We start from the raw sequence: 70,642 nt of genomic DNA on the forward strand, positions 1-70,642 counted from the left end.
GGAAGATGATGATGTCGGTGGGGACGAAAGAGAAATGAAACGTGTGAAATCGTTTACTTGGTAACGACATTACTCAACCTTATTGCAACATAGGCTGTCCCCGCGAAATCCTACTCAGCAGTACATGAAGTGATAAACATGTGAATAATTTCCAAAATGCCACCGTGAGAAACGAAATTGTTTCTCACCGTGAGGAATGGGGGCTCCCTCTTCTATTAAGCATATGAGTCAACCTTTTGGAATCATGGGATACAATGTTTGAACTTTTTTTTTTTTTTTTTGTAATAAATGATATTAATAATCCTACCCACTTAAAATTGGGTGGCGGTATATGGGAGTAGTAACAGTAAAAGTGGAATTGTACATAACAAAACTTTGCTAATAGAAAAAGAAACGCGTTGATTGAAAGAATTTAGAATTTTGTCTAAAAAAGAATACGGGTAAACTTAATAACGTACGAAGTAGGCCATGTTCTCTTCACATTATTTTGCTTAACTGACATTATTTTATCATGAAAATGTCATTTGATAAACAAATTTTGTATATCATTTGATAAACTAGGACAATCTCCAAAATTACAAGACTAGATCAAAAGAGATACTTTGTATAAGATAATGTCCTTGTAGATATACGCTGTAGAAGGTAATTCTAGATTTTGTAAAGTTGACTTATGAAAGGGTTGATATCAGGGAAAAGGGGGATGCACGCTTTAATCATTCTAGATATTGAAATATTCTTCATGCTGTATTCTACAAATTCAGTCACAATTTCAAGATAATCATCATTCTTCTTATACTCTGTATCTTTAAGGATAGGCACATTCACCTCCTAAGCAAAACATTCTCCAATTTTAGCCATGGTTAGTTTACCATTAAATATTTTTTTACCAGCTCTCCTTTTCTTTATTATCTTTGAAAATAGTTATGCTCATAAAAAACATAATGGTTTTAGCCTTAAAATGATTCATCGAGACTCTCCTGAATCACCTACATTTCGTGCCAACCTTACAGAAGACGATAAAATTAAGGAATACGTTCAAAGTTCAATTAGCAGATTTAACTCACTAGGAACTCTCTATGGAACAAAAAATACTAGCTCATCAACCAAATCGAGTTATAGTACTGATGAGTTCATTCGACCTACAATACTTGGTTTTGGTCTATATTACTATGTGCAACTTGGGATCGGTAGTTTTGATCATTATCCAAGTTACAAGACTTATAACTTCGAATTAGATACCGGAAATGATCTTACATGGACACAATGCGAAGGTTGTGGCCAAAATTGCTTTCATCAAACGGATGCCCTATATCCTGCTAGTCAATCTAGAACCTATAAACCATTTCCTTGCAATCAATGCCCTTATGGTGCACATTGCCAAAGTGATGGTGCTTGTACGTGGAATCGTACTTACTGGGATGGCTCATCTTTAATAGCCATTGTTGCCTCTGAAACATTTTCCACTCTTTTTCAAGGTAGCAGCCGAAACAGCCTAGTAGTACAACTGCAGAATGTCACGTTTGGCTGTGGAATTAACATGCAAAATTTCAAACAAGGTAAGATGAACTACTCGATAATCACTATGGCTTCATGTTGTATCATCTTTCTTTTAAACTTGGTTAGCTTCATTCCAGTAATTTTAATAACCATTATTAAAATACCATTTTATATTTTAATTTTTAATTTTTAATTTTTTTAATTTTTTTTTTTATTTTTTTTTTTTTATTTTTTTTTTTTTTTTTTTGAGGAAAATGGATGGCGTGCCTTATATTATTAAACTATCCATCAAAACATACAACCTCACTAGGAGCGTGGTTGTCCCAAATTTGTTCACAACCAAAAGGCACTAAACGGGCTGAATGATGTACTACACTATTGCCCTCCCGTTTAACATGGCACCAAGACAAAGGATTGAAAGAATTACGAGATTTGAGAATATCGTCTAGCAAGCTATCGAGGTCGGTGAGGAAGATCGCTCCCTTGCATAGTCTTCTAATAAGCATTTGGCTGTCCGATTCCACCACAACATCAGTATACCCATATCGTCTCGCAAGCCGAATAGCCATAGCAATGGCCTTGCATTTAGCAATGATAGGGGGGCAGAAGGCTCTTGAGCGTCTGACAACAGCCATAATAACCTCACCCTTCCAATTTTTAATTTTTAATTTTTAATAAATTTAATATTTTTAATTTTTAATTTTTAATAACCATTGTTAAAATATCATTATAGTTTAAAATGTCATTATAATTTAATTTTAATATCATTTAAGTTTAATACCATTATAGTTTAAATTTTATTTAGTTTTAATATCATTAATTTTAATTTAATTTTAATAGCGTTCTTCAAAAAAAAAATATTATTATAGTTTTAATATCAGTATTTTTAATTTAATATCTTTATAGTTTAATTTTTAATTTTTTAATATCATTATAATTTTTAATTTTTAGTAACCATTATTAAACTATGGCTTCATGTTGTGTCATATTTCTTTTAAAATATCATTATATTTTTTAAATTTTAATATAATCACCACGGCTTTATGTTGTGTCATTGTTGATGTGTCTTTTAGTATGTAGTTATTAATATCGTAACAATTACCTTCTATAAGATTATATAAAAATTGCATCATAGCAAAAAAAAATCCAATTTCTCATTTTTCACATTGCAAATATTCAATATACACATATTTTTAAAATTCTTGGTTTTAATTTGTGGGTAATTTATATGGTTATTGTAGTCCCCCTCAGTCTGTCACTACCTAGAGGGTTGTGCAAAATATCTAATCTCATCCGAAAATCCACTGATCTTGAAATTTAGGGTTGATAATCCGGTTTTTTTTCTAATTTTTTTTAATTTTTTTATTTCTGATATTTCTAATTGTACTTTAAAATTAAAAATTGTTTTAAAGTTGATTTGCATTGCAATTTTTTTTGAGAATAATACCACTAGGGTGCAGTGTATACTCTTTCACTTAATTATTTCATTCTATCATAATTGAAGAATAATTGTTATCAATCTCACGCAGGTAGTATAAAAAATAACAGGATAAACGGAAAATTGGGAATGGGTAACGGCGAATATAGTTTCCTGAATCAAGTCAGAGCATACTTTAAAGGAGTGTTCTCTTACTGCTTACCATTTGGTGATTCTACAATGTACCTCCGATTTGGCGACGATGCGATGCAACTAGTAGGCGGACTACAAAAAACAACAATGAAATTGTACCCAGGTCTCCCTAGATACTACTTGGACCTCCAAGGCATCACCGTTGATTCTACGTTACTAGAAATCGATCCCAAGGTTTTCGCTTTCAATGAGAAAGATATTACAGGCGGGTGTATAATAGACATAGTGCCGATGTTCTCTACCATTGCCTCGGAACCCTACAGTATAATGGCATCTGCGGTAATACACTACATCGAAAGTGCAAATTCCAATGTGCGCAGATTAAATGAGTCCGAGACTTTTTTGGGTCTTAAAATTTGTTACGAACAAATCTCGACGGAACCAGATATTGTTTATCTTCCTTTAATCATATTCCATTTTGGTAATAGCACCGACTTTGTTCTTAAACAAAGTTCATCCTTTGTTTCTAGAATATCAAAAGTTAGTGGTAATTACATATATTGCTTCACAATGCTTGATAGTTCGGAAAATGTAGATACCCGTTTGACGGTTTTGGGAGCACAACAGCAGAAGAGTCATCGGATTGTATATGATGTTGATAATGCTCAACTATACTTTAATCCAGCGCCTTGTTATGGTGATAATTGATGTGTAATAGTTATTTAGCTTGCATAATTAAATAAAAATTATTTATTCCTACAAATTCTTTATTGCCAAAATCTGATACTATTATATTTTAACCTTATATATTTTGATAGAGTATAAACATCACACCCGGAAATAGGGGAGATGCATATGATAATAGTATAATAGTAGCCATCCTTAATTTGACTAACACTATACTTCATTTTCATTGATCGATTTTTTATTATTTTTGTTTCTCAAACTTATAAAAAATGATATATATTTTTTATAAATTAATTTATTTTGAAAATTACTTATGAAATTAGAAAAAAAAATCTCAAAAATTCAAAAAATAAATTTCTGAAATAAAAATGAGTTTTTAAAAAGGAAAAATTATTTTTAATAAATTTGTCAAATAAAAAATAAATTAAAAAATGGTCAATGAAAATTAAGTATAATGGTAGTCAGATGACTACTATAGAATTTTCAGGAGATGCATCCATAGAAAGTAAATTTCACATGGTAAGGTAAAATATATAATTGGTATTTTGTATGTAATTTGACATTGAGCAAATGAGTAATAAATTCATTTAATACAAATCACAAATATATAAGACCATTGCATCTTGTGGGTTGGCCAAAGGGGGAGAAACTAGGATAGGATCACATGCGCTTATATATGACTCACAAAAATAATCAAATCAAAATAAGGGGGTTTAAAACAAATATATCTCCAAATTTATTAACACTCATCCGTCCTAAATCAGTAAGAAATAAAAATCAAAGATGATTGTAATATTAAATAATCATAAATGTACATGTGCTATAAAATACAAGTATATCATATTCAAACTGTAGTATGCAAATTTCACTCAATATACTAGTATATAAAATACCACTTGTTTGCACTAATTCATTTTCTTTCAACAACTAGCTTCAATGGCTAATCCAAATAAATTAGTCTATTTTTCACCAATTGTTGTAATTATCCTTCTTTCTCTAGCACCCAAAATCATCCATGCTATTGATAATAATGCTACTACCCAAAGTCACAAAGGTTTTAGCCTTAGATTAGTTCATGGAAATGGACCAAACCTTGCACAAATGGATGCAACGAGAAGAAGGGAATTCATCAAATTGTCCAAGCTCAGAATCAAATCACTTGCAAACTTAGGTAAAAACAACAAAACCAAGAATGATGATCCAACAATACGACCACCAATAAGATTAGGTACTTTTATCTACGCGGTAGAATTGGGAATGGGCACATTCGATCCAATTCCATCTCATAAAACAGTTCATCTAGGGTTTGATACTGCGAGTGATCTCATATGGACACAATGTGAAGGTTGCGGTAACAATTGTTTTCGTCAAGTAGACCCGTTATATCCCGCAAGTAAATCTATTACTTATAAGGAAGTTCCTTGCCGCACCGAGTGTCCTTCAGGCGCAAAGTGTGAGAACAATATTTGCAAGTTGGAAACCGACTATGGAGATGGCGCCAAAGTCGATTCGATCTTGGCTCATGAATCTTTTACCTTCGAGACTCCAACGACTCCTCGACTAGTGGATTTTATTCTTTTTGGTTGCGGTCTCAACATGCAAGGTTTTCATCAAGGTATGATATTACTCTCAATTTGTTCTTCATTTATCTTTCCATTCACATTTTATATGGCTTGTAATGTACACCATTAAAATCTTTAATTTCGTATTAGCATAAGTTATAAAATCTTTATAGAATGAAAATATAAATTACAATAATCTAACAATATTGTAGTAATTCGCATATACTAATGCTTGAATTGTCTAGTGTACTATACTTCATGTGTAGTATATTTTGATTTTTGTTTTTTTTTTTTTTTGACATTGGTGTATATCATAATTATATCATGTTATTTTAATCATTAAAATCATCTTAAATTATGTGGATTTCCTTTTATATTTATTTGGTGAAATCTTCTATGATCTTATCTTTCCTTTTTACAAAGGATTTTTTTAGATAGCTCAGTCTTCAATGATATGTAACAAATATAAGAGCAACTCCAATGACAAACTAATTTGACAATTAGCTTGTCATGTCACATAAGTTTTTAAACTAATTATCATTTTAGCTACTTTTTACTCCAATAGCTAGCTATTAGCTCACTAGTAGTTGTTGGATAGAAAATAACATGGAAAGAGCTTAATTGGTGCAATGAGCATTTTTTTGGAAAGTTTAATTCCCAAGATAATTAGCTTGGCAAAGCTAATTTGCTTAGTCAAGCTAATTGAGTTTTCTAGCTCCAATGCATGGTCAAGTTAGTAGCTAGGGAATTAGTGAAATTGCAAGCAAATCCCTATCTACAACCGTTGGAGTTACTCTCATAATCACAAAATGGCGCGGTCAAAGTTTTCTTAAGTTTGACCACTTGAGTTTAAAAAAAAAAAAAAGTAACCAATCAATCTTTTACATCACTTTTCAATCACTAAAGAATTTTATTTTTTTTTTCATCAATTTTTGTTATTGAAAAGTACTTGGTGTCTTTCGTCATTAACAATTGTCAATTTTGAATATCAAATACAATTTGGGTTTTTCTTTTTGGGTAATGTTATATGCAGCCCTTAGGGCTACATATAAGTAAGGGCTGCATATAAGCATTTAATATAATTCTTTTTTTAATATTAAGTTGGGAATTTATCCACAATTCACGAGTAAATCGGTGTAATAAATGCTTATTTATTATTAATTCTTTTTATTTTTAACTTTTTATTTGCGACCCTAAGGGTTGCATATATCTTTTTTTTTTTTTAAACACAATTTTGAAAGTTACAACCTTGTTGAAAATATAGCTTTTGTTGAGAGTTGACTCTTGTTACTACTGGTATAAATATCTTTTCAAGGGCGGTTATTGGGCTATACAAAACACAGGGGCTCATTTATATTGGGCCCAAATTCTAAAATTTCATTATTCATGCATATATCTTTATTTCATTTGATATACAATAAATAACATGAGGTACCCTTTGATTGTGTTGTAATGCAGATGATGATCCAAACAACAAAATAAGTGGAATATTTGGAATGAGTTATGGCGCACGTAGCTTCCATGAACAAAAAAAAAATGTGGTTAATGGAAAATTCCAATATTGCTTACAAAAGAAAGAATATCAAGATTTACCACCAATGCTCCTTCGATTTGGAGATGATTGTATACAACCCGGAAAGCCTAGTGCCACCCCAATGTTTCAACATCAGAACAAACCTTATTACTACTTAGATCTTCGCGGTATTCAGGTAAACAAAAAGGACCTTGAAATTCCTCCTAACGCGTTTCAAATCACACCAGACGGAAAAGGAGGAACCATCATCGACACAGGCACATCCATAAGCCTTGTAACTACTTCGGCCTACCAAGCCTTAGAAAAAGAGGTGGCAGCATCTATTGAATCTAGAAACTCAAACTTAGAGAGATTAGATGATGCTTCAGCAAGGTATGAAGGGTTCGGCCTTTGTTACAGGCGTGTACGTGAGCCTACAACCCTTAATCTTCCTTGGATTACTTGGAAGTTTGCAAATAACGTGATTTTCGTGATGAATTCTGATGTAACATTTGAAATTTACACCAAACATGATGGTCAAGTCCTAGTTTGCTTGAAGATTTTTGAAAATAGTTTGGAAGACGGTGATGGTATGACCGTATTAGGATCTACGCAACAAGTTGGTCATCGGATAACATATGATATTCCAAATGGACAACTACTCGTTGCAAATGAGGATTGCAACAAGGGTCGTTGATACTAGCTAGCTATATTCTTACATGTATATAATAACATTAAGCGGATTGCAACAAGGGTCGTTCGTTGATACTAGCTATCTTCTTATATATAAATAATAACATTAACTGTTTGAGTTTGCAGTTTGCTTTAATATAATGTCCTCTCTTTTTGCTTAATGTATTTTGTCTTGCATTCCATTGGCTACGCAATAACATTGTAGTGATTATTCAGAGATCGATTCTTAAATTGGTCATTATGGTTATGAATTGTCTATAATCTACTCCCTCCAAACAACTTTTAGGTTCCTTTTTTTTTTTTTTTTTTTTTTTTTTGGAGCCAAACTCTAATCTATAAGAAAATAATATAGTCAAGTAAAATCTTATTATGCGGGATAGGTTCATTATTATAACTTCTACTTCAAGAATGTTATATGTTTATAGTTTTTACATGTATAGAATTAGAAATTATGTGTCAAGGCATATGTTGAGAACCATACAAAGTTAAATGGGACAACGAGTATTAAGATGTTCCCTCCATTTTTTTTAAGTGTCCAATTAAAACTTTGTTTAGGTAGTATATCAAAGATATTTACATATATACGTAACTTATCATTTTGATATCGTTAATCATATTACATTCCATAAATAAAACAATTATCTTTGACCAGCATTATTGGTGAGAAAAATATTAAAGTACAAATGAATAATTAAGTGGTTATAAATAGAGTAACCTGTCAAAAAAAAAAAAAAAAAAAAAAAATTGATAGAGTCAAGAAGCTAAGTAAACTCTCTGAAAAAAAAAACTGAGGGATTCCCAATTTTCAAAGACCTTTTATTGTCTATGGCTAATCCCTTGTTACAGTTTTTTTTAGTGTCACTCCTTTTCTTTATAGTCGATAACTTCCTTCAAAGTAGTCATGCTACTAAAAACCATATTGGTTTTAGCCTTAAAATGATTCATCGATACTCTCTTGAATCACCTATACATCGCACCAACAACCTTACTGAAAACAAGAAATGGGAAGAGTATATTCGTTTGTCGAATTCTAGAGTAAAGTCCCTAACAAGGTTACATGGTACCAAAAATACTACCTCTTTGAAGTCGCGTCACATAAATGATTGGATCATTCGACCTTCTTTAGGTCTCGTGGATCTATTATATTATGTGCAAGTTGGTATTGGTACATTTAATCAAGATCCAAGATACAAAACTTATTACCTAGGCTTAGATACGGGCAGTGATCTTACATGGACACAATGCGAAGGTTGTGGCCAAAATTGCTTTCATCAAGCAGATCCCTTATTTCCTGCTAGTCAATCACAATCTTACAAACCACTTCCTTGCGAACATTGCCCTTCTAGTGCACAATGCCAAAGTGATGGTTGTAGATTGGAACGAGTTTATAGCGACGATTCATCCGTATTAGCTATTGCTGCCTTGGAAACTTTAACCTTCCAATCTGACTACGACCAATATGTAGCTGTGTCCAATGCCTTTTTTGGTTGTGGCATTAACATGCAAAATTTTAAAGAAGGTACGATTAATATGTACTCGATTTTTTATTTGTTCTGTCATGTTGTGTCATGTTTTTTAAAAAGATCTACACAATTCACTCAATTATTAACCTATCAATCGATAACTTTGTGTCCTTTTTTCATTTTATTTTAATTTTTTGTATGTCAGACAAAATAAGTTTAGAATGAATAGTTCCTACAAAAATATAATTAAAAATTTCAAATAAAATAATTAGTATACGATATATTTTAATAAAATAAAATAAATTTAGATAAAATAATTTCAGACAAAATTGAATGAACCGAGTTGATTATGTATTTTTTGTGCAGGAGGTAAAGATGATAACAAAATCAGCGGACTTATGGGCATGGGTTACGGCGATTTTAGTTTCTGGAACCGAGCTGGTGCAGTGTCGAAGGGACGATTCTCATACTGCTTACAATTGCCGTCTGCCAAAGCAGCTGGTAGTTCACCAATGTTCCTTCGATTTGGAACCGATGTGGTTGAACCATCAGGAATGAAATCGACACCGTTACAACGCTTCCAAGACCGTTCGACGTACTACTTAACCCTCGAAGGGATCACTGTAGGCACTCAACGACTAGATGTTGATCCCTCAATGTTCCAACTAACCGCAGATGGTAGAGGAGGGTGTATCATAGACTCGGGGGCCGCAACCTCGTACATTGTCTCGGAAGCCTACGGAAAGTTTTTAGACGCTGTATCGAACGTCATTGAAACAAGCAACACGAATGTGAGGAAGATGGATCGGCCGGAATTGGGACTTAGGCTTTGTTACGAACGTATAGCGGATCCGATTGACATTAAGGTTCCAATTATTACATATCATTTTGCTAATAATGCGGACTTGGTTATACCACCACCTGCGAGCTTTGTCATCAGCCAAGCTAGTAGCGGAAATGCCATGGTTTGTTTGATGTATCTTGAAAGTACACAAGAAGAACATAATAGTGTTACATACTTGGGAGCGTACCAGCAGATGAACCAACGGATTATATATGATAATCATGTTGGCCAGTTACTCTTTGCACAAGCAGATTGTTCAATGGCTAATTAATGGATTTATAACTAACATGAATAAATGTTTATAAGTGTTATAAACATGAATAAATGTTATAAAATTGAATAAATGGGATTACAATAGATTTCAACAGTTTTCTTTTCATGTACTCATTTGTTTCTTTGCATTTTTTATTTTAATACACTTTTTTAAAAATTTATAATTTCATATTATCAAAATTTATAAAAATCTGCTTTCAAAAACTATATATCAAAACGACTTTATTTAAACTTTCATTGACTATGTTTTTCCTTATATTTTATTGAAAATAAGTATTATATTTTTGAAATATATTAGTCATTATTGACTCATGGTTCCTTAATCCCCTTCTTTCTGTATTATTGCCTAACTATATTAATTTTTTGAGTACGATAACTGGAAAATTAATAATTTATGAGATTAAACCATCTATGTCAAATACATTTTTTATAAAAATTTAAACTTATCAAGGTGAAATTGGACGGTATACGATTTTATAATTTTATAAAAAAAATTGTATCTATGAGCATTTGATAGTTTCAATCACAACTTGGATGTTTTTTATTAACAAGTACACTTAAAAAGTGGACGTTCATCACTCATAGTCTCATTACTCTCATATTCTACTCCCTCTTGTTCTCGAATTTTTCAGACTTTCCTTTTGTCTATTGCTATTTTGCTAATTAATTGTCACGTGCCTAAAACAAGTGGACATGTGCTCACGCTTTTCTTAATGTGCCTACTGTTAATTCGTCACCGTTTCGCGTTGATTTACTTGGCCAATTGGGCATCCAAATTTATTAATAATAAGGATTTATTTGGTATAGCTATATTTTTCTGTTTTTTTTTTTTTTTTCAAAATCATATACTACCTCCGTTACATATTATTTGCAACGATTTGACATAAAATAGAGAGAAAAAATATCTAAGCATTGCAAATAATATTTTTTTTTGACACAACGTTGTAAATAATATGTAACAGAGGTAGTAATATATATCATAAAATGAATCAAAAACTAATCAAACTTATTAAAATTATGATTTTTTAAAAACTGACAACAAAAAAGTATAAACACCTTTTATTTATTTTCTGTTTTTTGTTTTAAGATACCAAACAAGAAAATAAACTCACTCAAATCTCAACTTTTATACCATAGTTATTTGGTTATTATACGGAGTACTAGCTATTTTGTATTTGCTCATCAAGTCATCAGACACTTTAATATTAAACGTTGACCCACGAAACTGTAAAATATGTGCACCACTTGTATTTTCACAGTGCAATTGGACACTCTTTATTCTATAAACCAAATTCGACCCTCTTGCCCAAGGCCATTGCCCATCTTCAGTTCTTACAAAAAAAAAAAAAAACCAAAAATGAACTCAGAGAAAGATCAACCTCACATATTTTTCCTCCCTTTCTTAGCTCCAGGCCATATGATTCCATCCATGGATATGGTAAGATTATTCACAACTCGAGGACTCAAAACCACCATTGTTACCACGCCTGCCAACGTGCATTTTTTTGCTAAAGCCATTAAAATCGATACCCAAAGTTCGAGCATTGAAATCAACCTACTAACCATCGAATTCCCTTTTGAAGAAGTAGGACTTCCTAAAGGATGTGAAAATTTTGATTGTGTCACAACCCCTGAAATGTTCTTTAAGTTTTTTAAGGCCGTTGATCTTCTTCAACAGCCTTTTTCAAACTTAGTGGAAAAATACCACCCTACTTGTTTAGTAGCAGATGTTTTCTTTCATTGGGCTAATTCCGTTGCTAGTAAGTTCGAGGTTCCACGTTTAGGATTCCATGGAAGTAATTACTTTTCGCGGTGCATTGTTTACAATCTACTTCAGCATGAACCGCACAAGAAACTTTCATCTGACTCGGAAACTTTTGTTGTACCTGGCGATCTTCCTCATGAGGTAACGTTATCAAATTCGGAGTTGGCCCCTTACGACAAGAAACAAGGTTCAATTTTCTTACTCGAATTGATGGATAAAATAAGAGAGGGTGTGAAAGAATGTTATGGGGTTATAATGAACAGTTTTTATGAGTTAGAATCTGCTTACATTGATTATTATGAAAATGTTATGGACATGAAACAATGGCATATTGGACCGTTTTCGCTTTACTTTAATAATGAAGGAGAAAATGATGTTAGTGAATGTAGGAGATGGCTTGATGAGAAAGAGACTAATTCAGTAATTTACATTTGTTTTGGGAGTGTGTCAAATGTATCAAATGCTCAGTTACATGAAATAGCAATAGCCCTTGAAGATTTGGGTCAAAAGTTCATCATAGTTGTTAGGGAGGACACAAAGGAGTGGATCGCGGATGGGTTTGAGGCAAAAACTAAGGGCCGAGGTTTGATTATAAGAGGATGGGCACCACAAAAAATGATTCTAAATCATTCCAGTGTGGGCGGCTTTGTGACTCATTGTGGATGGAACTCGATACTAGAAGGGGTAATCACAGGTGTTCCTATGGTTACATGGCCACTCCATGCTGAACAATTTTATAATGAGAAGTTGGTAACGGATGTTCTAAGGATTGGAATTCAAGTCGGGTCAAAACAATTTGTTCCAAGAGTTGGGTATCATAATATAATCATTGGAAATAAAGAGATTTTGAAGGCAATGAAAAGTGTGATGATTGGTGAAGAAGCTCAAGATATGAGAAATAGGGTTCAGAAGCTAAAAGAGATGGCAAAGAAGACTATATCCGAAGGAGGATCATCTTACTCTCAAATAACTGCTTTAATTACAGAAATTAAATCATTCAAGAGCTAAATGAACATAAATTAAAAATATTTTTTTTTGATATAATTGTAAGTTCTCAATTCAGTATTGAATGTTGCACCTCAATTTTAACTTTTAATTGTGTCATTCAAGAACAAAGATTTTTCTTCGAGTAAGGTAAGTAAGAAGTTGTAGAAGGGATAGGCTTACCCCCCATATTTGTCCTTCATTGTGTTAAAGAAGTGTTACTACATAAAGTGTGTCAATTTATTCTTGTTATATTACTTCTGTTATGGGATAGCTGTACCATTTCTACTCTTTTGAAAGTCAATGTTTTAAAATTTGCCCATAGATTCTCATGAATAAAATCATCTTTAGGTGTAATCATGCTATAATAGTCTCAATAGAGGTGTCAAATCGGGTACCCAGATGAAGTTTGGGTTGACCCACGATGGATCGGGGTGTTTGGGTCGGGTATGACGGGTCATTTTATCCTAACAAACCAAATCAAATCGGGTCAAGCTTAATCATATTCGAGTCAAAGGTGGGTCAAGGTATGGTCAGGTACAAATCGAATTCGGGTCAAGTCAAATTCGGGTCGAGTCATATCAAGTTCAAGTATGCTCGAATTCGGATTTAATTGAGTTTATTTGGGTTAAAATGAATTTAATAGACTTTGAATCAGATCATTTCAGATTCAGTTAGATCTCAGTTCAAATCAATTCAGTTTCGATTAAATCTCACTTCAAATCAATCATGTAATTTTAAACTCGTTATAAAGCTATTTTCTATACAAGTATTTTAATATTTTTTACTCCTATCAACCCCATTTTTTAATTGTTAGTAGAATTTCTCTCTTCTACAAATAATTAAATATAACCCCCATTAACTACACTTTATATTCAAAATCCCCCGGTCTCCACTATAATCAAAAAGTCGTTGACTAATTAACTCATAAGTTTTGGATAGAATTTAGTAGGGTCGCGGGTAGTTTTGAATCGGGTTAAAAAAAGGTCGGGTAAAATAAGGTATTTTTGGGTATAAATGGTTTCGGGTAGATTTCGTTTCGGGTTAAATCGAATCCAAGTCTTGAATTGTCGGGTTTGATTGGTTTTGGATAAATAATGAGTCGATACCAAGTTGGTTTTGGATCGTAAACTTCAGGGTAAAATCGATTTCGAGTTAACTTCGAGTTGATTCCAGATCGGATTTGGATTAAAAATTTTCAGGTCCAACCAGTTTGAAAACAGTTCGGCTTCAGGTAAACCTTTCGATTCGGATAAGTATTTGACATCTCTAAGTCTCAGTATATATTTTAAAATTATTCCCGTTTTATACTTTATTCTAATAAGTAGCTAATATAAGGTCAAACTAATATATTGACACTATAAAAATAAATAAATAAATAATAATTTTTTTTTTAAAAAAAAAAAAAAACACACACACACACACATACTCCATAATGCATTTTGAAACGCAAGAAGTATTAAGGCTCATATTAATCATATAGCTATTATCCGGCAACCACTCCAACTACTACTCAAAGATGATTGAAGTGCAACTTTTATAAACTTTTTCTGTATAATTGCATTATTAACAATTCCACTTTAGTTAATTAACCAGCTCTTGTCAACCTTCTTTATACTCCATGATAACAAAACAATACTGTAAAGATATTGATATTATAAACAAATACTCATAGGTCTAAGATTAGCTTACATAAGACATTCTGGTCAAATTTCGCTAACCTTGACTAATTATTAAACTTGCTACTATACTTGCTAGAGTTGCAAGTCTTGCAACCCACAAGACACTGCCCAGTAGCAAACACAAAACTATAGGATCAGTGGATCATAGCACTCTCCAGCCCACACAGTAGACTCCGGACTCTAATCCCTGCGCAACAATCATGCGTCGGATGCATAAAAGACTTGTTGGCCTTGCATCCTAACACAGTAACACGTAACGCTAGATCTTTGAAGAGTTAACCTAGTGTAACAAAACTCGTAAACTCTTCATCCATTTCAAGAGCACTCATAGTTGAAGGCGCAAGGGAAACCTCTAGATCAATGCTCCCTGCCCCTTCACTTCCTTGACTAACAGACACTCTTCCTTCAACTTCATTGACGTTTCCGGTACGAATAGCTACAGGTCTCCCCATCCCAAATTCAGTCCCAAACAAATTGGACCTATGCGACCCAACAATCTTAACAAAATTAACCCCAAAGAACGCGGAATCATTAGCAAGTTGGCCTATAATTGGAGCCTCACAATACTTCCTAAACGATTCAATAATTGTTTTGTCATCCACGTTTTTTAGACTTGCATGAAGCAACAATGAACCCCAGCCTAAGCCAGTGTTTAAGTGCTTCCCAACTTTGCAACTGGCCCTAATCCTTGAGAAATAGTTCCCAAAGTATTCTTGCGAAAGTGGAGGAATCAAACGAGGCCACAAGTTCATGGTAAGAGAACAGTTAGTCTCCATTTCAGGGTCTAGTTTCCGAGCTCGGGTTATAGCCCTCCATAAAAGCCCTGACAGCGCTTGGAAAGAGGATATTTCATTATTATGGTTTCTTTCATTACGTATGTCGTTGTTCGCCTTGGCTTTAAGCCTTGTCATTGACACACGTGAAAACTGAAAAGATTTTCTCTTTAATGGAGGCAGGATTTTCCTTGGACAAGAACTCAGATGGTTCAACATATGGTAGCTTAAGAACTGGGCCATATCCGTCAGGAAAGAAGGGTTCGAATTGGTTCCCTAGAGATGGGGACATAGGTTAGTTCTTCCCCATTTTGCAGGTTATTACCTACAGAATTGAAAATCTCTGACAAGGTGATAAAATGTTTAAGGGAAGTGCCATCCCCTATTGAGTGGCTGAAGGAAAATCCGATAAATATTCCATCTACAAGCTCTGTGAGACTGTGACCTACAAAATTTTTACATATTACAGTAACATTACTCGTATACTGTCAAATTAAATCAATAAAACATAGAGCAGGAAAAAAATAACCCCGAAATGCAGGACACAAATTCGAATTGGAAAACCCTTTACTTCTTGATTTAACTCATTACTAAAACACAGGGATCATAATTTCATAATTTTTTACAAGGATAGGTTGTAGTAGAGAGAAATTATAAAGGTATAAAAGAATGCATGTTTATCATCCCCAACCAATATCTCAATAACTAAAACAAGGCTTTACATGAGAAAATAAAGCCTGCCTATATAAGAATATTGGTTAGTAAAGCAATTTGTATAATTGTTAAACAGGCCTACACTGCTCACCTGGCACAAGGAGAGAATCCACTTTATAAGTTCAACGAAGTTCCACCTCAAAATTATATGCAATAAAGAGAATCGGCCCTTATAAAGTGTGCACAACTTCTACCTTCTGTAATGTGAAAACACATTTCAACACTCCCTCTTAAATTTGCATAATGTGGACAACACTTCCACTCACATGTCACATTTGAGTTTGTTCATAAACTCAACATGTATAATTGTATACTACAGTCTACAGTAAGGGTTAGTGTGGCCACCATAATTAACTGAAAATGTACTTTAATACAGAGTAAGTTACCTGAAGTGATAACAGAGCATTGGTGTGGCCATCATAATTAATTGCCCTCTCACCAAGATCATAAAAGGATCTGAAAGCAGGGTGGACGTCGGTGCCAGAGAGAACATCAGATACAGTGGAGTCTAGGGAAGCATGGATAAATCTAGCACCAGGGGTGTTGACACAATCAAGAAAAATGCAACAAGCATGCTCATCTGGGAAAGTTCGGGTAGCGAAACGGCCAGCTAGTGGGTAGAAATGGACGAGAGAAAGAGAAAAGGAGTGTTTAAGTTTCAACAGGAAAACCTCAGTTTGAAAACCAGCATCATAAGGTTTGGTGTACATGAGACCTTTTTGCATATAGTTAGCGCATAATGTGTCAATGTCCATAGGACTTAAGTTGTAAGGTTTCTTTGAGGCTTCATTAACAGCTTCAGGATCTGGCTTGATGAAGCATTCTGAGACCAACTTCACTTGTGCCATTTTTTTGAAATTATTTGTGGTTTGAAGCTTAATTAATGCTCTCTTTAATTGTCTCTTTGGTTTGCAATTTCATATTTATGGTCGATGCATTATAATTGAGTGGGTGAAAACTCGACAAGAATTTTCATGAGAATCATGTCAATGTATATAAATATTTCTTCATCAATCATGTTAGTGTATATAAATATCTCTTTATTGTAAGATGAGGGATGTGACTATACATTTGTCATTTTGTCATAATTGTTGTTGTTAACGTTATTGGTTAGATAGTGGTTTGTCTATGTTTTGATATTTTTTTGTAGTTAATTGATTAATATTTCCTCTATTTCTTGCTATAAGCAATATTTTGAACTTACCACTATTTTTATTTGTAGGATGCCCGATGATTACTATTAACCTATTTGATATAAACCCAACATAATGAATAGTTCGCCATCTCCATGGGTGTGGAAAGATTAGTTTTTAAGTGTGGTGGTTTTTTATATCATGCTAATTGATGTTCCTATTAGATCCCAAAGATTATTACATAGAAAAGCAGAGTTTGAACAATAAACATGAACCTAATATAATAATTCCTCCATTACACAAATGTTCCAAAAATTATCATTTTAGGAAAATTCACAAATATTACAACATTTCCCTATTAGCACATGTTCTCTCTTTATCACAAGGGTCCCTATCTAAATTCCTCTTTTTTTTTCTTTTTTTTTTTTTGAAAGACCCTATCTTAATTCCTCTCTATCTCTCTCTTCTTCTTAAAATCTGTGTATAATCCCCATGTTACAATATTAAGGAACGGAAAAAGTAACATACACATATAAGCTTCGTAAAATCGGGAGTTAAAGAGGAAATCAATGAAATACTTGTGGGCCTATAGGCTATAGCCCCTTAATGGCCTCACCGCCCCACCAAAAATAACCCTAAATTTCCCCTACATAATTGAAGTCTGAAAATACCTCCACGATATACGTAGAGCTCATTCACTTCAGCTTAATTTCAATACAGTTTAGTTCAACTCCTAATTTCCTTCTCTTATAAAATATTCAGTTCATTTCAGTTCAGCTCAGTAAATGTGAACAGTGTATACTATTAAATTTTGCACTTAAATGGAAAACTAATTTGTGAAAACAAATTCCAAGAGTATTTTAGATACTCCCTTTGTCTCATATGGAGTACCCTTAAAAAAAAAAAAAAAAAAAAAAAAAAAAAAAAAAAAAAAAAAACATTTTTCAATAAAAAAAAATTGTATACAGAGTACGAATTATATGTGTACTGCATATACATCAAACAAATAAGCATATTTTAAAATTGAAAATGGAGAATTGTAAAATCATAGAAATTAGAACTTCCCACAAAACATGTTAAATTATTACCATGCCCTCCTTTGGTCAATAAAAATTTATTCAATTTCCTTTGATTTAAAACAAAATACTCTTTAGTTCCTACATTTCATTTTTGATGGTCGAAACTATGAATGACCGTAAATTCTCATGAATATATCTACGAACATTGTAGGTGTGATCTTATATTCTTATTGTTAAAGTTTTGAGAAAAAACAAATAGTGCAATTATATTGAGACATAGAAGTTAATTTATATATCCGGCTTGAAAATGACAAGTACAAAGAAAAATGAAGAGAAGTAAAAAGACATGTTCAACAACTACTCCAACAATAAAATAAATAAACCTACTCGAAGATGATTAGGTGCAACTTTAATTATCATATTAAATAATTCTGTGTGAAATAAAATCATTGACAATGGCACTTTAGCAGTTAACCAGCTCTCTTCAACAGTTCAAACTTCTCTCTACTCCATTGTCCTCTTTCAAGACCTAAAGTCAAGGTAACCAAACCTCCTAATCAAACCTCAGGAGTGGAAAAACTAAGATGAGTTCGGAGCAAGATCAACTTCACATAGTTTTCCTCCCTTTTATGGCTCCTGGCCATATGATCCCAACTATGGACATGGCTAGGTTATTCGCAGCTCGGAAAATCAAATCTACCATTGTTACCACACCTGCTAATGCAAACTATTTCGCAGAAACTATCCAAATACATACCCAAAAAGATTGCCTCGAAATCAACCTCCTTACAATAAAATTTCCATATGATGATGAAGCAGGACTCCCAAAAGGGTGTGAGAATGCAGATTCTCTAACCTCAACAGAAATGTTTAGCCGTTTCTTCAAGGCCATCGATCTTCTTCAACAACCTTTCACAAACCTCCTTCAAAAATGCCAACCCAATTGTTTGGTAGCTGATCATTTCATCCATTGGGCTAATTCCATAGCTATTGAGTTTGGAATTCCATGTTTAATGTTCCATGGAAGTAGTTACTTTTCTCAGTGCATCACTTACAACTTACTTCAATATGAGCCACACAAAAACCTTTTGTATGATTCAGACACTTTTGTTGTTCCTGGTGATCTTCCTCATAAGATAAAATTTACAAAATCAGAATTGTCCCCTTACGACAAAAAAGAAGGTCCGAATTTCCTACTAGAACTGATGGATAAAATAAGAGACGCAATGAAAGCTTGTAATGGAGTGATAATGAACAGCTATTATGAGTTAGAACCAGTTTATGCTGACTCCTATGCGAGGGTTATGGGGATGAAACATTGGCACATTGGACCGTTTTCACTTTACTTCAATAGAAGAGAAGACAATGAAGCATTTCGTAGAGGGAAAAAGTCTTCGGTGGATGTAAATGAATGTAAGAGATGGCTTGACGAGAAAGAGCCTGATTCAGTGATTTATGTATGTCTTGGCAGCATGTCGAATGTATCAGATGCTCAGTTATATGAGATAGCAATATCTCTTGAAGCTCTGGGTCAAAATTTTATCCTAGTTGTAAGGAATGAGGATACCAAGGAGTGGGTCCCACAAGGGTTCGAGGCAAGGATAGAAGGTCGAGGTTTGATCATAAGAGGTTGGGCCCCACAACAGATGATTCTTGATCATCGTGGCGTGGGTGGGTTTGTGACTCATTGTGGATGGAACTCAATACTAGAAGGGGTGGTCTCAGGTGTACCTATGGTTACCTGGCCGTTTCATGCCGAGCAATTTTATAATGAGAAACTGGTCACAGATGTGTTAAAGATTGGTGTTCCAGTGGGCTCGAAAAAATGGGTACCAAGGACGGGAAGCCACAATATCATCATTGGTAATAAAGAGATCTTGAATGCAATGGTAAAAATATTAATTGGTGAAGAAGCTCAAGATATGAAAAGAAGGGCAAAGGAGTTCAAAGAGATGGCAAGGTTGGCTATTTATGAAGGAGGCTCATCTTATTCTCATTTAAATGCCTTAATTGAAGAATTGAAAGCACACAAGAGTAGATCTACGTCCTTGATAAAATGATTATTGTACCAAGTTGTTGCTTCTTTTATGTTAATCATTTCTTCTGTACTAAACTTCAGTTGTTTTAGTTGTTCTTGAATCTTGATCAAATGGAGAAAAGAAAGGAAGCATCAAAATTGTCTTGTATATGGGCTGATCATGAGCAAAAGGTAGTCTAGAGGGGTGTTCGCAGTGCGGTTTGGATCCTAAACCGCAAAATTATAGTTTGTATTTGTCCAAACCACACTTATAACCAAACCACACCACAAATATTTTTTAAAAAATACTTTCGCGGTTCAGTCATTTTGGAAACCGCATTGCAATTTTTAAACCGCACCAAATCGCAAAATTGCGGTTTGGTGCAGTCTAGACCGCACTTTGAACAGCCTGAAGTCCAATCCATTTCTAAAACCTCCATACCTCAGCATTATGACTGCACGGGCCAAGGAACACGATGGCTCATGCAACGCCTTATCTTAAGCATTGGGATGAAGAGGTGTAACATTTTCATACCGTGGTAGGCATGATTAACATGTTAAGTGTGCAAACAATATTCGAGGTTGTATCGGCCTTCAAGATCTCAAATATTTTCATACTATATTAGAAGTGATATATTAATATTACTCAAAAAAAAAAAATAATAAAAAAAAAAAAAAAAGAAGAAGAATGTTGATGGGGTGATGATGAACAGCTTGTATGAGTTAGAACATGCTTATGTTGATTACTAATTTACTATGAAAGCATGATGGAGAGAATACACAAGCATATCGGATAGAGCACACAGGCATATCGGATGAAGCAAATCATAGTCCTCAATCGATGCAAGTAACTTGCGACTATTATAGATGGCTTAATGAGAAAAATTGATTCAGTGAGCTATACTTGCTTTAAAAGTATGACAAACATACCAGAAGATCAGCTAAATGAGTTAGCAATGGCACTTGAAGGTTTGGATCAGGAGTCAGAACTTCATCAGAGTTCAGAAGCAGGGGATCTTAGATGAAATTGAATCAAACATTACAGAAAAATGGATTATAATAAGAGGTTCTCCAAAATCACTAATTGTTAATCCAAATGTACAGGTGGGTTTGTCACTCATTGTATGTGGAATTCAAAAATAGAAACTGCAACCTTCCAGTGATTTTAACAGTCAAAATCTACTTACTATCACTTCCTAAAAAAATGTTACTTCCCATAAATGTCAAAGTCAACCCAACAAGCACAAACAATATATGTACCTTATAACTTCTTCAAATACAAACGTCACCATAATGCCCCCAAAAAGTAGATGACTAAATTCACCACCATCAGCCCATTGATTTGAGAGCATGATGATCAACATTCATTGCAATGAACAACAAGACAATAAGGCCTACATATACCATATGGTTCTCTAAGACTAAGAATTATCAAACCATCTAACAGCTTGATGCGTATAATTAGTATAATGACCAATATGAGCATTGAATAAGGAATATTAGTTTGTATAGCTTGTAATCATATCTTTACATAAAACTTTATGGAAAAAATGCTAAAAGTGATAATGACCACAGCTGAATGCACAATCTAAAAGCTACAAATCCTAGAAGCATAATGATTGGTGTGATGGTATTTAGGTATGATGAGTGGCAGGCCAATTTTCTTACTGCTTGCCACCACAGCGCCACTCGACAATACAGGCTTGTGACCCCTAGTGTTTCTAAGAATTTTGGTAACATACCATATCTTCCCCAGATTCAGCGGTGCCAGCTGACAACAATTCTTCAAGGACCCTATACTAAATTCTTCTACTTACACCTAAGCACACTTAATGTGAGCTTGAGAGGCCTGACTATTGGCCTCAATGTGTTTTATCCAAAACCAGAAGGCTTAGGTGAGCGCATCATACACTTAATGGACAAACATTAGCTATTTTATCAGCTAGAGCAGCCAATGTAACCATTGAAAGAACACTATCATTAAAAAATGACGTTGATAATCCTCGCATAAGGAAGATCAATCTGCTTGATCAGTGATCACTCCTTATGAGCTACAACTATGTCACCAAGCAACAAGACAAGTTAGAACCTGCTTTCCCACACTCTCCCCTTCACGAATCAAAAGACATTTTGCACTCTTCAATATCTGCTCCTTTGTACTAATTAGCGACTAGACCACCAAAAAGATTCACGTCCTAGGAGTAATGCAACAAGTGAGCAGTGTATCGAGTATCGACTATCCAGAATGATACAATAACTCCTCACTTGCACCTTCCCCAAAAGATTGATCCTATCCTAATCAACAAAAATAGCCTATAGTTTGTATCAAGTTCCAATCAATCCTCGGTAAAGTTTGGAATTGTTAATTTCCATCAATGCACGTAAATTGTTAAGTTTCACAATGCACACAGATTGTTAAGTGTCAGCAATGCACACAAACTGTTCGATGAAATGCTTCACACTTTCACAGACAACAAGGTCAAAAGTGCCTCAAATTATATCATTCTTCATCCAATTAATCAAACAACACAATTCAATTATATCTATATCTTCAACACAATTCAATTATATCTATATCTTCAACACAATTCAATTATATCTATACCTTCAACACAATTCAAATTATACCATTCTTCATCCAATTAATCAAACAACACAATTCAATTATATCTATATCTTCAATCATAAACAATTCCTAAAATCAAAATATATAAAAATAAAGCTTAAATCAAGATAACTGACCTTTTTAGCTCTTCAACGATACGAGCGCTTCAAAATTAGCGTGAATTTTCGAACTAAGACTATCGCCCTTGACCTAAAGGCTCAATCCAAAGGCAGACGACCGGTGTTTTTCCGAGGAGTGAAAAGGTTGAACAGCCTTGATCCGGAGGATTCCAGTCGATTGTAGGCAAAAGTCGAAATTGATTAGACCGGTGGTACGATTGCGGTGGTGTAGAATAGTCGCTGATAACTTGGCGGCCGTAAAACTCGACGGAATGCTGTGGTTGGAAATTGACATTTCTAGGGTTCCGGCGACGATTGGGGGAAAAAAAAAAAAAAAAAAATGAATGTGTTTTAGGGAGAGGGCGGGAAAAGGGCAGTATATAAACGTTACTTTCGCGGAGTAGTTGAAAGTTGAAACTATGTTCTACAACTTATAATCATAGAGCCATAGTTTAGGCCCGGGCAACTAAAGATGGACACGGCCACACAGGCTGTGCTGTGGAGGTTCAAATGGTGTGTCAGCGTATCTTATATTTAAGTGGGTGATTTTTTTATTTTAGAAATAGCTATATTGTGTCAGGCTCATGTCAATCTTTTTATAAATAGAGCTTATGCACAATTTGCCCCACATATTATGTCATGCTTGGTCATATCATGTCATGCCAATTGCCAACAAACCACCTTTTTTTACGAGATACATCAATTAAATGTAAGCGGAGATAAACGCTAGCTAGCTTGTCATAATCATGTTGGGTTCATAACGGATTCATGTTGAATCAAGCCATTTTTGTGCCTACCGGCCCATTTTCTTCTCTAATATCAAAGTGTTGATTGGAAACTTTTGACAGTTTCGTAGTTGCCTCAAATAGGGTAAATAGTAGTTCCCTGAAATATTTCTCTTTTTTTTCCTTCAAAATAGTGTTCAGTTTCTTTTCTCCTTAAGTTAATGAAACGGTTAACTCAAGTTTTTATAAATTCATTTTTAGAAACACGTGAACATACTCTTGGGTATAATTTAACAGTAGCAATTATCTAGTGATTAAAGTTTATTCTAGGTTCAAAATTCTAATATGATATGTGTTTATCATCGTTAAGCCATTAGTTACAAGTTTACAACCTTACAAGTATCAAGAGTTGGAGTTGTGATATTAATGATTGCATATAGCCGTTATAGATGTACTATATTTTCACAATATATATATATATATATATGTATATATGCTTTCTAAATTTCTTACATGATTTGTAAGCACCTAAAATTAGGTATAATCTTTAATAAATTTGACCAGGGGTATAATATAAACTTGTCTTTTTGTGGGCAAAGTATGTTCATAGATCATTACGGTGTATAAATTTTATAAATGAGACGCTCAAATGTGTATAAATTTTATAAATGAGACGCTCAAATATGAATGAGACGCTCAAATATGAATGACTTACCATTTTGGAACATACTCCATAGTACAAGAATTTAAGGAATAATAAATATTCATCTACCTTGTTTCTGTTATTGGGGGAATGATTAATAATACTCCACAATCCACATTACCCCTTGTGTGGCTTGAGTCACTTGACTAAGGTTTAAAAATCAAAAGGGCAACTGGTTAACGATAACGAAACCTTCATTTATTAGGCCTAGGCCCAAGTATCATAACTCTTTTTTTTTTCCGGGTTGGTTCATATTACAATGATTAAAATTATACAGGTACAAATCAAAAACTTGACAAAACAAGAAAATATGCATTTACTGCTGAAAATATTCTCAAGGCCCAAAGGGTTGGTTTGTAAGAGTGGGAACAGATTAGCTAATTCGGCGGCACAGGGTAACTCCATCACCCACAGGAAGCTGGCAAATCTCCACCCTAGGATCAGCCGCGATAGATTTGTTGAACTCCAACACAAAGTCTCTGTAGTACCTAACATACTTCCTCATGGGAGCATCTGGTGGTGCAACCACAGATCCGTTCCATAGGGTGTTGTCGTATCCAATCACACCTCCGATCTTCACTAGATCAATCAACCTCTTGTGGTAGTTCCAGTAGTTGTCTTTGTCAGCATCCACGAACACAAAATCAAATGATCCATGGTTCTTTGGCTGTCAATTTTAAATGATGGAATCATTAATTTCTTTACCTAGAACATATTATTAAAAATGAAAGCAAAGTTTGAACGTGCAATTATCATGGTTGGGAAGTTCATGTTACTTGTAAGTGATGCCAACCAAGTAGTTATTGACTTCTTGTCTACATCTCAAGTTCGATAATGTTTAAGTAATAAAAATAGACAAGACACAAATATCTTCGGCCTCAAATTACATATTTTATAAATTAGTCACTCAATTATTGAGAGTAGATTTCAAGATCCGTGGTTTAACTCTCAACAGCTAATCATTTAGATCAAAAATCTCCTTGGTTTAGTAGCAAGCAATTCAACATAAGCCCCTTTCAGTCACCATAAAAGTTAGTTAAACAACCCCCACATTAGCTAGGCCAACAAGTCATGAATAAGAAGTATTAGTTTACAAAATGCATTATGAGTGGAAGATATTAAATACCTTAAGAAAAACGATCATAATTAACAATGACGATTGACCATTTCAATTAAAGACACCCAGATCATCACACATGGGTCCAAAAGCTTGACATGAAGTAGCATGAAACAAAGCATGAAACAAACAAAAACTCTTTTTTCTTCCCCACTAAAGAACACTTCCAACTAGATTCAATGCATTGATCCAAAAAGACCAAGGTGATGTGCAATTTATAAAATTTACAATACGAATATCCTACCCACTTGATGGATGAACTAGTCGGTGCATACGATGTATACATGTGTTCTTACAACTCATCGGGATCATTACGGCTTGACATCTAGACACTTATCTTATATTATCACCATATTGTATTGGAGCACTTACTCCTGCATGCCTCTAAGTGCTCCATTTGGTGATGGGCATAATACATGGCCACCAAGACCGTGGTCTCCATCTTAACCAACAACAATGTGACATTTATTTTTATACTCTCCGGATAAAAAATCACAAGATTAGGCAAATTATTACTCTGTATGTGCATACTAGATCATCCTCCTACATACAAACACTTGTACTATCTGATAAATGATGGAAATTGGAATTCATAATATTGGACAATGGTACTCACATTACTTTATATACTTGTATTTGTGAAGGTACAAAATTCCGGTGATACCTAAAATGGTTGTGGTGATTTCAGTAGCGATTTCAAATACTTCCTAGGCTAGTCAAATGATCACCAGATCACCTTATCAGCCCTTTGCTCAACCACATCTAGTCTAGCTAAAAGATCTCCTAAAATAAACCTTTAAGAAAGAGTTCATTTAAGGTATGTCATGTACAATTACCCGGAATCAATGAATCTTGACCAACTTTTAAGGTATAAAACTTTCAAGCTTGTAGTACTAATTTTGCCTTCTACCAACCTATTTTCTACCATTAACTTAGTTTTGACCGCATTAACATCGGTCTACCCAATTTATTGACTCACCTAATCTCTAAAAATAACTGACACATAAGTTATACCAGAAACATCAATTTCTATGCGTTCTATCACATGATTTACAACAGTTGCAGCAAAAATAAATTTGGTTTCATCCAAAAAAAAATACAGTACTCAATACTTACATCTTCGACCATTACGTCAAGAACAGGCAAAGCAGGACCTTCTCTGAAATCAATTTTGTGGGCAACTCCAGCCTTTTGAATTACTGGCAAACCCAATTCATAATTTTCCTTGTTTATATCCATTGCCAAAATCTGCAAAAATTAAATCAATTTAACCAAATCTGGAATCCACCCACAAATACAATCATCATAATTCTACTAAAATTAGAAACAAAATTGAAATTATTCACTAAAATAACCATTAAACAAGATTAAGGAAATATATTCATATTTAGTAATCTTAGGATCGGATAAGGTTAATTAATTTGTTAATTAATTACCTTTCCATCTTCAGGAAGAGCAAGAGCAGTAGCAAGAAGAGAGTAGCCAGTGTAAACACCGATTTCCATTGTGTTCTTTGCATTAATCAGCTTAAGAAGCATACTCAAAAACTGCCCTTCATCTGCAGATGTTGTCATAAGATTCCTGGTACAATCCCAAAATATAATATTAAATTTTTTTCGTAGTAATATCGATCTCATGGATTTGAAAACAATAGTTACGTTAGTGTAATTTGAACTAGTAACGTGACAACTAATTCGAAGTAAATAAAATTGAGATCGAAATCAAAATCGAAATTGTAAAACACATACCATGGGTGCTTGGCAGTGATGTCTCTAAGCTCCTTCATGGGTTCTGGCTCTCTTGGGTAGACGCTAGTCTCAAGAATATACTGCACAAATTTGAAAAATAACAAATATGAAAACCATATTATAAAAATAATTTAAGATATGAAATTATAATTTAGATCAAGAAATTAATACCTGATAAAGGGCATCACTTTGAAGGAGACTCTTATGACCAACTTCAGAATGCTTGATTTCTGTAGTTTTTTGTTGTTCTTGTTGATTTTCATTGGTGGTTTGCTTCTCTACTACAACATCAGCCATTTTTATGAATTCCTCTCTTTACTTAAGCCTTAATCTTGATTTGTTTTGTGATTAATTTTGCTAATCAACTCTATGACTTTTGAAGTTAATGGTCACAAATGCTTACGTTGCTTATATATATGGAATAGATGAACCGGTTTAGTCCGGTTTATTTAATTTGAAATGGTATAATTGGAGGGTTGGACCGGTTGTGGTTGGTGAAAAGAAAAGTAGAGGTGGGTGGACCCATGTGGTGGGGTGGTGGGATAAACGTCATTACATTTTCATGGAGCTTCGCTTGAAGTATCCAACACATGGTCACATGCACTAAAAAATTTATACAAATTTTTTTTTTTTATCTTGAATTGAATATTATGGAGAATTTTATTTTTTAAATTACAAATCTTAACACTTGACATATTTTTTCCACTCAAATAATTAAAAAAAAAAAATGTTTGACATACTCCGTATTATTTATGAACATAAATCTAAAATGGAAAGAAATACATTGTTTGTTATAATACAAAGTATTTTATTTATTTATTTACTACGAAGTAGTATTTATTTGACAACCACAAAGCAAACAAATGAAGATGCTAAACTGTTATTAGAAAAGGCAATTAAATTTTTTTTTTGTCTCTTAGCCTATCTTGTATTGTTTACGGAGTATTTATTTATTTTATTTACCTTATTTTAATAAATAAGTTCAATAAATCCGTATGATGGGCTTATCGTTATGAAAGTTAAAATAATTATATGGGTCTTTTTTTTGAGTTGTCTCATTACTAATTGATTACGAAGTATAACTTAGGAAAACAACTTAAGTACGGAGTATATACTACTATTCTCTAATTTTTTTTCATGAAGACATTATTCTAAAATAATTCTCAAAGCTATTTATTGAATCTTCCATTCCAAATAAAATGCAATGACTTGTGGAGTTGTGGTAATATCAATTTTAACAACTACTATACACAACTAAATTTTAACTTCAGTTTAATAACAAATGTATGTAAAATATCTTGGCCTGGCTTTATCATAGGTAAACCATATATAATATGATCCATATAGAATAATCTCCTATTAAGAAGCTAAGACTTACACAACATACTCTGTAACATATTCTCCAAAGAAATATTCATCAAAACAATGTTGCAAACAACTGGACAATCAACCATTTTAAATTGTAACTTTGCAAGCCACTGGGAATTAAAGAATTAATAAAGTCAAAATACGAACAACCAAAATAGTCAAAGAATTAAGCAAATAACTTAGGTTCTGTTAATATTTACTGAACTGAACTGATTGGAGCTGAATTGAATTGGATAGAGGTGAAATGAATATTTTATGAGAGAAGGAAATTAGGAGTTGAATTGAACTGAACTGATTGGAGCTGAATTGAACTGGATAGAGCTGGAATGAATATTTTATGAGAAAAGAAAATTAGGAGCTGAACTGAACTGAACTGATTGGAGCTATACTGAACTGAAATTAAGTTGAAGTAAACAGGCCCTTACTTGCTTTAATTTATAGGGGTATCAATTTTGGCTCATTGTTGTAGTATCGTAATTTTTTTTAAAAAAAATAAAAAATAAAAAATCTGTAACATCTATTTTACTCCTTTTTTTCCAATACTTATTTGCAATTATGTGTAATTCTGATGAATTGAATGTAATTATTTGCAATTATGTGTAATTCTGATGAATGTAATTTATAAAATTAAAAAAGAGATAAATAGAAAAGAATAATAGGGGAAATATTAAGCAGCGCAGCCTACAATTGACCAAACAATATCCGCCGTACCAAAATATTTTAAGGCAATGGAAATTGAAATAAAAATGAATATACGTGCAAAAAAACAGTACTTGTATATAAAAAAAAAAAATAAAAAAAATATATATATATCCGTAGAAGGTGGCCACCAACTCTTTCCATAGAACTAAAAAAGGCCTGGTCCTCTTGCCTTACCAACCATTTACCAACTCCCTGTCGGCCTAACATATGATCTCCTTTCCACTTTGATCTCGACTTTAGTCCTACTTCATTCGCTCTTAACTTTCCTTCGTCTACATATTTATGATGTTACTCATCGTATTAATTATCTTAAACTATGAGTCGATTTAGCCTTTAGAAGCTTTATGGTACACGTTGTTTAGTTGGCAAAATTATACAATGTTGGAGGCATGATGGACCGCTATCAGGTATGGATTATACCAAGAGGCGAAAACAGTATAAAAATCAACAATAACAGTATAAATTAACAATAACGATATAATAATAAAATATGCTCTTTTCTCTTTTCCTCTTTCTCCGTCGGAAATCTCATTGGAATAATAACAATATAAAATAAAAAACAATCGTATAAAATCAACAATAACATTATAAATAGAAAGAAAAAAATTATTTGGTATGAACTATACTAGGTATGGGCCTATACTTACTCTACAATGTTGTTACATGTTTAACTCGCACAACATTTACTTAAATCTTAGCTGGAGGACATGAGAGAGCTCAGGGGCCGGGTTAACCTAATTGGAGGATCCAGTAAGTGTTAGCAAACATCATGATCAAGACTGGAACTTTTCTAATGCATTGTACCAAGTGGCACAACAGTCCTCTGATCTCACAAAGGGGAAAAATAAGGGGGTTTTGGAATTTATTTTTAAAAACAAAAATCAATTCATAATTTTGATTGCTTGAAAGAAAGGGAAGATTTTTCACATGACTTATATAACGGTTGTAGGCGATTTTTTTCGTGAAGACAAATGCAAAGTTCTACAACTAACTAATAATGCAAGAAATGATGAGAAAAGAGAAGATCATGTGTTAGAATTTTAAACATTGACCTACCAAAGTACTACTACATCAAGGCTGGGTTATGGAGCAAGAAGCCTATAGCTCAGTGGAGCTAAGCTTCTGTTCCCGTGGTAGTGACCCGGGTTCGAGGCTCATATCCCCCCTCCCCTGTGGGTAATACCCCCTTGATATTCCTGTGATAGGAAATTAAGGTGGGGCCCACCCCTTACCCCTAAAACAAAAAAAAAAAAAAAAAAAAAATCAAGGCTGGGTTATGAGCCATGGGCCGGGCAGAGCCTATGCAAAATAGATGGCCCATTTTGGATCAAAGCTTCAGGTTGAGCTGGGCCAAGGCCAAGTCCATTTCAGATCAATGTGTATCCTAATTTTCTGATCGGTTATAAATCGGGTTTTCGGCTTTTTTGGTCAATTTTGCCGAGTCCTACATTATACCCTTCTAGTTTAATTTTTTTTTTTTAAAAAAAAAAAGAAACCTTCTACTTTTTTTTAAAAAAAATTATAATATTTTTTTTGAGGAAAAGGTAGCACGAGCATTTTATTAAATCAAATCAATTTCCGCCAGAGTGGAAATACTCTGAGGAAAAGGACCAGTACAAACATATTCATCGCTACTACTAGTACCCCATCTAGCCAAATAATGGGCTACAATATTACATGCTCTGAGGAAAAGAAACCTTCTACTTTTTTAAAAAAGGATTATGATATGATCAATTCTAAAAGGAAAGAAAATTTTCAATCAATAAATATTAAATTTATAGAGATGGAAAACTGGAAATAGGGGAGATGAAAAGTTCAAAGAATTTGAATTTTGTAATTGCAAGAAATGAAGTCGGCCCAGCACCTATTAGAGAAGATTGTTATTCAAAAAAAAGAGAAAAAATGATCCCCTCAGGATAGAAAAGATTAAAGAATGAAGATTTCACCAAATAAATTTAGAAGGAATTCTACACAATAAAATATTATTACAACAATTATAAGTAAAATCATAATATGTATACATACATGGTATATAAAATTGTATATTAAAAGTTTAATTGTTGAAATATACATTTATGGTGGAAGAAAGTAATGGAGGAAGTGAAGAGAAGCCATGGCAGTAGCTTGCTTCTATCAGAATCTTGGAAGAGAGAAAGAAAGGAGAGAGAAAAGTGAGTATCTTATTATTGGTGGAATGAAAAAGTTAGATACAAATTACTATTACATGTATTTATATACTAATAAACCTATACTAGTACACTGCTAAACTTATACTACTAAACTGTAGAAGTATATTCCAACATTAATCATATATATTTCACCAATTTTTTGCACTAGTACATTTTCTTTCAACAAACTAGCTTAGCTTCAATAGCTAATCCAAAAGGTTTAGCTTATTTTTCACTAATTACTATCCTTCTTTTCCTAGGTAATCAATTTTCAAAATATCCATGCTACTATTAACAACAATACTACCACCCACATTCACAGAGGTTTTAGCCTTAGGCTAATTCATCGAGACTCTCTTGAGTCACCTTTGTATCGAGCAAACCTTACAGACGCGACACGAAGGAAGGAGCACATTCAATTGTCAAACCGTAGACTCAAGTCACTTGTAAGACTAGGTAATAATAAAAGTAACAAAACTATAAACCCTAATAATGATGTAGTACGACTACCAATGAGAATAGATGATTATATTCACTATGTTCAATTGGTAATTGACACATTTGATGATTCTTCAAAATTTCAATATATTTATCTAGGAATTGATACTGCAAGTGGCTTAATTTGGACTCAATGTGAAAATTGTGCAAATTGCTTTCATCAAATATTTCCCTATTATCCTGCAAGTCAATCTCAAAGTTATAGTCCACTCCCTTGCTCCGAGTGTCCTCCTACCGGAGAATGTCTGGACAATACTTGTAGGTTGTCACGGCGGTATGGAGATGGTAGCGTCGTTGTCGCCATTACGGCTCGTGAAACATTTTACCTCGAGTCTGACCCTGATCTTCTAGCCCTGGACCAAGCAATTTTTGGTTGCGGTATCGACATGCAAGGCTTTAGTGAAGGTATCAACGCCATTATTATTTTTTATTTATAATTTTTAAATTTTTTTAAGAAGGTATCAATACTAGTACACTACTTCTCTGAAACATTGTATAAAAATCAATTAATCAATAACATTATATTAAAAGCGAAATCAAATATGACACATGTCACACTACTAGAAAACATCTTAATTCCGACGGAAAAATTCCGTTGGAAACACCCTGTTTCCCGTCGGAAAGTGTCGTCAGAAAAGTATTCGTAGGAAAATCGACCTTTTCCAAATTCCTTCGGAAACACTTTTCCGACGGAAATTCTGACTGATTTCATGCGTCGGAAGAGGTTTTTTTGGTATGGAAAAGTCCGTCGGAAATTTTCGACGAAATCAGATTCCGTCGGAAATTCCCGACGGAAATTCCGTCGAAAATTTCTTTAAAAAAAACAAAAAAAAAGCCCACACCACCAGCTACCACCCCACACCACAGCCCACCCAACCAGACCCCACTACACCACCACACTCACACCGACACCACCACACTCACATGACACCACCCCATTGCACACCACCACACTCACACCGACACCACCACACTCACACCGAAACCACCCCACTGCACACCACCACACTCACACTGACACCACCCCACTGACACCGACACCACCACACTCACACAATAACCCCAAAACACAAAACTTAGCAAAAAAAACCGAAAATTTACCCCAATAATCGAAAATCAACCCAAAAATACGAAAATAAAGACGATAAAATCGAAAAATACCACATAAATAAATCAAAACCACTAGATCTACATATTTAACAAGAATTTCATAAGAAAATTAAAAAAAAAACGATAATTAAACAACAAAAATTAAAGGAAACATATAATTATACAATTATCTAAAAAAATTGATAAATTAACATTACAATTACATAAAAAATTAACTAGATCTACAATCTAACCTAAATTAAAACTAGATCTACAATCGGTTCACGATTCTTGTGCGGTGGCTTTGCAATTCATGTTGTTGGGCGTTACCGTTGTTGTTGCACGGTGGTTGTGGTGTTGTTGGTGGCGCTGATGGCGGCGATGTTGGTTGTTGTTGGTGGTGATGGCGGCGATGTTGGTTGTTGTTGGTGGTGATGGCAGTGATGTTGTTGTTGGTGGTGATAGAAGAAAGAGGACATGAAAATGAAGAGGAGAGAAGAAATAGAAGAAGAAATAAAATAAAAAAAAAAAGGAAAGGAGGAGAGAAGGGGTGGACCGACAAGAAGGAGGAACAGAAGGAAAGAGGAGAGGAAAAAAAAGGGGCGGAAGAAAGGGGATTAGGGTTAGGGAGTATAAATATTTTTTTTTCTTTTTTTTTGTTAAATTATAATTCCGACGGATTTTTTAGTCGAAAATTTCCGACGGAATATTTTTCCATCGGAATTGACCTTTTTCGACGGAATATTCCGTCGGAACGTCTAATTTTTCTGATGGATATCCATCGTAAATTTCCGACGAAATTTTTTAATTCGTCGATGGAAAATAAATCTGTCGGAAATATCGATTTTTCCGACAGATTTTCAGGTCCGTCGGAACCGATCCGTCGCTATTTGACCTGATTCTTGTAGTGTCAAACCATTTTGTCTTTTTATTTTTATTACTTCCTAAAAAATAATTTTACAATCAAATATGATTATTGCAAATTATGGTATACACTATTCTCTGTTAAAAATATAGTAATTTATAGTCTTAGAATGATTAAATTAATTTAATTTAATTGATGATACCTTTGGCCTTTATTGATGGTCATTTGATTTTTCCGATCTCCTACATATCATTTCTTTGATTAACATAGTAACATGGTAACATTATAAACATCATAAAGTCATTTATTGAAATCAAATTAAACACCAATTGGATTAAATTGATAGAAACAAATAATAAAAGTTTATTTTCTTGATACGCGAAGGTTATGCATGTTAAAAGTAGATACCATTTGTGTTGTAATGCAGGTGATGATGAAAACAATAAGGTTAGTGGAATATTTGGAATGAGTTTAGGCGACTTTGGCTTCATAAAACAAGCAGAGACTCTAGTTAATGGAAAATTCTCATATTGCTTACAAAAGTTTCAAAAAGGCATTGTGCCACCAATGTACCTTCGATTTGGAGACGATGTTAGACGACCCGTATCAACGCTTAGTACCGTCCCTATGTTACAAAATCCAAAACAACCTTCTTACTACTACTTAGACCTCCGCGGAATTAGGGTAGATAACAAGGACCTTGTACTTCCTAGTGGCGTGTTTGATATTAAGGAAGACGGAAATGGAGGATGCATCATCGACACAGGCACAACTCATAGCTAGTCGTCTAACCATGTATGGAGGCCTACCGTGTCTTCAAAGATGAGGTAGCAGCACATATCGAATCTAGTAACACAAATGTGGTAAGATTTGATGATCCTAGAATTCATAACGCAGGGTACGACCTTTGTTATAGACGTGTACGTGGTCCGCCAACCGTACTACTTCCTTGGGTTACATGGTTTGTTTGCGAATAATGCGAAATTCTTAATGAATCCTGATGTAGTATTGACTTTTTTCGACGACGAAAGTGGTTTTGGCTTACATTGCTTGACTATTGGTGAAAGTACACAAGATGTTGGTGGTTTAAGCATATTAGGATCTGACCACCAAGTAGATCATCGTATAATATATGATATACCAAATAAACAACTACAATTTGGAAACGAGGATTGCTCCCAAGGTCGTTGATACTACCTAATGTAGCTAGTAAATTATAATTGTAAATATAGTAAGAAAAATTCATTGCTCAATGTTTGCTTCAATGTCTTCTTTAATTTGTTTACTTATTATGCATTATTTAATTGGCTAGCTAGTCAATGATATGGTGATTAATGATTCATATATACTATATAAATAAATAGAGTTGAACATTATTATAGATATGAATTTTGGAATGTATGTTATAGTAGCAAGTAAGAAGTATGTAATGAGTCAACTCTTGAGAATTTGGTTTGGTGTTAAATGTTTGAACTTTCACATGGGCTTAAATTTTTACACTCCCACTCATACGTAAGACAGCGTATTAAATGGGTCTGAGTACTAAAGGTGGCTTGGTGCCTTTGAATCTTTGATGCCATGGTAAACTTTATTTAACTTGGCTAAACATTATCCCACTTTGACTTATGTATTTGTTAATACACAACTTTGATAATTTAAACTACCAATCAAGCCTTTTTTTTTTTTAGACAACTAATCAAGCCTTTAATTGAATGAATGAGATGCTTTTTGTCAAAAAAAAAAAAAAAAAAAAAAAAAAAAAAAAAAAAAAAAACTAATTATTTCTAAGAATAAAATATGAAAGATTGATATTTTATATGATGATACCATGATTTTATGTCATAATAAAAAAAAAATAGAGGTTTGGCGTATTAGAAATAAAATAAAGTAAGAAGAAGAAAGTGTATATCAGTATGTGTATACTTTTTTTGAAAGAATCAGTATATGTATACTCCATAGTAAGTTAGTAACAATTATGCATTCATTAGTACTCTCTCCATTTTTAAATAATTACTCCACTTTTCTTTTTCGGCCATTTTTAAATGCTTGATCCATTTCCTTATTTGGAAAATTTTTACAATATTTAATTCATTTCTCTCACCTAGTGGACCCAACATAAATCATATTTTATTAATTTTATATTCTCTCTCCTCCAATTCTCTCCACTCTTTTGCTTTTTACAATTTTTTATTCTTCCACTTACCCCACTACTCCATATTTTATTACTTTCTCCAATTTCTCCTAAAACTCCGCGCACGGAGAAATGGAGCAAATATTTAAAACGGAGGGAGTATTTAGAGAGCCACAATTGGAGGGGATGATGAAAATTGATTCTAGAATCCCTAGAAACCTAGCATGTAATCTCTAGCCAACTAAAATATCCCTTCCTCAGTTAATAAGGGCTTTGATTGGTATTAAACAGTTTCAAAAATCTGTTTAACATAAGAGCAAGATTAGCGCAGTCACATCTTAAAACTTTAATCCATTGCCACATCAGCTTTTTAGATTAAGTTTAATTTTTTTTTCTAATTTATAATTATGTTAAAACTCCTTAAGACTTGATAAAATTTATCTCTTCAATCGCTTAGACTCATTTTTTTACATGTAAATTAAACTATTAAAGTTTTGTTTTAAAAAAAAAAATTAATTGAGTGTTAAATTGAGTCTGAAGTTGAGTCTTGAGTTTTCAAGACTCCACTTCAAATTTTGTTAAGACTTAGCTTCTTAAATGAATTAAAAAAACAAAGTCTTGTCTTAAGATCACAAAATCAAAAAATGATAATGTCATCTTGAGTCTTAAGACTCACGGCTAATTTTGCTCTAAAAAGCATGCATTAGCTAGGTCTGCTTTTCCTGGGTTATGGCATGCATTGTTCGGCCAACTCCTTAGCCCAAAAACAATGAAAAGTCAAATAAAAATGTGAACAATATTTTGGAACAAAGAGAAGGAGGGCGCCCAGGTTGCATTAAATATACTCACATGAGAAGGAAGGCCCAACTCGTAATAAATTGCATATCAATCTAGATTTCTCCTAATTAATGCTACATTATACTCACATTAATCTTCATATCTCATACTTAATACTCGTATCATCTCCACTTATTGATCCAACGGTTCAAAACTTCAAAAAAACCTACTCTCTTAATTTTCGGAATGATGTTTTTTATTTGACTTTGTGAGGTTTTCAAGGATTATATTTGACTGTTGATATATTTGATTATATATTAACAAAATTTATATAAATTTGATATTATAAAACATGAATTTAATAATACTTTACATAACTATATTTTTGCACTTATTATTAATGAGAATTATTGGTCAAAATTTTAAATTTAACCATAAAAAGTTTAAACAAAAACATCATTTTGAAACGGGAGGAATTAACAAAGTAAAATAAATGTTTCAAAAAAAAAAGGAAATGTAATATAAAAATTACAAATTAATTCAGATTATTTCCAATTAATGCTACTCTATAAATGGAAAGAAATCAAATTACATAATAACAAAATATCATGTTCTGTCAAAAAAAAAAAAAAAAATCCAATTATTGATCCAACGGTTCATATTAACCAAAAAAAAAAAGAAAAAAAAAGAAAATAATGCAAGTATAGTCAAACAACAGTAGTTGTTCAATTCACTCACCCTCACTCTGCACTCTCCAGTTTCCCTCCTTCGTTTTCTCTCTCCTATTTTCATTTGTTACAAATAAGACAACCTATTTTTCTGCAAAATTCATTCTTTTTTTCCAAATTCAACTCATTCTCTTAGTAAAATTTCCTCTTCAACTTAAGAAATTCTCAGGTATATTTCTTCTTTCTCTTTATTTATTTATTTATTTTTATTATGTCACTTTTTACGGTTTAATTTGTAAAAATTGGTCCCTTTTGTTAATTTGATGCTTCAATTTGATTAACTTCTTGTTAAAATGTTGAATTTTGTATTTTTTATCTCCATCTTGAAATTTGCGATTATTTTAAAAATGTGAATTTTGGTATGATGATGAAATCTTGAGTTTTGTGGTGATGAAGTCGATATATACATTGAAGTCTACTGTTATTCTTAGTATATAAATTGCAGAATTGGTGCGTTGATTCTTGTGAAAGTTTAAATCTTTAAACATATACGTAGTAGTTGTGTTAATTTGTTTGTCAGAATTGGTACTTTTATTCTTGTGAAATTTGTTTGTCAGAGTGTAGTTATATATTCATGCATGCATTGGTGAAGCATTATTTGAGTATATGTTATTTTCTCTATTTTAGAGGTTGTGTTGTGTGTAATTGTGACATTGTGTATATTGGGAGATTATAGTTTTTGTATACAACGGGTGAACTTAGGGCTAGAGGTGTCAATTTGGGTGTTTGGGTCGGGTTGAGTCTAATTTCAAACTTGAATCATGCTGTATTATTGTGTCCGTGCAAGTCGAAATCTGAATTGGGTGTTTTTCGGGTCAGTTTTAGATTGGGTCAGTCAGGTTTAGTTTTGACACCTCTACTTAGGGCTAGTGGTCCTGTCAAAACCCGACCCAAAATAATGGGTATGAATCATAATTTGTGGCTTGTAACCGATTCTATTAAACAACCCAATTTTTTTAACCCAACCTATTTTGACCCGATCAATCAAGTGTTGTTTTTTTTTTGGTGATCAAATGAGATTATGATTTTGGTTGACAATTGAAATTCCTTTGAATGGTAATGTGGTATCACTTGTATAGTTGTGTAATTTATTGATTTAACATGTTTTGGTTGGACTTGTACATCATTTTATTGTTGAATATGTCTATAAATATATTAAGTATATTTTTTTTGTTACTCCGTATGATATAAAATTTGACTCGTAGATCTGTGCATATATGTAGACATACAGTATTTATATATGTTACACAGAGAAAAATGAAAATGAAATGGATGTATTGTAAACTCTATTAACCTGTTGGGCTAACAGTGATGTTACTCCCTTAACCTTTCTATGTTTCGTTTTGTGCTCGTGTGATGAACATGTAACTATTGATGGACTGTTTTTGGAAGGAATCTGTTAATGGACTTAAAACTTTACTCTTCAACAAATTCTAATACTATTTATCATGAATTTGTTCATTGGGCCTTATTCACAGATTTTGATAGGAGAGTTTGACCGCATACAAGCCCAAAAAAGATTTTATTTTAAAATCAATCAACAAGGCAAAGTATCTTACTATCCTTATAAGGTAATCTTTTGTATTTTGATCCCCACCAGTCTGATTGTTTCATTTAGCTTAGAGTTATCACTTCCTATATATTTTGTAAGACCCTAAAAACCTACATCTGGTGTAAGAGTGTCTTGTAATTGTAATTGCTGTGATTCTCTTACAAATACTTATGACAGCATAGGTTGCAATCCCTTAGTATTTCCATCTCGACAAGATATTTGTATAATGAATACAAATAGTCAAATACAGGGCAATGTTGCATTCCTCAAACAAGATCAAGTGACTTTTGCCACAGAATAGGGCTTGTAATGCTATGCCAACTCTTTTGAGTTTCTTATGCTACCAACTTTAGTACTTGGACAGAGTACATGCCTGCAAAGTGTAAAACTTCCTCTTTATTTCATGAAGAAATCATTTGAAATGTATTGGTATGTCTTTAATTTCCAAACAATCAACTAAGGGCTATTAATTTTGTGCAGGTCCAGCAACTTCAGTTGCACGAGAGGGTTTTGGAATACTAAGCTAATTGTCCAATTGGAAATTGTTGAGACATCTTGTGTTTGAGTCCTTTGAGAGGCACAATGTCTTTAATAAGAGGTCAAAGTAGTGCTGTTCAATCCACTACTGACAGCATTGAGTTCAACTTCACTTCTATTTCTCTTAATAATGGTGTGCATTTTGTCTTTCTGTAGTTGTATGCTGAGTTTTTATTAATTTGGTTTTAAAATTAATTTTAGTGCGTTTTACATTTATTTATGCAGCTGATTAGGATTTATGCTTAACAAGTAATTCTGATCAGTCTAGCCCTTGCTTGACACAACAATGTCATGCCAATGACATTGGTGCAAGAAATGATCATGGTTTACCTTCTTCATTCCAGAAGGACCAAAACCTTGTTGGCATTGTCACAAGCTTAGTCGAGAGTGGTTTCAGTGGAGTCCTTGATAAAACTGGGAATTTGATTTCTGATGATGATACTGATCAGGGTTTTAATTAAAATGCAGGAGGGGCAGATAACAGTGATGTTGCTAGGCCAAGACTGTCAGTGGGTTCCTCTTCCAATGTCGATCATTCTTTAGAAGCTCCTAGCTCTTTGGGAAAGCAGGAGGATAGCTCAGATTCTGAAGTCAGTGTATCAAATTTAGCTAGCAAGACGAGGGAGGTAGAAGGTGCTTCAAGACAGACCTTTGAAGTAGGAAGTTCTAGTGGTTCTCAACAAGCGGAGAACTTGTCGAGTAAACATTCAGTTCATTTGAATGACTCTTCCTCCTATATATCCCAATGTCACCTTGGAATTTTACTCAGGAGAATTCTCAAGAATTTCCTGTCTTGAGAACTAGTGCTGGCCTTCAGTCAGGCTCTAACACGCATCCTCATCCAAGTGGCAGTGTCCATCCTGTAATGCCCAATGGAAATTTTAACCCAGGACCAGCTATCAGTATCTATCAGATTCCCACAGGGCCCACACTTTATAATGCACTACTTGCATTTGGGAATCCTCTTTTGCCATTAGTTGTCTATCCCTCACAATTATCTTTGCCTATGTTTCAGTGGCTCAATGATAACTATGTAGATTCCAGGCCTTCCAGCTCACCAGACATGTCTTGGATGGCGTTTGTTAGCGTCTCTGGAAATCTGTCTCAGCCACCTTTAACTATCAACTCCAACTTGAGGGCTGGCAGTTCAATTGAGAGTAGACTGTTGCCTGACCTACAAGGTCACTCACATCATCCTCAACATCTTTGCGTAGCAGTTGGAAGCAATGATGCTCTTGGCGGTGATATTCACCAAATGGAGCATAATTTTAACTTCCATCAGTTTCCCTCCCTTCCTTTGTCTTCTCCATCCACCATTCAAGCTGGAAGACAGCAAACAACACTAGATTTTCCGTCAGGGTTCCTCTCTCCTTGGAACGGTCCAGAATCAAGTGCGAGGAACTTTGATTTTTCTCATAGTCCATATCTTGCTACTGACAGGCATCATGGGTGTAGCATTGTTGGCCAGAGTCCGTATTTTTCAGGTCCATCAGCCTCCCAGTTTGGCCATCATCCCAGAAGAGTTGGAGTGCTCCATACTTCTCAGTCTATGGAAGCTGATGTAGAAAGAAATCAGAGGCCGACGTCTGAGGTTCGTGTACAAGAGTATTCCCTTTTCTAGATTTACTTCAAGCCATTATTTATGTATTCTATATCTGAGATTGCCTGCTTTCCCTAATCTGACAGGGGCAGAATCCTCTCTTGCTGTTGTTATTGTTATTATTTTCCTTTGTTTTTAATTTTCTGAAGTACTGTCAGATCATATCATCTGTTTATGCATCTTTTTAGAATATTACTTCCTCATTTCAGAGGAAATTATCCAGTCCATAGGTGTATGAATGCCTCACATGTTTTTAGGTTAGGGTAGAAACATTCTCGTTGATGGGCATATGTTTTGGTCATTACCTGATGCTATGGCTGTTAGTTTTGTTAACATTGTTGCAGAATCATGTTGCGCAAATTTACTTATGAGGAATCTATAAGAGCATTTATGAATTGATGTTAGTTGATCTTAACTATGTAGAAGTTAATTAATGCATTCATTCGAGTTTGCATTAGCTCCTCTAATCCAATTTATATAAGTATATATTCTGGTGGTTGTAGACTTGTAGTGCAATGTTGTAAACAATTTTCCTATTTGCATATATGGTTAGATGATCCTTCTCCTCATTTGGTTCACAAGCGACTTGTTTACATACTTTGATCGATATGTTATTGGTGGAATAGTTATTGAAGCAACTCTATAAGTTAATTCAAGCTGTGAGACTAAGGATATTATTTGTAGTGGTAGATTGCTTTAGGGAAAGTGGATTCTATCAAGTAATTGCAAAGAAGTTTGGAAGCAAAGTAGTTAAGTTGGGTAAACTTAAAGGAAGCTCTAACCCTTTGGGAAATCTTGTTAAAGATGCACATGATTTAAGACTGCAAACTTAATGTTGCATGTCAGTGTTTACTAGTATTCCATTTGTTACAAGCTTACAATTCTTCCATTTACTTATGTGCTTTAGCTTTGGGTAGCATAACCATGTTATTGAGTTCTTAATTAATATCGATGGGTTTTATTAGTTAAAAAAAAAAAATAAAAAAAAAAATGCCTTCTCCTGACCCTTGGCTTGCTCCTATTTAGCCATGGGTTTAGACATACTGTATAGATCGATGATACTTGAAGAGAAGTTATTTAGTCCTTAAAACATTCACATACATGATGCATGTATTTGTGATGGACTAAGTCCACTGCAAAATGACTATATAGGTAGTTGCCTGATCTTCCACAAGTCTTTTAGGCTATGTGCTTGGTTTTGATTCAAGCATTAATCATTACCTCTTTATAGCATAATGGCAAAGAGCCAAAGACCCATATCCGAGCCTCGTGGTTTGGATGTGTAAGTGCCTAAGCCATCTAACAAGTATGATATAATGTGTTAGAATTAGTAAAATTCCCTTCAGTTAGGATGTTGTATAGTCTTTGTAAGCATCCTATATACAAAGTCTCTGTTACTTGGACTTGGGTACACATGTTCGTCACGGGTACTTGTCCAAGCGTCTGACTTAAGGTTAAACGAAGAGTCGAGTAACATAGATCAAAGTAATATGAGAACGAGCGCTTAAGTTGTAACCAATGTGGAAGATCCTTTGTGACTACTTTGAAGTTGTTCAAGCGTATAAGGAAGGAATGTGCTAGACACAAACATCTAAAGTTACTTGTTGTTGCCCAAAGTGGATATCCATTTCAACGTGATATTTGGGCATTGGTTTGCTATTGAGATTACACATTGTCACAAAATACTAAAATTGTCTAAACCATTTGACAGTTGTGATATGAAGGTATAGAAGTAGCAAACTTCCCTTTAGTTAGGAATTTTAGGATGTATATTCTTTTTATGTACATCTAGCATAGTAGTAAGGGAAGATTGTAAGAGATTGTGTACAAGAATATTCTAAGATACTATTTCACTCTCCCGCACTCGACCTTTCACACACCCTGTGGCCAAAGCGTTAGGAGATTGGGCGTTCACATTAAATTGGATCCGAAATCAAATAATAGCCAACGAGGACGACCCTTTGTGAAGAATTTGAAGATGTTCTTATAGCTTAAGAGGAAGGAATATGCTAGCTACCGCACGAATAACCCCTTAAATAGCTTCGCTCAATGTTGATATCTGTTTGAAAGTGATTCGTGGGCATCAGATTACAATTGAAATTTATACACTGAGACAAAATACTATATTAGTTCTTATGAGAGGCCAATCAAGCTCTAGCAATAATTTACACATGTAAATATTCTTAGGAAATATTCATGTTTGAATATCCTTTATAGGCCCTCAACATGGCTATGACACAAGGGTTTTCCGAGCTATAAATTATAAAATAGATTCATTTTCGAGAGAATGCATCTAAAAAACTTATATATGATACCATACCATTTGGCGCAAAATGTCAACAATAAATTTTTTGGTAAATACTATTTTTGTAAAAAAGTTAAAAGATGATTAGGATCTTTACACTTTGTTTGGGTAGCAAAGAAGGAAGGAAGCGAAGGGGAGGGAAAGGAAAGTGATGGGAAAGGCGAGCTTCATCTTCCCTCCAAATCTCACCAATTTTGGAGGGATTATGCTTATTAAAACAAAAAGGGAAATTGGATCCCTCAATCTCCTTCCCCTTCCTTCCCTCAATCCTTTACCCAAATATTGTTGTCCTCTCTTTCTCCTCTTCTTTTCCTTCTATATTGATACAAAGTGTAAGAGTATTCATTGCGCAATATCTACTTTCAAGCTTACCACCTTTCTACAATTGTTCATGTTAAATGACACGAGAACATTATAATGGAAACTTAGCTTGGTGCGCTAACCTGGTAATGGTTTACAAGCAAATCCTACTTACCACCCGATTATCATATCTCCAATAGTCTTTTCATGATAACATGCCGATGTGCAAACACCCACTATTTTTTGTTTCTCTTTTAAAGAGTTGTATTTTCATGAGACTTAATAATCCAAGTTTTACATGACCGTTTTTTCTCTCCTTCGAATCCTATACTCTAGTAATGTCTTAGGTTGATACTTTAGGGAGCTTTTACTTGGAAAAAGTTTTTGTCAATAACTGTTCTTGTCCAATAAGGACAATAACATATTGTCATTCATACTTTTATATCTCCCATTAGTACAATATTGTACCAACATGTGATGTAAAAGTACCGACCATCCTTGTTGGTAATTCTATTGTACCTACATAAGATTTAAAATTACTATTGAAAATATGGTCTTGTCCTATAGGTTAAGAACATTTATTGATTAGAGGCTCTCACTTTTACTGTATTATTTTAGTTCTCTAGGTGGCACATGGATCGTTACAATTGCCAACGAATAGTGCATTACTCTTTTGGGTCTCAAAGGTTGAGACTTTGCAGAGCTTTTAAATGCACTAGTCTCGACTGTTTGGAGCCCCGGCCTTTACCATTAAAGCAATGCTTCATTGTCATATATAGCCTTTTTGATGCTAAGAGATCATGTACACTATTCTAGACATGTCAACACAACAACTTCTTCCATATCTATAAGTGAATTTTGTTAAAGTTGAGCAAGATTATTTACCTGAAAGCTCCACTTACTTAACTTATACAGGATCAATTGGCCTAGTACTACTTTACTATTACATTTCATTGCTTCATACTTTCTGTGGCTCTGCATCATTTGGAATAGAAATTACTTCTTTTTGTTTCGTTTGATTTCCTTATTTATTCAATTTTTCGTGTTTACATATTTCAGGTCAGTTACCTTGTATTTCTACTATGCTTATCGTCATATTTCTTCTTGAGCTTTTCCTTTGTTATTTGTCCTTCCTTAGTAATTTAATCTTGCTGTTGGCCTTTGGAGCTTACTAGCTTAGTGATTTGCTCTTCCTTGTGCAGCCGCTTCCTCAGCACATCATTGGTGCACCGATTGAACACCAGATGCACTTCGTGCAAGCACAGGTTAGAATCTTAAAATATAATAGTAATGTAATCATGTTCTTATAATTTTTCATTCATCACTAAGCTGCATATATGATTTCATATACGAAGTAATTCCTTTCGCCTTTTTATGTTATGCTTGTTAGCGGACCAACTCAACCAAAAGTTTAAGCTGATGGTTGAGGCCCGAGAATATATTTTTATTCTCTATCACAGCCCCTCACACGAGAGCCCGTTTGGGCTAGAAGTGTGGATGCAACATGGGCCCTCCTCATACCCAGCGCTTAATATTTCACTTGAAAGTAGGGGGTGGATGAGATTCAAACTCGTGACCTTTATGTCACGCTGGCTCTAATACCATGTTAGTGGACCAATTCAACCAAAAACTTAAATTGATGGTTGAGGCCCGGGAATATGTTTTTATATTCTATCAATGCTTAACTAGTAGGAATCATTCTCATTATTAGAAATAAGCTTCTCTACTCAAATTAATTAACACAATATCTTTGATTCTTATGGTAAGATCTTGTTTGTAGCAAATATTTGGAGTTTTTTGAAGAATTTGGAAAAGTCTCTGTTATGAGAAATAAATAAACCACAAGTCAAAATTATACTCATTATACAAAGTATTTCTTAACTCTTATTTTTCCCCTCTCTCATGCCATCTTTATACTTGTTCCTTTTATTTCTTCAATGAAAGCTTTACATTTCATCAGAAAAATAAAACTTGGAGAAATGTTTATGATAATTCTTATAAATATTTTGGGAGAGGTGAATGATATTCTTCTTGATGACGAAGTAAAGTTGAACAGGCTTCTATGATGCATGAACGTGAAGACTTGTTGTTTTGAATGTTTTCTGTAATGTGCTTGATGTGTATTATGAACATATTAGTTATTGTGAATTCCTCCAGATTGGAACTTAAATTGTGACATTGTTCCCACACTCTCATCAGTTTCTCATAATTAAGGATTCACCGTGATTTCACCAGATTTCTCGTAAACATACATTCTCCCTACAACACGTATTGTATTAATGTAGGGGCGTAGTATAATCTGTTCCCTCTACTTTAGAAAAAACGACATTTTTTTTCCTAGACATCCCAAATAATGTACGTGACTATTATACAGATTGTATTTTACTTTAAATCCATATTGAGAGTGTCAGGGTTTGTTTCATTATTGTGAGAAATACATCCTCTCCGAAGAATGGTGAGTTTAATTTTAGCTGTCATCGTCTGGAAACTTGCACAGGAACTCCTCTAGAAGTCACAAGTAGAATATCAGCTTCAAAATGGCAAAACAAGATCTTGAATTTGACTGTGAACTGAAAAATTGATAGCTATGTCTAGCTAATTAGCGCTGTAGAGTTTGAATGTATATATGGAATGTTTTATGCAAATGAAAGCGGTGAATTCTTTTGTAATTTAATTCTCGTAATAACCTGTGTTTGGGTACTAAAATGGTCATACCCATTTTAGTCTTGGGTAATTCTACCCATATAAGCTTAAAGGGCATAAAAAGGTCTAAAAGGCCCCAAATAAGTCAAATGCATCAATATGGCCTACACGCCCCACATATGTACTTTTAGGGCTCACAAACCTACTAATGTACTCCTATAAATACCCCTCAAAAGGCATAAGGTAAAAAAAGGTCACTCTTATCATCTAAGATGACCATACTCCTCCACTCTCTCCCCTAAACTCCTCTCAAAATATGCATTGTTTGGCTATTAACTTGGGCGTCGGAAGCTCCACCCCGGGGTCAACCCCCGGGGCTCGGGGTTCATTTTGCAGGTCCATTCAAGGCCCAAATTCGAGGTTCTCAGACACCCCTTCAAGGCCTGGTTAGCTCATTTTTTGCCGAAACAATTTGGCGCCGTCTGTGGAGAGACGAGTACTACTACCCATGAAAATCCACTAATTCATGGCTACCGTGTTCCATCACAAAAATGGGTCAAAATTTCTAGTAAGTTTAGCCCAAAATCTGTTAAACAACCGTATCTTTCTTCAGTTAAAGCCTTGCTAACAGCTGAAGTGAGGTGTGGTCTGTGAGCAGTTTGGTCAAACTACCTACTTAGCAAGAGGTGGCAAAATTCATTTCTACTTATGAGTGTTTACTAAACACAATTGCTACATTTTCTTCAATTATGGCACTTTTTCAAATACAACTGTAATTGAGCGAAGAAAATTGTGGAAAAAAGCAAATCAAAGTAGATCATTTAAGTGGAGCATACTTTGTTCATTGTGCCTCGACATGCACGAAAATACCATTTGTTAGTGGTATTAATTAATCTTTGGATTTATTAAAAACCACCAAGATAAGTCCAGACTCCTGAGTGAGTAATACTCAAGATGAAGATCTTATCCTCGTCAAGTTGTCGAGTTCTTTATCACAAGCTTCAAGGCTAGCAACTCCACCACCAGAACGACTCATCGTTTAATCCGAGGCACCCTTGCCGAGGCCAACATGAGTCAAGGCTAGTGTTGTGAGGTGGGTCAAATCTCTTCACACCGCATCTAAAGTAGCAGCCGAAGAAGATCTGAGGTTGTCTACCATTATTGTTAAAGCTTAAAAAAGCTTAAACTATCACCATGCTAAAAAATCCAAGCAAATAGCTCGGGTCAGCAAAAAGGAATCCGTGCTCATCGAGCCGAGGCTATCCGAAGGTGCTCCAGCCCTTGCCGAAGGCGTTCTGGGCAAGCCGAAGGTTTTTCAGCCGACACCAAAGGTGTTTCAGCCCAAGCCGAAGGTGTTCTGGGCAAGCCGAAGGTGTTTCAGCCGAAACCAAAGGTGGTTCAATTCACCGCCCCAAAATGCCGAGGCCCGAGCTAAGGCCGATAACCATGGCCGAAGCCGAAAGCTCATTAGAACTGAAAGTTCTTTATCCGAACCAAAAGTTGTTCATCTGCACCGAAATTGGTTCATCTGAACTTGGTTCAACTGAACCAAAATTTGGTCATCTGGTTCATCTGAACAGAAATTGGTTCATCCGAGCCGAGGTTCACCCGAACAAAATCTCATCTGAGCCGAAAGCGGTTCGTCCGAGCCGAAGCTCTTCCGAACCGAAGCCCCTCTGAGCCGAGGTGGTTCAGTCGAGCCGAGGTTTGTCCGAGCCGGAAATGTTTCATCCGAACCAAGGCTATTGAAGTGGTTCATGTCCAGCCGAAGCAAATGATCCGAGGCAAATAGCTTTGGTAATCATCGGCTCCCTTATCTTCTTCGTCAAGCTCTCGAAAAAAAAAAAAAAAGTCCATCAATCATCCTCACGGTGATGATGGTAAAAACACCAATCAATCTTCACGATGATGATGAATCATGGGCTCAAGCTATTTCAGCAAAGACATTTGATATCTAAGGAAGGCCCACTACCAAAAAAGCCTACTTATAAAATTGCTTCAGCAAAACGAAAATGGCTCTTAATATTTTGAGTCAATATTTTCCTCAAAAAAATAATCATCAACCATCCTCACGGTGACGATGATAGTCCGATCCTTCGAAATTCTTTGGGTTTCTCGGACCAATAGTAATATACTCTTTCTATCCTTGGACCAAGCTCTTTCTATCCTCGGATCAAGAGTAAACTCATTTTATCCCCGGATCAAGAGTGATAAACTCTTTCTATCCTCGGATCAAGAGTAAACTCTTTCTATCCTCGGATCAAGAGTGATAAACTCTTTCTATCCCCGGATCAAGAGTGATAAACTCTTTCTATCCTCGGATCAAGAGTAAACTCTTTCTATCCTCGGATCAAGAGTGATAAACTCTTTCTATCCCCGGATCAAGAGTGATAAACTCTTTCTATCCTCGGATCAAGAGTAAACTCTTTCTATCCTCGGATCAAGAGTGATAAACTCTTTCTATCCCCGGATCAAGAGTGATAAACTCTTTCTATCCTCGGATCAAGAGTAAACTCTTTCTATCCTCGGATCAAGAGTGATAAACTCTTTCTATCCCCGGATCAAGAGTGATAAACTCTTTCTATATATCCTCGGATCAAGAGTAAACTCTTTCTATCCTCGGATCAAGAGTGATAAACTCTTTCTATCCCCGGATCAAGAGTGATAAACTCTTTCTATCCCCGGATCAAGAGTAAACTCTTTCTATCCTCGGATCAAGAGTACTAACTCTTTCTATCCTCGGATCAAGAGTAAACTCTTTCTATCCTCGGATCAAGAGTAAACTCTTTCTATCCTCGGATCAAGAGTACTAACTCTTCCTATCCTCAGATCAAGAGTAAACTCTTTCTATCCTCGGATCAAGAGTACTAACTCTTTCTATCCTCGGATCAAGAGTAATAACTCTTTTAATCCTTGGATCAAGAGTCTTGCCTCGGATGAACTCTTTCAGTCCTCGGATCAAGAGTAATTAACTCTTTCAATCTTTGGATCAAGAGTGCTGCCTCGGATGAACTCTTTCAGTCCTCGGATCAAGAGTAATTAACTCTTTCAATCCTTGGATCAAGAGTGTTGCCTCGGATGAACTCTTTCAGTCCTCGGATCAAACCTTGGATCAAGAGTGTTGCCTCGGATGAACTCTTTCAGTCCTCGGATCAAGAGTAATTAACTCATTCAATCCTTGGATCAAGAGTGTTGCCTCGGATGAACTCTTTCAGTCCTTGGATCAAGAGTAATAACTCTTACAATCCTCGGATCAAGAGTGTTGCCTTGCATAAACCCGAACAAATAAAGTCCTTCGACTCAATTTCTATGAACGAATAATTTGGGAAATTGAAACAAAACCCAACTCATTTTTCAAATAGAATTGGGTCTCGGGGGCTAATTGTTTGGGTACTAAAATGGTCATACCCATTTTAGTCTTGGGTAATTCTACCCATATAAGCCCAAAGGGCATAAAAAGGTTTAAAAGACCCCAAATAAGTCAAATGCATCAATATGGCCTACAACGGCCCACATATGTACTTTTAGAGCTCACAAACCTACTAATGTACTCCTATAAATACCCCTCAAAAGGCATAAGGTAAAAAAAGGTCACTCTTATCATCTAAGATGACCATACTCCTCCACTCTCTCCCCTAAACTCCTCTCAAAATATGCATTGTTTGGCTATTAACTTGGGCGTCGGAGGCTCCGCCCCGAGGTCAACCCCCGGGGCTCGAGGTTCATTTTGCAGGTCCATTCAAGGCCCAAATTCGAGGTTCTCAGGCACCCCTCCAAGGCCCGGTTAGCTCATTTTTTGCCGAAACAACCTGTATAAATTACTCTCTGACTCCGTAGTTAAACATACTATTTCAGAAAAGTTTAAAGATGCATTCTACAGTCAAGTTTTCTGAAATTTTCCAATTAATTTCACTTCCCTTTTTTCGCACTAATGTTATTTTCCTCATTTTGTTTACTCTTGTACAGTTAGTTGTATTACATTGTTCTGAAATACAATCATAGTGATGTTCCATTGGTTTTGAATTTTATTTAACAGGCAACACATGTGCCTCCTGTGTACTATGCGCATCACATTGCAATTGGATATCGAGTGGCAATTTGTTTGCAAGATATGCACTATGATATGAGACTTGATGTAGATAACATGTCGTATGAGGTAATAGTTGCCTATTTATTTCACTCTAAGGTCAATTTGTCAATCACCTTCTTTTTTCTCACACAATGCTATGTATGTTCCAGGAGTTGCTAGCTCTAGAAGAGCATATTGCACTACAAGAGAATAACCTTTTCGTAGCGATTATTTTAACCTTTAGTATCGATTGTAAGTGCAACAAAAAGCTTTCCCAACGAATGGTCATTCGATACAATATCCCCCGTTGTCTTAGCCTTTAGTAGTGGTTTTCAATATCGTTGGGGTTGGCCTCAATAATCGATACGAAAAATACATCCAATCGTGGTGATTATTGTAGCGATTACAATCGCTATTAATGTTGAACTCATTTTCTTCAAAAAAAAAAACATGGATATGATCTTTATAAGATTCGAACATGCAACCTCAAACTCTTATAGCAAATGTTTCACCAATAAGTTATGACATATTTTATGTATTCTTTGTCAAACAATATTTATATATCTAGTGTTGAAAAGGCTTTTCGTATCGATTTTTGGGATTTAGTGGCGATTGTAAATGATACGATTTCTCAAAATTATATAAATGTGTAAAAATAGTGTGGATATGTATTATTATGGTTTCCGTATCGATTTTATATGGGAAAACCATGGTGATTGTAAAATGATACGACTTCCTTAATGATTTCACAAACATACTTGCATATTGTAGCGAATGTACAATTGCTACGAAATAATCGCTACAAAAAGACATTTTTCTTGTAGTGTTGGGAATGTTTGTACTGGTTTAAGGGAGGAAACCATAATGGAGCTTCTAAAGCGGAGATTCTATGTATGTGTTGGTACAATTCCTATTTCAGATGCTGAGACATGTTGCATATGCAGAGTAAGTATTGATCTTCTAGTTTTAATCACGCAAGAGATTTAATCCTCTATCTCAATTTGTTTCACATGCTGTAGTTTTGGATTTCCGAATAGTTGCTACCTTTCTTAATATGGTTATGGTTATGACTGGAATTGAAAATGCTTCTCTTCATACACGTGGTTGCTGATAGAAGAGATTTAAACTGATAATTATTTTAAAGGATTTTTAATCACCCCGTAACTATGACTGTGTGACAACTATTTCTGAGTAAGAAAGTTGGACTGACTCAAAATGTTGCACAGCATGATAATAACCTTCCCTTCCCTTTACTAGCTGACTTGAAATGGTACCATGGCATGAAGTTAACCTTCCCTCTTTCCGTGTCCTTTTTTGTTTTACTGAATTGAAACGTTACCATGGCAGGGAGAATATGATCATGGAGAAGAAATTGGAGAGTTGAATTGTGGTCACGAGTTCCATACAGGATGTATCAAGCCGTGGCTAATCGTAAAAAATACATGCCCAATCGGTCAAGTGAAGGGCTTAGGTGAATAACATGCCGCAGGATCTGTAATTATTGTTGTACAGTAGTTTTATTCACATCTTTAGCAATTTGCTGCAGTTATCTTTAGTTTAGCATAGATCTTATTGGTTTATTAGTTTTTGCTGTCCAAAACTAAATAATGTGGACATTGTAAGTGTATATAGACCCACAGGAACTCAATTGTTGATCATACTTCTGTACATAATATACTTCAATATACATGTTACTGATAATAGAATGAAATATACAGATTTTACTGGTTGATCGTAAGTACTTTGTATATACTACCTCCGTTAATTATTATGTGCAGCAAAGGAATATTTTATGTCTTACAAATAATATCCCTTTGTTGTACATAATAATTAACGGAGATAGTATTATACTTTTTTTTTTTGAAACCGAGATAGTATTATACTTCAATATTCATGTTACAGATCTTTCAGGTTGGTCGCACAAAGTACTTTGTGTATATTATACTTGTCTAAATACTCCTTTTTGTAAGAGCATGAATTCATTGAGAATTAAGGATCACAAAGATTAATTTCACTAAAGGGCATAGGGGGTTTGGGCCGTAGGTGTGATGTTTGATGGGTTGGGCTTTATGATTTAGACAATCAAATTGGATGGGCCACCCTGGTGCCCACGTATTGTTGTTTATGAGAATTTGAGGAAATCATTAATCATGGTTTGCCAAAAAAAAAAAGTAAAGCTAATTAAACAAAGATGTTTACATGTGCTTGTTAGAATTTCTGATTTTCTTATTCTAAGGAAAATAGTTGAAAGGAAGTGTAGGCAATTCATTGTGATTTTGTTTAAATGTTTAATGCGTCATTTTCTTTTTACTTGCAATATTTTTTTTAACGCTTTTATTGCATTACTTTAACTATTAATATAATTAATTATTTATTTTTTAAAAAATATAAAATTAAAATTTTAATAAATTACACGTTATCGAATTATATCAAATTAAAATTAGAATTAAAATTTAAATTTTAAATTTTAATTCGAATTGAAAGCTAAATTCAAAACGAAAATCAAACTTTTGCCCCATGTTATATAATAATAGAAGTACTAGAACAACTTAACACTTGTCACATATGACATATTACATCATGTCCCTATGAAAAGCTAACTAAAATCCCTAGGAAAACCACTTAAAAGTAATTTATTAATTGAAGTTTGTTTAGGGAAGTATATACTCGTACAATATATACTTTTAGATTACTCATGATGAATTATTTTTGAAACTGTCAAGTGAAGACAAATTATGTGTTGTGAGTTGTGACATTTTCAAAACCTATATCTTCACCGACCATCTGTAGAAACAAGAAAAGTATTCACATTAAAAAAATTATTACTTCCAAAGGAATATTTGATTTGTAACAATTTCAAACTTAGGCTATGCTATGTTCTCTTCACTCTAGAATGTAGTAAAAATAATTTTAGTTTAGTAAAAATAATTTCATTTCAATAAAAATAAAATAATTTTAATTCAACAAAAATAATTTAAATTCATCAAAAATAATTTTAGTTATGACTTGCTATATGCTCGCTCGTTAGCAACCAGAAAATGATATAAACCATATTATAACCCCCTTTAACTTGTTTACAACCTGGAGTCTAGGTTCGGATTAACTCAAACCCTAATTGACCTAATCTCATATGATTTGACTCACATCCAAATTTTACTGAGCGGTCAAATAAATCGATTTAACTGAAACAAATAGTGACTTGAACTGCCCTAGCCCCCTATGGCCTAGTCCGACTAGCCAAACTAACTTGTTTATTTCAATTAGAATCAATAAGTATTGGTCTATCACGGGTCAATCCAACATCGATCCAAGCCCAAATGATCATACTCAAATATGAGAGGGAAATTTTTGAAATAAAAAAGGCAACATAATAAACATATCAACTATTTCTCCTAAATTTACACCACGTCATTTATCCATTAATATTAGCTTTACAGAAAAGAAAAAAAAAATTAAAAAAATTAAAACCGTGAAGATTTAGCTTAGATCAGTTAGCTTATAAAAGTGATAACGACAGATAAGATTTAGCTACTATGAAAGTTTATTGGTTAGAGCTGAGTCATGACCAGAGAAGATTTGATATCTTGGGCCATTCAATCACTGCTATTAGGGGGAGTAGGCAAACGTGAATATGCATTTTCCATACCGGTAAAATTAATTGCTTAGATCAGTTATGAAGACAAGAACAGTAAAAGCCAGCAAAGCTAGAGAAACGTTACTTAAGTTTAATTCACAGCTACAAATTGCAATAAACAATTTAAATAAATGTGATTAAGAACAACTAAGTTAGATGAGTATGAGAGATTGAGAGCTACTGTAATAAGTTTAGATAATGATTTGTCAAGTGACCAGAATTGAAGATTAATCTTGAGACATTTATGCAACAATCATCAATAATTTACTCCTTAAGTAGCATTTGGAAATAATTTCCACATTTGGACAAGAAAAAAAATTGTCGTTGAATAGCAAACTGGTTTCCTAAACAGAAACAGATCTTTGTTAAAAAAAAAAAAAAAAAAACAGAAACAGATGGAGGGAGTTGTCTTATATGGGACCCACTCACCAACAGTTGAGAGAACTCTCAAATTTACGCGCTCAAGTATGCATTAGTTGTTTCTAGCCAGAAAAAACGGCCTTTTTGGCCACCTTTGCCAATACTATTTGTATTTTGATTTTTCATTTGTATTTATTATTAATTTATTTATTTAATTTTGAGTAAATCTGTTCAATAACAAAAAAATAAAAAAATAAAAAAAATCAGACGACATATAAAAAACGTAAATTTAATTAATTCGTAACAAATTGAATCAAACAAAAAGTAGTTGTCACTTGAGAAGATCTTACTGTAGGATATCTCTTGCATACTTGTGTTTCACTGGAGAATACTATCTTTTTAAAAAGATGGTTCATCGATTTTTGTTGTAATTTGGCACTATTTTTGTAGATCATCTTTACAAACTTAAAAAGTGTTGCAAACATAACTTTTTACCAATAACCTAATTCTCGATCATGACTATCCACCAAGAGAAAACGTACTACTATTACTTTGTACTACTACAAAATTGATGAACATCGTCAACTCCACCATAGGGAAATGTACGAACAACAAACTACACTCTAAATAACTTTTTATTAAAAATTAAGACCGAATTAAACTAATCCTTGAATAGTTAGAGGATTTCTTTACTTAACAATCTTTTAATTCTAACTAATCTCGATTGTACTCGTATAAGAAAACTAGAGGTGGCGTAAAAGAATAAAAAAAATTTAGAACCCGTTAAATAAAATAAAGAAAAAGATATATATATATATATATATATATATATATATATATATATATATATATAAAGAACGAAAGAATCTAATTAGTAAAGGTTGCTTTCTTGAATAAATTGAGTATAAAATGATAAATATTTTAATTTATTTATATCAAATAATGCGTATATTCTTAAAGAAGGGAGCTCGAAAATTGTTTAATTTATTTGATACTATTTTCTATAATATTTATTTAATCTTATATAAATATTATGAAATATTACATTTTTACGTAATAGACACATATATCGCGTGCATATACGACTAGTAGACTAATAGTACATCTATTATTGATCGTACACAATAGTCAGTTAGCTTTGTTAGTAATTAAAATTTTGGTAATAATTTCAAATTATGTAATAATTTAATAATTGAAAATGTCATTTATTATATTTCCTTTGTAGCTTTTAATTTCTATGCACAAAAAAAATTACATTTGCCACCTTTGTAAAACGTACGCCTTGTTCCCCTCTATATATATCCTAACAAAGGCACCCTTAATTTCTCACTACCCTTATTTCACAACCAAAACCCTTAACTTATACTCACAAAACAAAATAAAAAATACAAGCTTTTATCACCAAAATGGCTCATGAAATAAATCATGAAAATGATGCTTTTTTATGGGAAACCCAATCATGGGTTAATTTGTCCAATGATACAGCTGACAATTCCGGTGGCGAAAAGGTGGTTTCGGTGCCAGCCACGGAGCCAACGGGAGAGAGGAAACGGAGGCGAAGTGCAGCGATGAAAGGGAAGGGAAAGGAAGGGGAAGGGCCATCGGAGCATGAGATACACATATGGACTGAGAGGGAGAGGAGGAAGAAAATGAGAAGTATGTTCGCAACTCTTCACTCTTTGCTCCCTCAACTTAATCCTAAGGTAAAAACACATAAATCCATGCTAGTATTTACAATTTTGCATGTCATTGTCATTATCCAATTTGTTACCAATCAAAACATTCAAAAGAAAAATAAATGACTAATAAATTGAGATTGAGTTGTTGTTTTATTATTTTATTAATTTGTTGTCATTTTAGGATGCTAATTTTTAAGGGATTTACTTTTTGTAACATCGATTTATTGAGTTTTTTATAAAAAAAAATGAAAATAAATAAATTCTGCTATAGAGAGAGAGTTATAAAAGCCAAATTATGTATGTGAGATTCAATTGATCTTAGACTTTGAATATTGCCCTAAAAATTTAATCAATTAAAAAAAATTATGGTATCAGAAATTTATTTATTTATTTATTTTTTTTTTTTTTACATTCTCAATAATTCAAACTTTTCAATGAAATTAACTTTTTGATAAAGTAATGGTAAATAATGACGCAAATCATCCCATTAATTAGTTGTCAATCAACTTATCATATCCCTTTATTCGTAAGTCTCGAGTTGATAGATTGTTTTTAATGACTATGACTTTGAATGCGTTTTTTTTAGATAAAAAACGTGTCAATATTCATGGTAATACAACACATGCAATTTGAAGTTAATTGTTTCATAATAAATTTTATTACCAAATTTAAGTTGGTATATTGATTGAGTAGAAATGTTTTTATAAAAAAACACATTACCATAATTTATAAGGGGTGCGGTTTGCATGGTATGCGTATTTATGATGAAACTATTTTGGGAGTTTATTTCATTTAAAACTTACAGACAAATTCATTATCGTTACTATCACTATACTTGAACCTTGGTAATTGGTATTTAATGGCCGTTAAATCCCTACGTTGTATTTTTCGACTGCCTTATTAGACTCGTCACAATAATTTTGTTTATATGAAAATTAAACTTATGAATCTATCCCCTCTAGTTTTCAACCTATTAAAAAGCATCAATTCGAAACCAGAAGCCAATGAAAAAAAATAAATTAATTAATAAGTATATAAATTAAATAAAATTGTGAAACTGAAATATAAAATCTGCACATCTAGCAAGAACAATAATTAAATTATTTGTAAGTTGGAGGTTGGAAGCTTTATCCTTGAATTGCTCCAAAGGAAGTCCCAAGCAATAATTATGTGAAAAATAATTATGATAATTCCTTTTTTCCATGGAGTTAATTGTGAAAAGTATACAACGTTTTCAAATGAGCTAGAAAAAAAAGTGTAGAACTTTATATATTGGAGTATAAATTAGGAAAAATTAACAACAAACAATAAATTAAATCCTTATACGGAATATACATAAATTAACTGTTTAAATTTACATGAGGTCAGGCAGATAAAACAACCATAGTTGAAGAAGCAGTGAACTACATCAAAACCCTACAAAACACCGTCGAAAGGCTTGAGATACAGAAGATAGAACAGAATCAAGGACTTCCACCCATCATGTCGTCGTCCTTCCCGATCGGCCCCTCGGTCCCAGCCACCTCGAGGCTAGCTACACTCCCTACTACTAGGGAAGCGTTTATGGCTAACCAAGTTTCTTTGATGAACAACAACAACAACAACAACAACAACTACTCGACTGGTTCATCCAGGCCTGTGAAAATAAAAACATGGACAGCTTCGAATGTGGTGCTGAGTATTTGTGGCAACGTTGCGCAATACGCTGTTTACGCAACAAAGAAGCCAGTTCTGTTTACTACAATTTGCAGTGTTCTTGAGAAGTATGCGATGGAGATTTTTGCGGCTAATATCTATACTGATGATGCTAATCGGAGCCATTTCATGTTTCAAACTCGTGTAAGTTTTCTTTCTAATTTTTTTTTTTGGAAAATTTGTTAAAAACTATCTTATAAAAACCAAATTTTGTTGAAAATCATCTTATAAATTTTTTTTTTTGTCAAAACACACTTGTTTTAAAAAAAATTTGTCAAGGCACACCTATTTTAAAATTTTTTTTGTTAAGCATTTCTTCGGTTTCGACTAATTACTTACATTTCCGGCATTGACTAACATGTGCACCTCACGTGACCCACTTAACTCTACTTTTCTTTTATTTTTCCCCCCTTTGCCTCCATTCATTCCCCTCTTCGTCAATCATCTTCATCATACTTTGGTTTTTATAGCCTTTTATATGATTGCACGGAAATGTACGTAAGTGACGAAGGGGGAATGAATGAAGGGAAAAGGGGGGAAAATAATAGAAAAGTGGGGTTAAGTAGGTCACGTGAGGTGCACATACTAATCAACTCCGGAAATGTCAATCGATAATCGAAATTCGAAAAGTGGTGGGATTCAACAAAAAAGATTTTAAAACAGGTGTGCTTTGACAAAAAAAAATTTATAAGATGGTTTTCAACAAAATTTGGTTTTTATAAGATGGTTTTCAATAAATTTTCCTTTTTTTTTGTTAAAAGACGACTAACTCAAGTAAGAGATTAAGTCGCCTAAAAAAAAAAAAGCTTTATAAGTTGATAATTGAGGTCTAAGAATATACATATTTTATACTCTATCAATATTATTATTTTAACTTGAATTTTGAAAATTTCAGCTTGAGAAGAGGAGACATTCTAATAATTAAGCTCATTAAATTGTAGAAAGCATAAAATAAATGTGTCACTCTTTTATTAACTATATACATGGCACGTAACACATTTGGAAATTGTATGGCTTATATATGTATATTAGCTGTTGTCATTTCACAACATTTTACAAATTATATGCCGTACTTTGAAAATAATTTACCTATAATAAACAACATTTGTTTGTTTGTTTTTTTTTTTTTTTTTTTTGAACTAAAACTATTAGTATACTTGATGTCAGCTAAATTATACTCCTACAGTCCTATGCTTCAAAAAAAAAAAAAAAAAAAAAAATTACTAGCTTTACCTAAGGGCTTGAGTGTAATTAAAGTTTCTTAAATGAAATTCTTATGGAGTGTTAATTATATTTAACGATGGTATTAAACGCTGATCATGCTTAATACCTTAATTGCCTTCTTTTTTTTAATTAATATAAAAATGAGTAATTTAAAAGGGGTTTAATTTATTAATTGCAACACAAATATCATGTGATACAATGTCCGTCGATCACCTTTTCCAAACACCCATCAACCTAAACTTGAGTACTTTGCCTCGTTTTACATACTTACGCTACTAATTGTCTAATTAAACACTGATTAATTAAATTTTTATTTGTATTAGATTACTGGTGATGATCAAGATCCAGAATCAATTATCGTGGAGAACATGTATAGGCAAGCTGCAATTGAGATAGTGTTCTGGACTTCATAAGGAGATCGAGTTGAATTGTTGAGAAATAATATTAATATTTACATGGTTTTAATTGTAATCTCTTCATTAGCTGATCAAAATGGGAAGAGTTTACAAGAGCAAGGCTTATTAGTTAGGGAATGCATGTATTATGTACATGTTACGTATACAAACATCCATAGAGTTTTTATTGTTATTTTCTTTTTTTAAGAAGTTTTTTGAGATAATTTTATATTTTAAGTTTCTGTAAGCTTGAATTGCAGTTTTTGTTTAATCAAAACTTGGAATTAATGCATTTACTATTATTATACTCTTCAATTTATGTGATTTTTTTTCACAAAAGAATACAAATTCAAGACATATGATACAAGGTATGTATTCGATCTCTGCCTTATTCTTTAAATAGTATATACGGAGTATATAATATACATCCTCCGTTTTTAAATACTTGCTCCACTTTTCTTTTCCGGCCGTTTTTAAATACTTGCTCCATTTCCTTTTTTGAAAAGCTTTTACAATATTTAATTCATTCTCACACTTAGTGAACACAACATAATACTCTCTCTCCTCCTATTCTTCCACTACTTTGGCTCTTTACAATTTTTTATTCTTTCAATTACCCTACTACCTCCATATTTTATTACTTTCTCCAATTTCTTCTAAAACTTCGCGCATAGAGAAATGGAGCAAGTATTTAAAAATGGAGGGAGTATTAAATACTTCCTCAAGCTCTTTTTTATATGAATTTTTTGTAAGGTTCTTTATACTTTTGCTTCACTCTTCTTTTCGTCTTAAATACTTGTTTTATACCCTTAGAAAATTAGTTGTCAAATACCTATTTATTTTCATACCTAATTTCAAACTCATACATAACTAATAATGCCCCCCCAAAATTTCTAGTTTGGCTTCCTGTTTTAATTCCTTTTCGTTTTCATTCCTATTATATGATGACATTTCTAGTTTTCACTCCTATCATCATATGATGACATTTCTAGTTTGGCTTCCTGTTTTAATTCCTTCGTTTTCTCATATTAAGCGTGCAGGTAATATTATATCCCATAGTGTTGCAAGATGGGATGCTAGAGGTTGTAATGAACTTGTTTCTCTTGGTCCTTTTCCCCAAAACTTAACATCTTAGGTGGAATTGATCTTCTCTAATAATATTTACAGTTTGGTTTCAAAAAAAAATATATTGCCCCCAAAATTTAATCCTAAGAGTAGACGACGAAATAATCTATTACCTCCGTTTCATATTATTTGCAACGATCACACTTTATGTCAAATCGTTGCAAATAATATGAAACAGAGGTAGTACATATAACTTTTTACCTCGCCACTAAATTCAAGATGTAAAAATATAACACAATCTAAAACAACCCGAATTAATTTGAAGGGACTTGATGGTTAGCTAGTTAACATGACTCGACTTAACCCAAATGATGACCCGAATACACCTCTACTCGGCACTTGACGTATATATGACTCCATAGTGTACTTCAACTCCGCGCACAAAAAATTCAGCGGCGATCTTTCCTGATGGATTCTTGTACTCGGTATTGTCACTCTTTTGTTCCTTGATTTCGAAAGTTCCAAGTTTTTTTTTTTTTTTTTTTTTTTTTTTTTTTTTTTTTTTGGCTTAATTTCAAGATATCAAAACCTTTTCTGCTTAATTTCATGCCAATCTAAGGGTTTTTTTTTTTTTTCTAATTTCATTTTCAATTTCTTCTCAATTGATGGACTGTTAATTTTGTGTCAATCTTTATTGTACAAAAAAAAAAAAAAAAAAAAAAAAAAAAAAAAGAAGATCTTAATTAATTATTCAATTAAACGATATACTTTTTGCTAATTTCTGTTTCGGAATTATTTAATGGGATAATTGATATAATTTTGGTTATTTGAGCTGAGTAATCTTGCTAATAATCGCAATTCTTATTTGCGCAGTAATTTGGGATGTATAAATTGCAAAAAATTAACCAGCAATGTCTAATGTCTATTCTGCAGAACATCAGGTAAACATTCAAACCATTTCAATCGTTAGGGTAAATTAGATTTCTTTGATCGATGTCCCTTAGTCTGGAATTATGATACTATTTTAAAATGTCCGAAGAAAATTGTCACGGAATATGCTTGTATTTACTCCATACAAATATACACTATTCAATATTGATTTGAGCAAATTGCTACTTTTAATAATTTAGAGAATCATGTTCAAGTTTTAATTACGTACGTAGGGTTACGGTGACTAGTAACTCTGAGTGGAGGAAGTGTATTAATCCTGTTAATTAACATTAGTGTTGGCCAAAATGCAAGTGAAAATTTTCTGATAAAGTTTGCTTTTTTTTTTTTTTTTCTTGATAATCATGAGAATTGTAAAATATGTTAAATTGTTGATCATTGATTGATGGAGTTGTGTTTGTAAGTAAGATCTAGGGTGATTCTGTTCGCTTTCAAAAACATAAGTTTCGGGGCTAATCAGGTGTAAACATAACTCAGGGCTAATGAGGTCTTACTAGATCTAATAAGACAGGTGCGGGTGAAGAGAACACATCATTAATCAGCTAATTAATTGGACTCTTTGTTGAGGCATGTCCTCTGTAGCTAGAACTCACACTAGAGGTATTGCATATAATATAGTGTATAAATTCTTGAATCATCTTATATTACCAGAGGCATTACCTTATTTTGATTTCTACCTACATTTTTATGAGCAGCATGAATGATTAATTAATGGGTTTTGCAGATCAAATGGGGTTGTGATTGTGCTATGAAGTCGACTTTTAACAACGTAACAAAATCAGGTGATGGTTTAACAACAGCACAGGATGGGATCAATAGTTGCACCCTTCCTCACTTGAAGAAATTTGAGTTGCATGGACCATTTCGATCTAGCAGCCATGTTGATCATGAGTATTCATTCGCGTTACACATCATCAAAAACGCCATAAATCTTGGAAATTTTCTGTGTGCCTCCGAGTTAAAGTTCCATGAAATTGCTGATTCGTCTAAGGAACAACAAATTGGTGCAGCTAAAAAATTGGCCAAGGTAATTCCATCCAAAGTTAATGTAATGATCATCTAATCGTAGTTATCCTTTTCACCTTGCTTTTGATAATTGAAACTGTGTTAGATATTTAGTGTGGATGTTGTAAAAGTATTGGCGTATTGCTCTTAGCTTCTGTAGTGGATGCAGCTTACTAGCAACAGGTTACAAATAATGTTCTAATTTTTTTGTAGAATACTACTACTCTTTGGTTTTATTGTGAAGTCAAATTTGGATACTTTCAAGCTTACTGTCCTCCCCGCGATCTTATATAAGATTGCTGTCAGTATTTTTTTTGGAGTTAGATATTGAAAGGTACTAAGGTGAGCTATTAGATGGTTTTACTAGCTAGTTTTACACTTTTACTTATAAGGGTTACCTCAACAAAATCTTATAATTCTTCATAATCATTTTACGTTTTTCTAATTTTAATATGAGAATGTGAAAACTCGAATATAATGGTGATTTGTTTGGATAAGGGCCTCAACAACTTGATCCAAAGACGGCTTAAATAATATAATGGCTGTCAAGTGTCAACTCGTTTACAAACATATTTTACGAGCTTAGGCAAATCAACTTTATATATAATATGTAGATGCAAGCTTATAACAACATGATTGGCCGTACTTATAGGGTGTTGAATTAATTTCCTGGCTCTTGCATACTTGAGCTTGCAAGGGTAGTCAGCGCACATGTTAATTTCAAGCCGTATAAGATCTGGCAGTCGGAAGCTAGGAAACAGGAGGAGATTAACAATATACGCTGTATATTAATTGAAAGTAGAAAAATGACATTATGATATTAATTGATGTGAAATTTTATTGTAACCTTTTTACATTGGAAGATTGAAATAATGTGACAACTAATTTTAAACAAACGAGTTGTGGAGGAGGTTGACTTTTAAGTACTCGATCTACTAAGTCAATAACAACTACATGTTTACAAGTTATTTCACAAATTAATGCTCTGAGCCTCTGATCTCCATCTTTTGAACAGATAATGTCTTTGAAATATCATTTTTCATAATCAACTTCATATATAATTATCATCCTACATACAAATTCAGATCATCAACATTTACAAAACTATTTGTTAGCAATGAAAGCAGAGGTTTACAAAGCCGCAGTTAGGGGAGATGTGAGCATCATAAATGGTGATGGCGCGGCCACAGAAAGTGAGCTGCAGTCCCTAACCTCCGGAAACAGCAACATCATACACATAGCAGCAATGCACGGTGAAACAGATTTCATTGAAGAAGTTCTAAAGAAGCTACCAGAGGCAGAAAACCTCGTAATCCAAAAGAATACCAAAGGCGATACCCCTCTTCATGTGGCTGCAAGACATGGACATAAGGCTGCTACAATGTTACTAGCTGCTACTAATCCAAACTGCCTGTTGATAGCTCAAAATGAAGAATTGGATACCCCGTTGCACGTTGCTCTTAGGTACGGTGTTATAAGTTTGGTTCCTGATCTTTGGAAGAAGGTCGAAGCTCTCTCTGTGCTCAATTGTTCTAAGGAGACTCCGCTCCATATGCTTATTAAATGCAAACCAAGTAAGTCCCTCTAATATAATATGCTTGATATGTTAATAGTTTGATTGGTAAGCGGTTATACATAGTTTTGTAATTTAAGGATAGTTTTATGCCAAATTCTCTTGAACATTTCTTCTAAATTGCAAGGACATAAGGGGGTGTGGATGTGTGTTGTGGAATTCTTATAATTTTTCTTTTTCGAATTTTTATACAACATAAATGTCATTTCCAATATGCATAGAGTAGAAATTTGCAAATACTTAAAGTGAAATAATTTGGAAAATGTCATAGTATAAGCGTTTTTTATTGTCAATTGCATTGGTATTGTTTAGTTAAAATGTGTGATTAAATGCAAATTAATGGTTATAAGGACTTATCTAGTTGATTTCACCCTGTTGCCAGATAGGTCTCAGCAGCTTGATCTAAGAGTAAGTTTTTGGGTTATTGTAGCTTGAGTAAATCAGAGAAACAAAAACTATAGAACTCGTATAATTATGTGTAATAACATATCAATGAGTTCTTGGCCTGGTGATTAAGACTTAAGATTGAGGCCAGGTCATCCGGTGTACATTAAGTTACAGCCTTCACTGGTTCAAACCTCTCATAAAATTCTTTGTTTTGTTATTATAGCCATTGTAAATCATGTGCCCTCAAATCCAACCTCGTCATTACAAGTTGGGATGCTTAACTCCGAAGGTGTATCATCCTATCCAATGTCATATTTTGAAAACAGCACATTGGAAAGTGCATTTAGGCACTTCCTAGCATTGTACAATGATGCTGCATGCTGCCGCGATGCAGAGGGCCTCACACCACTACTAAGAGCAGCTCAAATTGGTTTTTTCGCTGCTGTGAAAGTCATACTAGAATGTTGTCCTGAGTCTGTTGATGTTTATGATCCCAAGGGCAGAACTGTATTACACTATGCACAATTTTCAGCTTGTTCAGAGCTCCATCAGTTGTTCATGTTTCCTGAGATTGATGGCCTTAAGAATGTAAAAGACCGCGAGGGGAACACACCTGCACACATTGCTGCAAAAAACAGAAACCTATTACTTTTGAAGTTTTTACACGAATCCATTGCGGACTTTTCTCTCAAGAACGACGAGAATGTGTCAGCTGATGAACTAATTGACTCCCAAAGAGGGTTCTTTAGCAAAATGGTAAGTATGCCTTATGCCATTTGTTGATTAATTGTTCATGGCTTTGTTCTAAGCTACCAAAACAATATGTGTATTCAGATTATACTGATAAGTTTACTTGTGAAATACTTGGCGTCTATGATTTTAATCAGATGGGGTTATTCAAATTCACATTTAAAATAAATTTAGTCAAAATATAACTAATTCTGACAGGCTAAGAGATTATCAGTACATGAAAATTTATTTTGGTATTGCTGTTATGTTGTAGGAAAATTTACTGTTTTCCTCATTCATAGAACAAAAATTTCATGTATTTTCATCAGTTAACTTGTAATTGATCAAAAACTTTGCTTTCAAGTGCAGGAGGGAACTATATTTAACTCCTTTACTGACAAATGGATGGATAAGGAGTTGTATGAAGCAGCTGCAGGGACAGGAGATGAGACAATCTTCGACAGAAAGGATACAACTGCAACAAACGATGTAGATGGTACCGAAATTAAGTATGATAAGAGATACTTTCTGTCTCGAACATCCAATGGAAGCACAATCCTTCATCTAGCCACCCAAAATGGTCATTCTGCATTTATCAAGGAAACTATGAAACATTTTCCCACCCTTGTTCTCTCAAGAGACTTCAATGGCGATACTGCTGTACACATTGCTGCTAGGCTCAAGAGCCCTGAAGCTGTAGTCATGGTTCGTTGTTTTGATGAGTGCTGTCGCGAACTTAAGGAAATAAAATTGGAGGGTGTTGTTAGTCTCCTGCCACCATGGGTAACCAAAAAATCCAAAGGCAACACTGCTATGCATGAAGCAGTGCGTGTTAGCAATCATAGTGTTGCAGAAGTGTTGTCCAAAACATGTCCTGCCCTCTCTCAAATGACAAACGATACTGGAGAAACACCACTGCATATATATGCAAGATATGCTGCATATACTGGTAAATTCCTTTTTGCAATCTTAACACTATAATATACTCATTTTTCCAAAAACAGTTTTCCCTTTGTTTCGGTTAGAAACTAGAGAGCCTTGAAGAAGGTCCCAAAGGTGGTGAAGACTGGGCTCGATCCAAATGATGTTGAACCGAGGATTTCCTGCACAACTAACACATGTAAACTAGCCTCGGGGGTGTTGCCGAGGAAGGCCCCTCCGATGCTAAAGTTAGCACAATGTGTAGAGAGAAAGCTATGCAAGAGAATTAATTGCTTGAGGCCTTGTTGTTCTTTTTGTAATTGAAATATTAATGGCTTTTATACCTTTGCTTATTTGAGGATGAATGGGCTTGGGCCCAATTGATATGCCTTTTGGGCTGATCTTGACTTTAGCATCTCATGGAGAGTTGAACCTTGACCTTGGGCTTTTGATTGAATCATTTATGGACTGGGCCCAATAGGAACTGAATTGGACCCAAACAACTTGCCCCCCAGACCCGACTTGGAAGAATGACGGGTCGGGTTTAATAAACAGAAAAAAGGAGGGAAGTAAATGATTTAATTAATCCAAAAAATTTGAATTTAAACCGTCATTAATGAAATAACGGCTGAGGAAACCGTCATTAATAAAATAACGGCTGATGGTTGGATAATATGTGGAAGTTGGACGGATAATGGGTAGTTAATTGAGTGGAACGTGTTTAACGGTTACTTAATGAGGAATTTAAGAGAAAATTTAAGCGCAAGCCCCTAAACTTCCTATTTGCTGGAAATAAAACCAAAAGGAGCGCACTCTCTTTCCTCATTTCTTCACAAACACGAGATTGAACCCACGAAAAACCCCTGAATCCGCATCAAAACTTCACTGAATCCCCGAGCAAAAAGCTTAGAAACTGAAATCCGTCATTCCGAACCTGTAGATCGGCGAATTTCGCTTCGGATTAAGGTAATTTCCTTCGATTTTGCTTAATTTTTTCCGAATTCGAACTCTTTCCCCCTCTTTTTCGACTTTTTCTTCAAAGAAACCGACGATGGTGAGAGGTATCAGAGGTAGGGCCCGTGCTCCAAGAAGGGCAAGGCAGGTTCCTGACCCTAGGAATGGGACGGGAACATGGAACGGAGAAAATGTGGGACTTGACCCTGCTGAACCAATTAGGGCGGTCCCAATATCATCGGTTCCTCCTGAAGGATTGGAGGAACCAAGCACTTCTGGTCAGGACGAAGGAGTCCCTGCCAGTCTATGGCCTGTCCTCCCTGGATTTCAGGAGTGGGAGGACCCTGAAGTTGCTGCAGCCATGATAAAGAATGCCCCCTACTCTTGGTGGGTAGACCGCGCCGAAACCCATCGGTTTGCTGAGCAAATTGAGCTGCACTTCGGCATAATGGAAGCCGATGGGTACTGGTGCCGAATGCCTGATGCTTCGGACATGATTCATCGTCCACCCCCGGGGTATGTGGGGGTGTACGTTAGGCAGCTTCAGTACGGGCTGAGGTTCCCATTGGACGAATTCATCCGAGATCTGCTGATACACTACAGGGTTTCCTTGTGTCAGCTAACTCCTGTCAGCATCCGAAGGATGATGACGTACCTCTGGGTTTGCAAGTTCATGAGATATAACCCCAGCTTGCACTGTTTTAAAAAGATCCATAAGCTGGTGCCGAATGTCCAGAGTGGACACGGGCACCACGGACCTGGGTGGTTCAGGATTGAGTCTCGGCCGGGACATCTGACAATGTGGCCGAATGACTCTTCGGACAAAGACTGGAGAGGCCAATGGATTTGGGTTAGGGCACCCACAGATCCTGAACACCCCTATGTCTTCAGCGCGCCCAGATACCTCTCCAATCCTGACCCAGAAATGCTCAGCCTGGGTCCCTTAGAGAATGATGGCCGAGGTGACTGCAACCTTGAACAGGCCAACATCTTTGGGAAGGTTGAGAACCCATCTGGGAGAGGTCGTCTGAAGACCATCCCAGCAACATGGCTCCCTGACAACCATTATATCTTTCAGGAGCACATGCTTGCTGCTGTCGGCCTCAGCCGAAAGTTCAGAGATGGTAAGTTATTTCGGCTGAGGCTGAAGCTTTTTATTTTTGCTTTTTCTCTTTCGTACTTAAACGAAAAGAATATTTTGCTGTTGCTGAACTAACTCTTGTTCATTTTCTTTGTTCAGTGCTGAACGAGGTCACTACCAGGGTTGACTACAATCGCCTCGGCGTTGACCAAGCCAGGACAATCTTGGACCGAGCCCCTTCTATTACTCCGTCCAAGGATCGCCCTGTCCATCTAGCCTATAAGCAGTACCAGATCGAGTCTTCAGACCACTATTTACGGCAGAAGCCTTGGTGGAAGAAGAGAGATCCCTGGGGTAGGCTTATGGACGAAGAGCTTGAAGCTGCTCGTTCTGCCGAAGAGGTTGCACGAGTTGCTGAAGCCTTGGAAGGAGGAGAAGGGTCCTCCAAAGCTGCTGAAGCAGAAGACAGAGCTGCTGAAGCAGAAGACGAGGCTTTGCTGGAGACCTCGGTGAGTAAACCTTAGCTTCAGAATTTCTTCTTTTTTCTTTTCTTTTTTTTTTTTTTTTTTACTCATTCAAACCCCTTCTTGCCCCCCTGTTTTTTTGCAGTCTGAAGAGAGCAAAAAAAGAAGAGAAGGGAAAGCTCCTGCTCGTCCCGAAGATCAATCTCAAGAAGACTCTGAAGAGTCAGAAATGGACGAGCAGCCCCTTCAGAAAAGGAGGAGACGGATGGCCATCATCGGCCCTCACGACTTCCAGACGAGGCCAGCTGGAATAAAAATAAGGGAGCCCGAGGAAGGCGGTGGACAGCCGAGGGTTCCCCTACCACAACAATCTCCGCCGAAGACCCCTCTCCCACCTCCTGAGATGGAGGTGGACCAAAAGACTCCCGATCCCAAGGGAGGGGTCCCAGACGAGGGAGGTGCCGAAAGGCACGATGCTGAGAGTGCTGAGAAGCCTGCTGCTGAGGGTTTCTCAGCCGATATCCAAAGGGAGGTTGAGGCTTTCGTCCTCAACCCAGCAGAAGAAGCAGAAGTCATCATCATCGACTCTGCTGAGAAGGAAGAGAAGACGGCTGAAGAAGAACAAGCTGAACCTCAAAAGGTTCATGAAGCTGCCGAGTCTTCCTTCCCCTCTTTCCAGACACTGCACTCTGGAGAGATGGGGTTCTCGGCCCCCCGAATTCCAATTCCAGATCATATCTGGGACATCATTTGGGGCCAGAACCGAGAAGGTGCAGCAGCCTACTTCGGCAATTTTGCTGGGATGTCCGAAGTAGACAGGGCAAGGGCTTGGTCGCTGAAGGCCACAGCTGGAATGGGAGAATCCAGCAAGTCCGTACCAGACCCTGCAAGGTCGAACCAACTGCTGATGATGCAGGTAAATTCTTACACTTGCTTTTATTTTTCAATTCAGCTCTTCAGCTCAGTTTTGTTTTTTTTTTTTTTTTATTGACTTGTGCTTCTGTTTCCAGTTTGTGCACAATCAGACTCTTACTGTAGAGCTGATTGACACCCTACAAGATAGGGTGGACGAGGCTGAGCATGCCACAAAGGTGGCCCTTGAAGAGCTGAAGCTTGCTCAGCTGAAGCAGGCTGCAGCCGAAGAGAGGCAGAAGGAAGGAGAAGAGTATGAAAAGAAAGCTGCTGAAGCTCTCCGAACCTTCTGCACAGCCATGGAAGAAGAGGTTTTCCCCCCACTGATAGAAGGGGAGAACTTCCTCATAGACCATTTGGGAGTTGACGTCACCAAATTCAAGGCTGCCATTGAAAGCCGAATAAGGGATGGAGCTGCTGCACAAGCTGAGGTGCAACAGAAGCTGGAAGCTTTGGAAGCCGAAAGAATGGCTGCTGAAGAACAACTCCAAGCCCGAAACGTCCAACTCTCAGAGGCTGCTGCTGCCGCTGAAGCTGAAAAGGCCAAGCTCCAAGAAGCTGAGGATCAGCTAAGGGTCAAAAATGAAGAGCTGACTCTGATGAAGGCTGAAGCTTCCAAGGTTCAGCATGAGCTGAACGAGCAGAAGAGTGCCTCCTCTAAGCTCGCTGAAGAGCTAGATCAATCCAAGAAAAGCTTGGAGGAGGTACAGAAGAAGCTGGCGGATGCTGAAGCTCTGCTCAAGACCCGTATTTATACTCAAGAAGAGTATGAGATGGGTTTCGAGAATGGGTTCAGAGTATGCCGAAGGCTGTGCCTACATGCTGAGCCGAATCTGGACTGGTCCCGATGTGTTGTATGGGCCCAGAATTCAGAAGACCCTCATATGAAGTTCCCCTCTGAAGCCGAAACTCAGATTCTTGCTGCTGAAGAAGCTGAGGAAGAGGCAGAAAGGAGGGAACTCGAAGCTCAGCAAGGTGCAAGGCCTGCTTCGTCTGCTGCTGGAGCTGAAGCCAGCATTGCTGATCAGTCTGATCCTCCATCCGAAGCATAGGAACTCGGGCAGTCGTCTTCAGAATC

General features: G+C 34.7%; 11 protein-coding genes across 11 annotated transcripts; 8 read left to right on the plus strand and 3 right to left on the minus strand.

Moving 5' to 3' along the window:
* The first annotated feature begins 958 nt into the window (after positions 1-958).
* Positions 959-3,775, plus strand: LOC145589166 (aspartic proteinase nepenthesin-1-like). The gene is made up of 2 exons (XM_081645716.1): positions 959-1,556; positions 3,027-3,775. Exons 1-2 carry the CDS (start codon positions 959-961, stop codon positions 3,773-3,775), a joined length of 1,347 nt encoding a protein of 448 aa, XP_081501842.1.
* A 915-nt stretch (positions 3,776-4,690) lies between these two features.
* LOC145589167 (aspartic proteinase nepenthesin-2-like) lies at positions 4,691-7,526 on the plus strand. Its single transcript, XM_081645717.1, has 2 exons — positions 4,691-5,369; positions 6,775-7,526. The coding sequence occupies exons 1-2, from the start codon at positions 4,691-4,693 to the stop codon at positions 7,524-7,526; spliced, it is 1,431 nt and encodes a 476-aa protein (XP_081501843.1).
* A 932-nt stretch (positions 7,527-8,458) lies between these two features.
* On the plus strand, positions 8,459-10,100 carry LOC145589169 (aspartic proteinase nepenthesin-1-like). The gene is made up of 2 exons (XM_081645718.1): positions 8,459-9,041; positions 9,352-10,100. Exons 1-2 carry the CDS (start codon positions 8,459-8,461, stop codon positions 10,098-10,100), a joined length of 1,332 nt encoding a protein of 443 aa, XP_081501844.1.
* A 1,359-nt stretch (positions 10,101-11,459) lies between these two features.
* LOC145589170 (anthocyanin 3'-O-beta-glucosyltransferase-like) lies at positions 11,460-12,875 on the plus strand. Its single transcript, XM_081645719.1, has one exon. The coding sequence runs from the start codon at positions 11,460-11,462 to the stop codon at positions 12,873-12,875; it is 1,416 nt and encodes a 471-aa protein (XP_081501845.1).
* Positions 12,876-14,808: 1,933 nt separating this feature from the next.
* Positions 14,809-15,549, minus strand: LOC145589171 (putative acetyltransferase At3g50280). Its single transcript, XM_081645720.1, has one exon. It carries the CDS (start codon positions 15,547-15,549, stop codon positions 14,809-14,811), a length of 741 nt encoding a protein of 246 aa, XP_081501846.1.
* Positions 15,550-15,727: 178 nt separating this feature from the next.
* On the minus strand, positions 15,728-16,868 carry LOC145589172 (putative acetyltransferase At3g50280). The gene is made up of 2 exons (XM_081645722.1): positions 16,407-16,868; positions 15,728-15,751 (listed from the first exon to the last, which is right to left on the minus strand). Exons 1-2 carry the CDS (start codon positions 16,866-16,868, stop codon positions 15,728-15,730), a joined length of 486 nt encoding a protein of 161 aa, XP_081501848.1.
* A 1,774-nt stretch (positions 16,869-18,642) lies between these two features.
* Positions 18,643-20,437, plus strand: LOC145588261 (scopoletin glucosyltransferase-like). Its single transcript, XM_081644906.1, has one exon. The coding sequence runs from the start codon at positions 18,757-18,759 to the stop codon at positions 20,230-20,232; it is 1,476 nt and encodes a 491-aa protein (XP_081501032.1). The 5' UTR covers positions 18,643-18,756; the 3' UTR covers positions 20,233-20,437.
* Positions 20,438-24,517: 4,080 nt separating this feature from the next.
* LOC145589943 (caffeoyl-CoA O-methyltransferase 5-like) lies at positions 24,518-27,595 on the minus strand. Its single transcript, XM_081646659.1, has 5 exons — positions 27,378-27,595; positions 27,207-27,286; positions 26,895-27,039; positions 26,575-26,706; positions 24,518-25,008 (listed from the first exon to the last, which is right to left on the minus strand). Exons 1-5 carry the CDS (start codon positions 27,501-27,503, stop codon positions 24,715-24,717), a joined length of 777 nt encoding a protein of 258 aa, XP_081502785.1. The 5' UTR covers positions 27,504-27,595; the 3' UTR covers positions 24,518-24,714.
* A 4,361-nt stretch (positions 27,596-31,956) lies between these two features.
* On the plus strand, positions 31,957-34,679 carry LOC145589173 (aspartic proteinase nepenthesin-2-like). The gene is made up of 2 exons (XM_081645723.1): positions 31,957-32,347; positions 34,324-34,679. Exons 1-2 carry the CDS (start codon positions 31,957-31,959, stop codon positions 34,677-34,679), a joined length of 747 nt encoding a protein of 248 aa, XP_081501849.1.
* A 21,259-nt stretch (positions 34,680-55,938) lies between these two features.
* Positions 55,939-59,697, plus strand: LOC145589174 (transcription factor bHLH95-like). The gene is made up of 3 exons (XM_081645724.1): positions 55,939-56,235; positions 57,580-58,050; positions 59,454-59,697. The coding sequence occupies exons 1-3, from the start codon at positions 55,939-55,941 to the stop codon at positions 59,541-59,543; spliced, it is 858 nt and encodes a 285-aa protein (XP_081501850.1). The 3' UTR covers positions 59,544-59,697.
* Positions 59,698-63,660: 3,963 nt separating this feature from the next.
* On the plus strand, positions 63,661-66,213 carry LOC145589175 (uncharacterized). Its single transcript, XM_081645725.1, has 3 exons — positions 63,661-64,117; positions 64,727-65,259; positions 65,602-66,213. The coding sequence occupies exons 1-3, from the start codon at positions 63,661-63,663 to the stop codon at positions 66,211-66,213; spliced, it is 1,602 nt and encodes a 533-aa protein (XP_081501851.1).
* Positions 66,214-70,642: the final 4,429 nt, after the last annotated feature.

The sequence above is a fragment of the Chenopodium album genome, chromosome 17, assembly GCF_948465745.1.
Source record: "Chenopodium album chromosome 17, dcCheAlbu1.1, whole genome shotgun sequence".
Classification (NCBI taxonomy): Eukaryota; Viridiplantae; Streptophyta; class Magnoliopsida; order Caryophyllales; family Amaranthaceae; genus Chenopodium; species Chenopodium album.

What these genes read in the sequence shown, in the direction of transcription:
- LOC145589166 (XM_081645716.1), top strand. Translation starts at nt 959, where the DNA reads ATGATTCATCGAGACTCTCCTGAATCACCTACATTTCGTGCCAACCTT. An exon ending in CATGCAAAATTTCAAACAAG is followed by an intron (nt 1,557 to 3,026) that starts GTAAGATGAACT and finishes AATCTCACGCAG; the next exon opens with GTAGTATAAAAAATAACAGG.
- LOC145589167 (XM_081645717.1), top strand. Translation starts at nt 4,691, where the DNA reads ATGGCTAATCCAAATAAATTAGTCTATTTTTCACCAATTGTTGTAATT. An exon ending in CATGCAAGGTTTTCATCAAG is followed by an intron (nt 5,370 to 6,774) that starts GTATGATATTAC and finishes GTTGTAATGCAG; the next exon opens with ATGATGATCCAAACAACAAA.
- LOC145589169 (XM_081645718.1), top strand. Translation starts at nt 8,459, where the DNA reads ATGATTCATCGATACTCTCTTGAATCACCTATACATCGCACCAACAAC. An exon ending in CATGCAAAATTTTAAAGAAG is followed by an intron (nt 9,042 to 9,351) that starts GTACGATTAATA and finishes TTTTTTGTGCAG; the next exon opens with GAGGTAAAGATGATAACAAA.
- LOC145589170 (XM_081645719.1), top strand. Translation starts at nt 11,460, where the DNA reads ATGAACTCAGAGAAAGATCAACCTCACATATTTTTCCTCCCTTTCTTA.
- LOC145589171 (XM_081645720.1), bottom strand. Translation starts at nt 15,549, where the DNA reads ATGGCCCAGTTCTTAAGCTACCATATGTTGAACCATCTGAGTTCTTGT.
- LOC145589172 (XM_081645722.1), bottom strand. Translation starts at nt 16,868, where the DNA reads ATGGCACAAGTGAAGTTGGTCTCAGAATGCTTCATCAAGCCAGATCCT. An exon ending in ATGCTCTGTTATCACTTCAG is followed by an intron (nt 15,752 to 16,406) that starts GTAACTTACTCT and finishes AAAATTTTGTAG; the next exon opens with GTCACAGTCTCACAGAGCTT.
- LOC145588261 (XM_081644906.1), top strand. Translation starts at nt 18,757, where the DNA reads ATGAGTTCGGAGCAAGATCAACTTCACATAGTTTTCCTCCCTTTTATG.
- LOC145589943 (XM_081646659.1), bottom strand. Translation starts at nt 27,503, where the DNA reads ATGGCTGATGTTGTAGTAGAGAAGCAAACCACCAATGAAAATCAACAA. An exon ending in AAAGTGATGCCCTTTATCAG is followed by an intron (nt 27,287 to 27,377) that starts GTATTAATTTCT and finishes AAATTTGTGCAG; the next exon opens with TATATTCTTGAGACTAGCGT. An exon ending in CTCTTCCTGAAGATGGAAAG is followed by an intron (nt 26,707 to 26,894) that starts GTAATTAATTAA and finishes TAATTTTTGCAG; the next exon opens with ATTTTGGCAATGGATATAAA.
- LOC145589173 (XM_081645723.1), top strand. Translation starts at nt 31,957, where the DNA reads ATGAGAATAGATGATTATATTCACTATGTTCAATTGGTAATTGACACA. An exon ending in CATGCAAGGCTTTAGTGAAG is followed by an intron (nt 32,348 to 34,323) that starts GTATCAACGCCA and finishes GTTGTAATGCAG; the next exon opens with GTGATGATGAAAACAATAAG.
- LOC145589174 (XM_081645724.1), top strand. Translation starts at nt 55,939, where the DNA reads ATGGCTCATGAAATAAATCATGAAAATGATGCTTTTTTATGGGAAACC. An exon ending in TCCCTCAACTTAATCCTAAG is followed by an intron (nt 56,236 to 57,579) that starts GTAAAAACACAT and finishes ACATGAGGTCAG; the next exon opens with GCAGATAAAACAACCATAGT. An exon ending in ATTTCATGTTTCAAACTCGT is followed by an intron (nt 58,051 to 59,453) that starts GTAAGTTTTCTT and finishes TATTTGTATTAG; the next exon opens with ATTACTGGTGATGATCAAGA.
- LOC145589175 (XM_081645725.1), top strand. Translation starts at nt 63,661, where the DNA reads ATGAAAGCAGAGGTTTACAAAGCCGCAGTTAGGGGAGATGTGAGCATC. An exon ending in GCTTATTAAATGCAAACCAA is followed by an intron (nt 64,118 to 64,726) that starts GTAAGTCCCTCT and finishes TTGTTATTATAG; the next exon opens with CCATTGTAAATCATGTGCCC. An exon ending in GAGGGTTCTTTAGCAAAATG is followed by an intron (nt 65,260 to 65,601) that starts GTAAGTATGCCT and finishes TTTCAAGTGCAG; the next exon opens with GAGGGAACTATATTTAACTC.